General features: G+C 33.2%; 4 protein-coding genes across 5 annotated transcripts; 3 read left to right on the plus strand and 1 right to left on the minus strand.

Annotated features, from left to right (window-relative positions):
- Positions 1 to 29,575: 29,575 nt before the first annotated feature.
- On the plus strand, positions 29,576 to 33,648 carry LOC105783767 (peptidyl-prolyl cis-trans isomerase CYP40). Of its 2 annotated transcripts, none has more exons than XR_008192953.1 (9): positions 29,576 to 30,062; positions 30,958 to 31,458; positions 31,929 to 32,016; positions 32,126 to 32,178; positions 32,360 to 32,481; positions 32,699 to 32,774; positions 32,952 to 32,989; positions 33,079 to 33,142; positions 33,234 to 33,648. XR_008192953.1 is itself a non-coding variant. In XM_012609410.2 (9 exons), the coding sequence occupies exons 1-9, from the start codon at positions 29,829 to 29,831 to the stop codon at positions 33,248 to 33,250; spliced, it is 1,176 nt and encodes a 391-aa protein (XP_012464864.1). In that variant the 5' UTR covers positions 29,584 to 29,828; the 3' UTR covers positions 33,251 to 33,648. The 2 variants fall into 2 exon arrangements, 1 of the variants encoding a protein (XP_012464864.1); XM_012609410.2 differs by having other exon boundaries at positions 29,584 to 30,062; positions 32,360 to 32,464.
- Positions 33,649 to 33,907: 259 nt separating this feature from the next.
- On the minus strand, positions 33,908 to 36,700 carry LOC105783768 (uncharacterized). The gene is made up of 5 exons (XM_012609411.2): positions 36,301 to 36,700; positions 34,895 to 35,091; positions 34,659 to 34,757; positions 34,435 to 34,486; positions 33,908 to 34,349 (listed from the first exon to the last, which is right to left on the minus strand). The coding sequence occupies exons 1-5, from the start codon at positions 36,446 to 36,448 to the stop codon at positions 34,195 to 34,197; spliced, it is 651 nt and encodes a 216-aa protein (XP_012464865.1). The 5' UTR covers positions 36,449 to 36,700; the 3' UTR covers positions 33,908 to 34,194.
- A 13,573-nt stretch (positions 36,701 to 50,273) lies between these two features.
- On the plus strand, positions 50,274 to 51,525 carry LOC105781949 (uncharacterized). Its single transcript, XM_012606464.2, has 2 exons — positions 50,274 to 50,566; positions 51,040 to 51,525. Exons 1-2 carry the CDS (start codon positions 50,323 to 50,325, stop codon positions 51,297 to 51,299), a joined length of 504 nt encoding a protein of 167 aa, XP_012461918.1. The 5' UTR covers positions 50,274 to 50,322; the 3' UTR covers positions 51,300 to 51,525.
- Positions 51,526 to 63,034: 11,509 nt separating this feature from the next.
- On the plus strand, positions 63,035 to 65,642 carry LOC105781984 (cytochrome P450 CYP749A22-like). The gene is made up of 5 exons (XM_052626826.1): positions 63,035 to 63,452; positions 63,537 to 63,760; positions 63,830 to 64,062; positions 64,144 to 64,527; positions 65,073 to 65,642. Exons 1-5 carry the CDS (start codon positions 63,140 to 63,142, stop codon positions 65,506 to 65,508), a joined length of 1,590 nt encoding a protein of 529 aa, XP_052482786.1. The 5' UTR covers positions 63,035 to 63,139; the 3' UTR covers positions 65,509 to 65,642.
- Positions 65,643 to 72,089: the final 6,447 nt, after the last annotated feature.

Consider the following 72,089-nt stretch of genomic DNA (forward strand, 5'->3'; position numbering starts at 1 on the left):
ATAAGAACACGTGGGTTTTACATGAAAAACACTTATCGGGAAAAATCACGGGTAAAGGAGGAGAAATTAACTAATGTTGAAAAACAATAATACAAGAGGTTTTCTGCTACACGTTTTAAGGGTTAAACAACCCTTTTATAATCAAAGTCTAATAGAAGAAGTATAATTCTATATGGATTCAATTTGTGCGGCAAAGTCTGTACCCTCGATCCTTCGCTCCCACAGATCCCTAATTTTACTTTTCTATTTTATTTCTTTAACAAGTGAGTCACCTCAAACTTTTCAGACCAAATTTAGATCACATAACTCTAACCTATTTTAAATAAACTTCAACCAAAATTCTTTGGTTGAAGTTTTTCTCTCAACATGAAATATTTGGGTAAATGTTATTATCAAACTTAGTTAATTAGTGTGCTCACATCATCACATGTGAAACCTAATAGTAAAGCAATAATTGTTTTTTGCTTCACGTGAAACAGTAGGTTTTAATAGAAAGTTGGTTTTGAATTTATATCATATAATATAAATGCAAATATATTTAAGTTACATACTTATAAAACTGTTAATTTATGTGAAAATATAAAATTAAAATTATTAATTAAGTTTGATAACTTAAATTAAATCATCAAATTTTAATTTTAAATGTAATTATAAAATAGTTAAAATAAAAATATTAAAATGTTGTATTAACTAATACAAATCGATATTGATCGAAACACATTGAATTTAAACCATTTGATACTGATTTAAGACCAATATAACTTAAACTATTAGTTAGTCCTTGAACTTGTTAATTGTTTTCATATTGAGGCTTGAACTTTGAGTTTTCAAGAAAATATCAAGAATTAACTTGGGCAAAAAAAGTTCAAGCCCCGATGTTAGAACAATTGTCAAGTTTAAGGCTTAACTTTGAGAAAAAAATATAAGTCCAATGTGAGAATAATTGCTAAATTATAGTCTAACTTTAACTAAAAAAAATTTCAAATCTCAATATAAGAGTAATTAACAAATTAAAAGCAAAAAAGTGATTTAACCCAAAGAAAAACACAAAACAAGTGGGACATGTTTTCTTCAAAAAGGATAAAAAACAGTGTGCGAGAGATGATGATAATTAGAGTAAACTACATCAACGATCACTCACAAATAACACCATTTTTATTTTGGTAACTCTAAATTTTTTTTGTCAATTTATTTATTCTAATTAATATAATTGCTTAAATTGACAATTGCTGTTAAAACTTCTATTAATCCACTAATGGATTGCCAAGGTGATATATATATTTTTTTACTTTTGACTAAAGACAGTTTATTTGCAACATAAAAATTATCAATCCTCATCACCGCTCATCTCCTGCTCCCATCTTTATCCCTCCTCACTCTGCTCCATTTGCACCATAAGAACCACCTTACATGACTGGTTCAACATAAGTGATGCAAGTGTTTAAGGTGTATTGTTTTTGTTTAGTTTTATAGCTTTTGTGATTTTATTAGATATGTGTCTAAGATGTGTTTGTTTTTCTTTTAGTTCAGTTTTAATGGATAAAAGTTCACAGATCTTCTAACAAAACCCAACATTAAAACAAATATTAGCTATTGGGTCTATTAAATTTTAGTGAACTTAGGTGTTTATGAATCTGGAAAAAGAATGAATCTTTTTAATTGCTTTGCATAGAGTTATTAATTTCAGCTGTTGGGTCTTCAAAAGATGGGTGCTTTCATTACACTGTGTTTAGGGTTATTTATTTTGTTGACCTCTGTGGAATGGGGTTGACTTGAATTCATGGCTTTTTTAGCTTATGAGATTTAAGTATACACAAATTTTAGCAGTTGGGTTTAATTAACTTGGGTTTTTGTTTTTAATGCTAAAATTCATTTGATAACTGCATCATTCTTATTGGTGTAAAGTGGTTTTTATGGTGTGGGGGCAGCGGAGTAAGGAGTGGTAGAGATGAGAGACTGGGGATGAACGGTGATCAGCATCCATGGTTCTTATGGTTGGTGTTGACTGTTGAGTAGTGATGATAATTAGTAGTTCTTGCAAAATAAAAATAAAAATAAAAAAGGTGTTTTGAAATAATTATAAAAAAGTCTCTAACTTTAGTCAAAAGTAAAAAGGAGAAAAGATACGTAACAATCCTTTAATAGATTTAGTAAGATTTTTAACGATAATTATTAATTCGAATAATTATTTTAATTAGAGTAATTAAAATTTTAGAATAATCAAACTAAAAATTTTGCTATTTTAGAATGATGGGTGGTATAGTTGACCATTATAATTAATAAATTGTCTTTTCATATGCAATTTTGCATGCCCTGTTTATTTCTAGTCAAATTTTTTGTAGAAAGAAAAGAAATAATGACAAATTTGACTTGCAAAAAACCCATTTTGTAGGATGGGCAAGCAATGGCAGTACAGCATCACGTGGCTATCAGGGCACCAAAAAAAAGCATGTGATTTGGGCAGCTTTTGTCTCAGCTACTACAGGCTCCATTATCAACTATCTACTCAATGGTCTCTCTCATTCACCTCCCATCCTTACCTCAAATGATAAGGAGTTTATATCATTTTGAATTTAAATTATATTAATAAAATAATTTTAAGAGAATTTTGCTCTTACTTAAAAATTTGCTTTAATTTGATTCCAAATTTACTTAAAATCTAATGTCATCATTGAATATCAACATGTCAAAGATAAGTTTTTTTCTCATGGTACAAACGTGTTCTGCATTGGTATGGCATGCCCTTTTCCATGCTTAGAGTAAATTACACTTAAGATTATTAAATTATTAGTAAGCTTATATTTTAATCATTTAATTTCAAGTTATAAAATAGTCATTAAACTATTCAAAAGAATTTTATTTAAGTCATCGAGCTATTAAGTTCAGTGATGTGACTTTCTTTGTTTAAAAGGTCCTTCCCCTTTTTTTCTACAATTTAATTTTTTTCATGAAATAATTCTAAACTTCATGAATTTGCAAATCAAAATCCAAATAGCTTTCTTCTCCAATCTCCGACACTAACCGTTAATTTAACTTAGATTTCACTAGCTGGACTTTTTTTTTAAAGAAACTTATAAGCCCTATGACTTAATTATTTTTTTGAATAGTTTAGTGATTTAAATGAAAACTTTCGAATAATTTAATAACCATTTTGTAACTTTTTAAAGTTAAGTGACCAAAATGTAAGCTTACTAATAGTTTTGTGTAATACCCCTTACCTGACTTGATCGTAGGGTCCGAGCTACAAGGTGCCACTTTCGTTGCCAGAGCAACTACGATCAAATTTAAATACAATTCTTATTATTGGACATATAAATACTAATATCATAGGCAAATAATATAATAAATAATCATTCTCAGGTCTTATGCAAGCTTACGAAAGCTCTAATGCTAACCCGAGATCGAATCAAGACTAAATTGTGAAGAATTCAAACTATAGGTTTGAAGTCGCGACATGACATACGTTTTACGTTGCAATGTCACATACTGTTTCTAAAATTTCTCTTTGTTTAACAACCTACAATTTTCCAAACTAATTCCTAAACATATAACCATTATAATCATCTCATATTTGCAACATATTAACATCAAATTATGCAAACCATTGCCTTTTCTAACATTAGGCCAATATCGTATCATCTATAAGCCATTTAAATCATTTACATACTTACCTATTTCATCAAGTTCATATGTATATATATTTGCAACATTTCACACCATTTCAAACTACCTTTAACTCCATTACAAACTATATACATTTAACTAAATTCTAACATTAACCATTAAACCATAACTTCATATACACATAACTTTATATACCAAATTTGACTCAAACTAGGTATATGCCTTATAACTAACAAAAGAAATTTATACAAACATTATCGAGTCTGGGATCTTGGTTGGATGTTGAAATCGATGCTCGGTATCTCGGTTGAGACCTAACTTGCGCACGGAAAAACAAACTGCACATTGAGTGATAAAACTTAGTCGTATTTCTATAATTCAAATCAATATAACGTAAATATTATTCAAATACAAATAATCGATTCAAGTCTATTATTCCACTAATTCGTATACCAAATTGTAATATAGACTTAGTGATCAATTTATTTAGTTATTTTATATCTTACTTTCTAGCACTTATCCCATTTTCCATATATTTCACTTCATACAAACGTGATCATTTCATATTACCATTTATGGCATATACTCATATATATAGATGCATTCATCAATTTATATATATTCAATTTCATCTCGTTGATTCAATCATTTTCAAGTCCATTAGCTCGTAAATACTCAATTGGCACCAATAGCTCGTTTCTAGCCAAGTCGTATGGTCTTTCACATGCTATCGAATATCACAATTCATATGTGATCAATTATACTAAATCAATTCATATTGCATTTCAATCTACCATATAGCCTATCCATATCATGTTTATTTAATCTTATTGACCTTACTCGAATTTCAAGACGGATATACGAATTAACCAACTTGCATCCCAATCTGACACTGTAGTGCATCATTGAATAAACAGACGGAAATATATTGGCACACATAGTGCATCATCAGACAAGACGAATAAATTATACTGGCATGCGTAGTGCATCATCGAATAAACCAAAGCAATTATGCTAGCACGTAAGTGCATCAATGGATGTACCAAAGAAAATATATTTGCACGCAAGTGCATCATCGGATATACCGAAGCAATTATACTAGCACACACAATGCATCATCGGATATACCAAAGCAATTATACTGGCACACACGGTGCAACATCAGATATATCGAAGTATAATCTATACATTTGATAGGTAACCAATTTTCAATTTTATTATAAGTTCAATTCATATTCTATCACTCTCAATTTCATCATCAATTCACCATTCAAATACCGTATATAAAAAATCTCAACTTAATTTCATACCAATCTCATATATCAAGTAAGCCATGCAACTTCCTATTCTATTCAATTTAGTCATCTATCTCAATGTACCATATCAACCATCTTAACTTAACTCATACAACCATTATATACTTACCTTGGGACTAAATCATGCAATTTAACATGAATAAGCAATAATTAAATTGAAATGGATCATAGAAATACAAACCGAAATTTTGAGCTACTCGTCGATGACTTTGGATTTTCCTTTCCCTCTCGATTGATTCGGGTCAATGTTAGCCACGAATAATCACAAAACATATAGTACTATTTAGCCACGAATAATCACAAAACATATAGTACTATCAATTTCCAACCAATTCACAATCAATCACTAATTCATACAAAAAATTCAATTTATTCAATTTAGTCCCTCAACCTGAGATTAACATAACTTTCCAATTAGAGCCCCAAATTGAAATCAAATTTCATAAATACCCATTAGGGACCTCCTATTCCTTATTCCTACTTCTAATTTTACCTTTTATTCAGTTTGGTTCCTAATGTAAGAAACTATCAATTAAGCAATTTAGTCCTTTTTTCACATCTAAGCTTAAAATCTATCAATTTAACACCTAAAACTTCAAGAACTCAACCATAGAAACTTCCTAAAACTTTAAAAGTATTACAATTTGATAAATGGGCTAGCTAAACCAAACTCCTATGATCTCAAAAACATAAAAATTACAAAAAAAGACTTAGAAATCTCACCAATTAAAGGACCGAATAAACGAAACTTCACAAGGTTTCTTCTTCACATTTTCCTTCTTTGGTTTTGGTGGTGGATGGATGAGGAAAAAAGTATTCTATTTCCTTCCATTATGTTTGTTTTATTTTATACCTTTTTATAATTTTAATTATAGCCTTTAATAATAAAACAAAAAAACAAAAAACAAACACAATTCACCACCGTGCACAATATTCATTTAAAAATGGTTTATTTTCCCTTTTAAACCTTAGATTAATTGTTATAAGTCCTTAAGCCTTTGACCAATTAAAAATCTATAGCGATAGACTTTTATAATTTAGTCCTTATACCTTAATTAAACAATTAATAGACAAAATGAAGGACCAAACTCTAATTTTCTTTAATATTGACTCCGTAGATATGTTAATTTAATATTTATAGACCCTGTTTACGAAAATGAGGTTCCGAAATTGTATTTTCCAACACCACTAGCTTTCGAGTCGTTACATTTAGTGACCTTAGATGTAGTTTACCTTTATTATTCAACTAGAGTGCATCCCTACTTCGCCAATCGCCAGGGAGTAAAAATTTAAAGATTCAATTAAATATTATAATTTTTAATTAAATTGATTTTAAATAATAAAATAAAAAAGTTTAAATTGATCACTTACTTATAATTGTAATTTTTATTTTTGCAATTTATTTTGTTAATTTATTTCGTGTTTCCTTATTTATAATTTTTTATTATAATTAATTTTTAATATTGTAACACCCCTTACCCGTATTCAACTCCGGAATAGGGTATGAGGCATTACTAGAACACTTACACATGTAAACATATTAAACCGAGTTACAAAATTTCATTCAAATTTAAACTCTTCAAAATTTTAACATGCTTTTATAATTCTTTACAACATATCCTCAAAATATTATATTCAAACAAATAGGGCCTACGAGACCCGATACTTACTCATGTAATTCAATGCTTCATTTCCATTTTATTTAATTCACAATCTTTCATGTTCAAAATTCAAATCAATTTCTCAATCCAATATATATATTTCAATACCACAATAATTCTTTTAATTCAAATCATATCACTAGAAACTTTCATTTAATTCATGTACACTTCAATATCGTTAAGTTCAATACTAAAACGTATTCACCATTTAACTCAATGTTTATCGATTATACCATTCATTAACACATTTATAAAAGTCTTAGTATTACAATGAAAACATCACTTAAGCTTAAATAACAACATCAAATCAACTCATCATCCCCTTTTTCGTCATTTTATTCTTCAAGTATGAACTTAGTATTTCATTTCCTTTCCACACCCATTTCCTACGAATATCACACAAAACAATAACATATCATTCAACTATAGTCACAAGCTAGTACATTTAAACATAATTCTTTTTGGAATTAACCACATGATAAACCATTTCAAGTAAGTTTACATAATTTAAACATTACCACCCTTTCCATGATCACAAGCATATCCCCATCTAGGCACTTACCATTTCAATGCATAACTTATAAATTTAAAGTGGCATAATTCAGCCACCACTTGGCCAAAGCTTAAGCGTGTACACTACACATGTTAGCCAAATAAACATATAGCGTAAGCATTATAAGTATGGTCGACTTCAACATTTATTCATGTATCAAACTTACCAACATGAGTTAATCTATAAACCATTCATGGCCTTACTTCATACCAAATCATATACCAAATATACCACACTCACATACTATGAAACTTTATTTTCCCATATGAGCTTAAATCATGATCAATAATACGCAAATGTAAGCATCATTTCTATTTTAACGTTTATCGATTATAATCGAGCATATAACCAATTATACACAAATAATTCATATATATAATTAATTTTCCTCCTCCTCCTCTCCATTCCACATTCTTTATGTATAAAACATGCTTAAATAGCATTATACATAATTTCACTATTCACTTATATTTAAATTCAAAGCTGTCTATTTGAGTCAGAGTCACTAAATCATTTTTATCTGAATCTACAGAGCTCCAAATTAAGATCCATTAATTTTCCCCAAAACTAGACTCACATGTATTCTTACCATAAAATTTTTAGAATTTTTAACTTGGCCAATTAGTACAGTTTATTCTTTAAAGTCACCCCTGTTTCACTACTCAACATCTCTGATCTCTCTTCACTAAAAATGAATTATCTCATTGTACAAAATTCAAATGATATTTCTGTTTGTTTCTTTTGAAAATAGACTCATTAAAGATTCTAATCATATAAATTATAACTTGTAATTATTTTTTTACAATTTTTAACTATTTTCCAAAGTCAAAATAGGGATTCAAAATCAATCCAACCCTACCTCACTAAAATTCAAATATATCAAAATGTATAATTCTTTTCTTGATCTGTTTCTTTTATGTAAAAATAGACTCCTTAAGCTTTCATTTCATATCTCATTCACTCTCTAATTCAATTTCCATAATTTTTGGTGATTTTTCAAAATCACACTATTGTTACTGTCCAAAACTATTTTGTTGCACATTTTACTTTTTCATAATTTCATTACTTCTTTTCATCTTACTCAAGGGTCGATTAAATATCGAACCCAATATTCATCACGTAACCTTATTCGATTCACATATATTTTCACTTATCCAATTTCCCCAATGAACACTTCGGAATATCAACCGTTACACGGTGGAATCAGCACTTAGCAACCACCTCATGTTCAAAGGATCCCGGTGGAATCAGCACTTAGCAACCACCTTATAATCAATGATACGGGGAATCAGCACATAGCGACCCCTTTCACAATCAAGGATACGATGGAATCAGCACTTAGCAACCACCTTATAATCAATGATACGGGGAATCAGCACATAGCAACCCCTTTCACAATCAAGGATACGACGGAATCAGCACTTAGCAACCACCTTATAATCAACGATACGGGGAATCAGCACATAGCAACCCCTTTCACAATCAAGGATACGGTGGAATCAACACTTAGCAACCACCTTATAATCAATGATACGGGGAATCAGCACATAGCAACCTCTTTTTGATCAATGATTTGGGGAATCTGCACTTAGCAACCCCTTACATTAAAAGAATCCTGGTCAAATCCGAGTGTTCAATCGGGAACCTTACTTCACAACATTTTACCAACTTTTCCAATTTATTCACATTTTGTAATCTACTTCAAATATTTGATCTATATTTAATCATATCTCAACAATATATTAAATAAAATTAAAACAATGTATTATTCACATACAAACTTACCATCATGCTTTCAAGGTCAATTCCTCATCTTTCTTGGTTTATAATAACACATTTAACTTATTTAACATTCAAATTATTCAATCTAGTCCTAAAATCACACTTTGGAAAAATTAAATTTTTGCCCCTAAAGTTTCACAAAATTACAATTTTGCCCCAAAGCTCGTAAATTAAACTTCATCCCATATTCTTATGTATTATGACATGTTGAACATTTTTCCCTTCTATGGCAACATCGAATTCCCACTCTAACACTTACTTATGAACATTAGGTATTTTTACCGATTATGTCGTTTTACTCGTTTTCACTTAAAATCGCTTAGCAAAAGGTGTTTAACATAATTTCAAGCTTCATATTCTACCATAAAACATCAAAATAAACACATTTCACCTATGAATATTTTTCCAAATATAAACCCTAGATTAAATTATTGCTAGAATAAGCTAAATCAAGTTACCGGGACTCCAAAAACGTAAAGAACATTAAAAACGGGGCTTGGAATCACTTACTATGGAGCTTGGAAGCTTGAAAACCCTAGCAATGGCTTCCCCCCTTGTGAAATTCGGCCAAGGCTTGAAGATGATGATTTTTGGCCTATTTTGTCATTTTAATACATTTTAATTACCAAATTACCAAAATACCCCTAACTTAAAAATTTCCTATTTCACTTATCTCATGTCCATTTTTGTCCACAATGTAACCAATGGTATAATTACCATTTAAGGACCTCCAATTTAAAATTTCATAACAATTGGACACTTCTAACATATAGAACTCAACTTTTGCACTTTTTATAATTTAGTCCTTTTGGCTAAATTGAGTGCCCAAACGTCGAAATTTTTGAACGAAATTTTCAAAAAATCATTCCGTAAAATTTTAGACCATAGAAATATAATAAAAAATAAAATTTTCCTCGTCAGATTTGTGGTCCCGAAACCACTGTTCCGACTAGGCCCAAAATCGGGCTGTTACAAATATCACGTGCATTTTTCTACAATGTTAAAAAGATGTACATATTGCATTGCAGAATAATATTTTTATTCTTTTATCTCTATAAATTGGATGTAAATAAATTAATAATATTATTAATATATTAGATAATAATATTATTAATATTTTTAGTTTTTTTTTGTAAAAATACCACTTTGTATAGTTTTTTTTCTTTTTTTAATCATTGGATAATATAATTAATATTGGTTTAGATAACGAAATTTAATTTAAAATAAATACTAATAATATTATATATATTTAAATTAAAAGTAAAATTAAATCATAAAGTGAAACTTTTACATTAAACAATAGAATAATAGGAAAGTGAATAAGTGAATTTAATATAATATGATAATAAACTAAATGAATGTGTGATAAATGGATATAATAATTTTATGTCTCTAATTAATAATAATAACAATAATAATTCATTATAATTTATATACCTATATATAAAAGTAGTGTCCATGACCACGTGTCCACCTTTCCACGCTCTCTTTCTATTTTACATTTTAGAAAAATAGTTGAATTTTAATTTTGATCTTTTATTATTCCTAAATTTGAGATTTAGTCTTTATACTTTAATTTCAAACATAAATTGATCTGATTTATATATAATATTTGAATGCCCTAAGGTCTTAAAGACTGACATGCGACTTCTCATTTCTTTTAAGTTTGTGTTGCTTTTTTATTATTATTATAAGGTAATGGTCATTTTTCAATTTTGGGCTCTAAACTATGTTGAAATTCATGATTTAATCTATATGCTTTAAATTTTTACATAATTTGATGCCTATACTTTTATAATATCATTAGTTAATCTAATTAATTACATTATTGTTAGTTATTTCATTCGAATCTTGATGTCAACTATTCTTAAAACCACTATTCCAAAAAAAATTTATCATGACAAATTCAAATAGGTGTTTTTAAGAAAAAATCCTAATTAATATTTTTCAACGCTATTTTTAGTATTACATGACTACGAAGTGTGTTTTTAAAAAAATTTCAAACTATGACACTAAAGAATGTTAATGGCGAGAACAACTGGGCCTAAAATTTTAAATTATCTGAAAGAAAATAAAGGATTAAATTGAAAATATAAGAAATATATAGAGATTTAAAATATATTTTAATCTACATATTTTTATTTTATAATTTAACATAAACAAATTAATAATTAATCAATCCACCGTGAATAAAAAAGGTTCTACTAAGTATAATGTAAATGGCTGTGTACCTTTTCAACAGACTTGAAAGGGAAAAAACAAGGGTACGCATCTCCTTTCTAGGGGATGATTTTAATATACATAGGCATAGATAGATGTGTCTAAGAAAGGAAATTGGGCTTTCCTGGCTGCTGCATGTCTTTCTTATGCTACCCGATTTCAACATTCTAGTGGCACTTTCATTGCCCTAATATATAACCAACCCTAGATTTATTCAAAAAATCGGATTATTTTTTCAAATCTAAAGATACGTCGGATAAAACATTAGGTCTGAAATTAGGTTTAGAAAAAAAATTAAGCCTTTTGATATGTAAACTAAACTTGAGTTGTAATATTTAAATTTGTTCAAATCAATATTTTTAATACAATATTAGAAGTAGGAGATTAGGTCACATGGTTTGAATATGTATCATTCTTTTTTCAAGTTTATAATGTGCTTTATATATATTATGTAATTTATATATGAAATTACAGATACACAGTATCAACAGAAGTGGAGGAGTGGACATTGTTAAAGGGGCCAGTTCACCCATTTTAGGGCCAAGAGCAAAAACGTAGAGTGACTTAAGATGAATTCTTAGTGTATTAGGGTTTTGAGTGGAGAGGAGTCCCTGTAACAGCCTGTTTTTAGTGAAATCGGAACAGTGATTTCGGGACCACAAATGAGAGTCCGAAAGAAGAATTATTTTAATATTATTTCATGGTCTGCATTATGATTGAAATATCGTATAAAAATTTCGTAAAGAAATTTTATAGGTTACATATCTAATTAGATGGAAAGGACCAAATTGCATAAAATGCAAAAGTTGAGTTCTAGTAGCTATAGGCATCAAATAGCCATGGAATTCAAAATTGGAGGTTCTTATATGGCAAATAGACCATTAAGAGGAGTTAGTAGATAAGTATGATGATTCATCAATGGAAAATTAAATAAAGAAAAGGACTAAATTGGAAAGATGAAATAATAAAAGATGATATTTTAATTAACTAAGAAATATCATCATTTTATATCATCTTTCCCAAATTAAATACATGGAAATCCTATTTAGAAGAGCTTAAATATAGCAACTTATTTGGCTTAATTGGGTAAGTATTCTTGTCCCGTTTTTAGTAATTTTCATATTTTCGAGATCGTAATAGCTTAATTTAGCTATCTCGGGGATTAATTTACAAAGTTATCAAAGTACTAGGGTTTTGAAATGGATGAGTATGTATGAATTATGAAGTTTTATGGTATAAAATGAAAGGTTATTGATATATAAACAACTTTTGTAAATGGAATTTTGATGAAATTATGATTTAGGGACTAAATTGAAAAGGTGTAAAATTCATGGAAAAATTCTAAATTTTATGAAATACATGGGCTGCTAGTGTTATATGTAAATATCGACTAGGCTTGGAATAAGGATTAAATTGCATGAATTTCATTTTCTGAGCCTAGGGACGAAATCAGAATTAATTAAAAGTATAGGGCAAAATGGTAATTTTCCTAATATGTTAATTGGATTGAATTGAGTATGAATTGTATTAAATTAATGATAAATTCATTCATATAGATCCGGATAGACCAAATACGGAGTTAAATCGAGGAAAAGAGAAAGTGTCAGATTAGTAGATTTTGGCGTACACGAATACTTATCGAGGTAAGTTTGTGTAACTAAATTGTATATTTTTAGGTTTGAATTGAATGTTGTGTATGTGAATTGTGTAATTGCCATGTATGAAATGAATCACATATCCGACGATGATTGATAAGTATTAAGTCTTGTTTGAATAAATGAAATTCGATGGATATAAGGTTCCCGAATTGGTTGTGATCCTGTGTCACAGACTTAGAATTTTTGTCTCACAATCCGTGCAGCCTTAGGCAGTTTCTTGCTTCTAAAAATGCCTAAGTCAGCCTAACTCCCACAATATGAGGATTTGATAGAATTCCTTTTCAAAACCAACACAAAAGAAAGCAACTCAAAGCCAAACAAAGATGAATGAAGAATGAAATAAGAACAAGCCACAGAATATCAAGAACATAAGAGAGAGAGAAGTTTGAGTGAATACTCTCAACAATTCTTATTACTCTTCAAAACTCAAGTGATTTACAATGAGGGGAAGGCCTCTATTTATAGTAGAGCCTCCTCAAATCCAATGGTACAGATCAAGTACATCAACGGCTAAGATCAAAAGGTATCTACAGATCAAATCTCTAAGATTAAAAAATTATATCTTCTAAGATTACATATCATATCTATGATTGCATATCCTTGAAGATTATGTTTCCATATGTGTCAAGCTTGTAGATGGGCCTTCAATCTTTTTAAGCAATGGGTCAGTCCGATCGGGCCAAATGACCTCCTTCCCACTTGATGGATCATACGAATATGTCATGGTTGCGGGCTCCCATGTGCAACCCATGACACCTGCATGTGTTGCGGACACGCCATAGCTCGAAAGGGCATCCCGATATTATCTCTCATGAGCATTCTGATATTTGGCTCTCACGAGCTTCCCGTTAAATGGTTCTTACGAGCTTCTCGTTAAATATTTCTTGTGAGCTTCGGAGCATCCCAATTGGTTGTGATCCTACATGTGTTGTGGACACACCGCAGCTCTTATGAGCATCCCGATATATGGCTTTTCGGAGCTTCCTGATTAAAGGCTCTCTCATGAGCTTCCTGATATTTAGCTTTTCGGAGCTTCCCGATGTTGGCTCGTTTAAACTTCCTAATTATGGCTCTTTTGAGCTTCCCGTTATATGGCTCGAGAAAGAGCTTCCCGTTTATGTGCTCGTATGAGTATTCCTAAATATGAATTGTAACAACCCGTTTTTAATTAAATCGGAACAGTGGTTTCGGGATCACAAATCCAAGTCAGACAAAAAAATTATTTTAATATTATTGCATGGTTTGCATTATGGTAGAGAATTCATATGAAAATTTTGTTACGGAAATTTTATCGATTACATGTTAAACTATAGAAAGGACCAAATTGCATAAAATGCGAAAGTTGAATTCTAGTAGCTCTAGGTAGTAAATAGCTATGAAATTCAACAATTGAGGTCCTTATATGACAATTAGACCATTAAATGGAGTTAGTAGATAATCATAATGACTCATCCATGGAAATTCAAGAAAAGAAAAGATTGAATTGGAAAGTTGAAAAATTAAAAGATGATAAGTTAATTAATTGAATAAAATAATTTAATTTCATCATCTTTCCCAAATTTTCTATGTAAACCCTAGCTAAGAGAAAGAAATTCAAGCAAGCTTAATTGGATAAGTAATCTTGTACCGTTTTTGGTAATTTTATATTTTCGAGATCGTAATAACTTAATCTAGTTAATTTGGGGATTAATTTGCAAATTTATCAAAGTATTAAAAGTTTTCTATGGATGAGTATGTTGAAATTTTGAAATTCATGGTAGAAAATGAAACATTGTTGATAGATAAACAACTCTTGCAAAGGAAATTTTCATGACATTGTGATTTAGGGACTAAATTGAAAAGATGTAAAATTCATGGAAAATTTCTAAATTTTTTTGAAATTCATGGGCTGTAAATGTTACACGAAAATTTGGTTAGGCTTGGAATAAAGATTATATTGCATGAATTCCATTTTCCAAGCCTAGAGACAAAATTGGAATTTATCAAAAGTATGGTGGAAAAATGGTACTTTTGCCTAAGATGTAAAGTGGATTAAATTGAGTATGAAATGTATTAAATTGAGTTAAATTTACTCGTATAGATCCGGATAGACCAAGTTTGGAATTGGATCGAGGAAAAAAAAGTGTCGGATTAGTAGATTTTCGTGTACGAGCAAGTGACGAGGTAAGCTCGTGTAACTAAATTGTGTATATTTAAATGCTTGAGTTGTGTATGTGATTGTATTGTTTCTATGAATATGAAATTAACATTATATCTGACAATACCCGATAAATGTTAAGTTTAGTTTGAATACATGGAATTTGATGGATACAAGATTTTTAATTGGTTGTGATTCTGTATATGTTACAAACACACCATAGCTCTTACGAGCATCCCGTTATAAGCCTTCTCGAGCTTCCCGTTATATGGTTCCTGTGAGCATCCCGATCGGTATTGATCCTGCATGTGTTGCGGACATACCGCAACTCTTTGTGAGAGTCCTGTTATATGATCGGTATTAATCTTGCATATATTGTGGGCATACCGTAGCTCTTTATGAGCATCTCGATATAGGCTTTTTGTGAGCTTCCCGATATAGGCGCACTTGAACTTTCTGATATACGACTATCTGGAGCTTCCTGATAATAGCTCTTCGGAGATACTTGTTAAGCTCACATGAGCTTTCTGTTTTAAACTCTTATGAGTTTCCTGTTATAGCCCAGATAAGCTTCCCGTTACATGGTTCACATGAGCTTCCTGTTATATGGCTCAAGAGAGTGTTTCTTGATTATGTGCTCTAATGAGTACCCCTGAATATGAATTGGCGGATTACAGTTTTGTACACTTTAAGTTTACTACATGTGTGTCCATCAATATTTCAAATAAATTCAACGGGGAAAGTTCCGACATGGGCTAAACTGAACTTGAGATGATTTGTTATGAAAATGAACATGTTATATGGAAATATGATAAGAAAAATGTACATGTTATATGGAAATATGATAAAAAAAGTATATGTATATGAAAGTTATTACATGATTAGCTCATTCATGTTTCGTGACAATTGTGTGAATTACAATGACTAACATGTTTGATGAAGTTGGATGTTTAGGCTATTAGCCAAAATTCTTGGATGCATTTTGTATGTTTACTTTAATAGAAATGAATGGTAAGTTAAATTTCCAGTTATACGAACTTACTAAGCATTTAAATACTTACTTTATTTTATTTCCTCTGTTTTATAGAACTCAGAAACTCGTAAATGTTGAAAGCGGGTCGGAGCAAGATGACACTATTCAGCTCATTTTGGTACAATTAGTAAAAATACTTTTGGTATAATGGCATGTATAGGTTAATAGACCAATATTGATAAATAAATGTTTTTGTTGTAATTAGCCATTAGAATGGCTAGTGATGGCATGTTTTGATGTATACATATGAAAAATTATATTATATTGGGAATGTGTGTGCTTGGATTGGTTGGATAGGTATACTAGGTATGAACATGCTTAAATGAGTATATGATCAATTTGGTGGATTGGATATTTGAATAAGTATGATGGTATAATATGCATAAGAATTAGTTTTTGGCTTGGTTTGAGGGTTATGAATTGATTTGTGAATGTGTTTAATTGTTGTTGTAGGTGGAAGGAAAAATTGGGTGAGAAAAATGATCTTGAAAATGGCCTATTTTCATCCACACGGGTGGAGACACAGACGTGTGTCTCAGCCGTGTGTGACACACGGCCATGCGCACGGGCTGTGGTTTAGCCGTGTGCCCCCTATATCTTAAAAATTGAGAAACAGAATGCTCAGGTAGTTTCACACGAGTAGAGACACGGACGTGTGTCTCAGCCATGTGTGACACACGGGCTGTGTCTTGGCCTTGTGTTCCCTGTACCTAATTATTGAAAATTAAACTGTTTACACGGCCTAGCACACGGGCGTGTGGTTTGGCCGTGCAACCTAAGTCAGAGAGTTACACGGGTATGGACACGGGTTAGGACATGACCGTGTGCCTCACATCGAATACCCACATAGCCTAAGACACGGATGTGTCATTTGCTCACACGGCCTGGCCACACGGGCGTTTGTTCCTTGCACCTAGGCAAAATTTTAAAATTTCGCGAAAAATTCTCTTAGATTCCGATTTAATTATGACTTAATTCTAATGTGTAATATGGGCCTCAAGAGCCCATATAAGAGACATTATGATTATATATGTTTGATTTCGGATGTGAATAGTAAATGTTATGAAATAATTGTATTTGATCCGTAAATTCTGGTAATGCTCCGTAACCCTATTCTGGCAACAGATATGGGTTAGGGGTGTTACATGAATTGACATATTATAGTTTTGTACACCTTGTGTGTACTACCCATGTATCCATTGATATTTTTAATGATTCAATGGGTAAAATCTTGACATGAGAAAATATGAGTCCAAAATGAATCATTACCCTTATATACATAAAATTTATGGAATTGGTATATGAACACAAGATGCGAAAAATTATGAACATGAAAACTTGATATTGTTGAGCTCATACATGTTCTTTGACATTTATATGAAATACATGTCTAACATGATTGATGAGGATATGTGCTAGGGCTTTTGACCATTTTGCTTGAGTATGCCTTATATGCTTACCTTAATTGTGATTAAATGGTAAGTTAAATTCCACGTTATATGAACTTACTAAGCTTAAAGCTTACTTTGTTTTATTTTCCTTGTTTTATAGAAATTCGAAAGCTCGATTTGGTTGGAAGCTGGTGGGAGCAACATCACACTATCCTTTGGCTCATTTCGGTATAAATAGTAAATTACATATGGTTATAATGGCATGTATACGTTAATTTGGCCAATGTTGGCATATAATTATTTTGGTTGTAACTAACCATTCGGATGGCTTGTGATTGAAATGTTTTAATGAGTTTACATATGGCTTTAATATGACTGAAATGGTTGAATGATGAAAGTTATATAGTCATAATGTTGTTTGGTTTGAAGTAATATTTGTCTATTTGATTAATTTGGTAAGTTTGAATACTTGAATAGATGTGGTAATATATTATGTATAATACTTGGATTTAGGCTTGTTTGATTTGCTTGTTATGGCTTCTTGTAGTGTTAAAATGTTAATGTAGGTGGAAGGTAAAATTTGGATGAGAAATGAGGCTTAAAAATGGCCTATTTCATCCACACGGGCGTGTGTCTTAGCCATGTGTGACACACGGCTAAACACATGGGCGTGTAGTTTGGCCGCGTGTCCCCTACATCTTTAAAATTATTTCAAAACAGAATGCTCAAAATTATTTACACGGCATAGCACACGTACGTGTGGCTTGGCCGTGTGACCCTTGCACCTATTTAGTAGAAGTCAGTATGCTCACACGGCCTAGCACACGGGCGTGTGGCTTGGCTGTTTGACCCAAGTCAAGCACCCTAATTTGGACACGGGCTAGGACACAGCCGTGTGCCCCTACTTTGAATCCCCACACGGCCTGAGACACGGGTGTGTTTCTTGACCGTGTGACACACACGGCCAGGCCACACAGGTGTGTGTCCCCTGCACCTTGGAAAAATTTTGACATTTTGCAAAAAATCTCTAAGTACCCAGTTTAGTCCCAACTTGTTTTTAAAATGTATTTTGGGCCTCGAGGGCTCGTATAAGGGACAATATGATTAAATATGATCGTTTTCTGATATGAATGTTAAATGATATGAAATATCTGTGTTTGATCTGTATATTCTGGTAATGCTTCATAACCCTGTTCTGGCGACGGATATGGGTAAGAGGTATTACAATCCCCCTACTATGTTGCTACCTTTGGGTATTTATAAGATAGGTGAGGGCCCAACGAAGGGTCTAATCGAATCCAAATTATAGTAGGGATATAACAATAGTCACCCCTAGTTGAGAGGTAGGTTATAAAGTGACATTGACTCGAAACTATTCGCAAGTTCTCCCCGTGGGTAGAAGTTGTTGCAAATAAAGTAACGAGATGGAGGGTACAATTATTGGCCCGATGACCTGTAAATATATGATATCATGTGGGGCTATTGGAATTCATGTGCACCTTTTTTAATAATGTGTTTACGGATGGTATTTCTGTTCATAACTAACTCATATAAATTTCACTTTGTGATTTAGTGGGTGGTATGCCCATTGGCTCAACAATCCAAAAATGAATAATGTATGCTCGAGTGGTGTAGTTGTCAATTAGAATATCCAAATTTATACAATGAAGACCTGTCGTATGTATATGGCGAATGTGATTATTGAAAATGTAAAATATAATAGGTTTAAGCTATCCGTTGGTAATGTAAAATGTAAGAGATTCGACCCATTCGTTGGTACTATATAAAATGTAAGAAAAGCATACTATCTTTTGGCGATATAAAACGTAAGAGGTGTGAAACCATTCATTGATGATATAAAATGTAAGAAGTGTAAATTGTTTGTTGATGATATAAAATGGAAAGAGTGTAAACCACTTATTGGTGATATAAAATGTAAGCAACATATATTGTCCATTAGAATATTAATGTAAGAAATGTGGACTATCCATTTGAAATGCATACTCATTGGTAAAACGTAAGAAATGCTTAATGCCCGTTCAAATGTAAGTGGGAGGATTATTCATTGTTATAAATAATGTTAGCTAATGTAGCTTTTGGCCTTTAATTTTTTACAAGTATTATTGAATAAGTGTTTACGAAAGGATGACGGATGTGGCAACTCGACCAAGTTGTTGACGAGTATGAAGACTTGACTAGTAAACACAAGGATGACGAGTGTGGTGACCTAGCTAGGTTGTTGATGAGTATGGCAACCTGACTATATTGTTGACGAGTATGGTAGCTCAACCAAGTTGTTGACGAGTTCGGCGACCCAACTAGGTTGTTGACGAGTATGACGTCTCGACCTAGTTGTTGATGGGTGTGGCGATCTAACCAGTAAACATAAGAATGATAGATGTGGCAAATTGATAAGTAATAAAGTGACTCTGCTCCCAGATGCACGGGAGGAGGCTTAGGAAAGCAATAAAGCTACCCTACTCCAAGACACATGAGGGGAGGCTTACGAAAAGAAATAAAATGGCCCTACCCCCAGATGTATAAGGGGAGGCTTAAGGAAGATAATAAAATAACTGCTCCCAAACGCTTGGGGGCAGGCTTATGAAAGGTAATAAGATGACTCTGCTCCCAAACACATGAGAGAGGCTTACGAAAAAGATGGTGGTGCTTTCTCGCACATGGTAGAAGGCTTACAATAGATCATGCTCCTAGATGCATTGAGGGAGCCTTACAGTAAGAATCATAAATCGATTCACTACCATGGCTCTCGTAGCCTAGAATAATGTAGAGATTAAGGTCCTCCCACGTCGAATCACAACCGCTAGGCAAGTTTACTCTGCTTGGATTTATGAGACGAAAATTGTGTCAAATCACTACTATCGACCAAATCAGCCCGAATTACTTGAGGAACGTAGAACCATAGGTATGGCATGTAGAATTTATAAATATGACATAAATATAAACAGTAGATGTGAATATCCGTGGAAGTCTCTCATGGGCTCCCTCTTTAACAATATACACTATATGAACATATATATGCAAGAGGGGTATAAGCACTCGTGGGGACCCTTCACGGGTTCTCCTTCTCAAACTCATATAGATATGCATGTATATGCAAGTATAAATAAGTATACTAGGTGTTTACTGTCCGTGGGGTGTAACCTCCTATGGGTTTTGTTATAAACCTTTCGTGGGCCTTTGTTTCTTTTGCAAATGTAATCAAACTACCTTCCTACTAGAGCACTCAGGGAAAATAAGTAAAAACCTGAACAAATGAGTAGGAAAAATAATCCAAAGCAACGTACCAAACTTATAATCTCCATGACAATAAGTTCGCAAACTTCACAAACTTGTTATATCCACTTTAGGTGAGAAATGCATATAAGCACACAGTGAACAAACCTGGGTGTTTTAATTGATGGAAAAGCTCTATAAATTTGTCAATGAATCCATGAAACACATAATTATAAATGTGTTGATCACTTCAAGACAAAGGAAAACAATAACAATTTCAAAATAAATTAGCAAAATTCAAATAATGGGTAATATCGGTGTAACATCCTTATTATGCCTTAGAGCTAGGTATGGTGCTATGCCGAGTTAGGAAATATTAGTGAATTTTTTAAAAGAATAAACCATGAAATTTGAGTGTTAATCTAGAAAGTAGTTAAAGACGATATGAAATTAGAAAATGCTTTTTAGATGAGAAAACTTAATTTAAGATATTGACCAAATTGTAGAAGAATACAAAGTGTTGTGGCAAAAGTAGGAAATTAAAAAGTTAAGAGAAATTCCATGGAATTGGTGGAAAGGAGGAAGAATTAGAGATGAAATTTTACTAAGTAGAATGTGATTCATATATGGTGTTATGAAAAAGATAAAGGATAAAATAGTAATAGGTTAAATAAGATAATTATGGAAACTTAATAATTAAGGATTGAATTGTGCTAAAAGATGATTGAAGGGTCAAATTGTAACACCCCTTCCCCGTATTCGACACCGGAATAGGGTACGAGGCATTACTAGAACACATACACTTGTAAACGTATTTAACCGAGTTATAAAATTTCATCTAAATTAAAACTTTCAAATTATCAATATGCTTTTATAATTCTTCATAATATATTCTCAAAATATTATATTCATAATAAATAGGGCCTACGAGACCCGATACATATTCATGTAATTCACAAGTCTTAACAATTCAATGCTTCATTTCCATTTCATTCAATTCATAAATTTCTCATGTTCACAATTCAAATCTTTAAGTTCAATACTAATACGTATTTACCATTTAACTCAACGTTTATCGATTATACCATTCATTAACACATTTATGAAATTCTCAATTTTTGCAATGAAAATATCACTTTAGCTTAAATAACAACATCAATTCAACTCATCATCCCCTTTTCATCATTTTACACTTCCAGTATGAACTTACTATTTCATTACCTTTCCACACTCGTTTCCTATGCACATCACACAAGATATAAACATATCAATCAACCATAGTCGCAAGCTAGTGTATTTAAACATAACTCTTTTTGGAACTAACCACATGATAAACCATTTCACTAGAGATTACATAATTTAAACCTTACCACCCTTTTCATGATCACAAGCATATTTCCAATTAGGCACTTACCATTTCAATGCATAACTTATAAATTTAACGTGGCATAATCCAGCCACTACTTGGCCAAAGCCTAAGCATGTACACCAAATATGTTAGCCAAATACACATATAGCATAAGCATTATAAGCATGGATGAGCACAACATTTATTCATGTATCACACTTACCAACATGTGTTAATTCATAAACCATTCATGACATTACTTCATGCCAAATCATATACCAAATATACCATACACACATACAATGAAACTTTATTTTCACACACGAGCTTAAACCATGACCAATAATACACAAATATAAGCATCATTCATATATTTCCCAATTTTCCTCCTCCTCCTCTCCATTACACATCCTTAATGTGTATAACACATTTAAACAACATTATCCATACTGTCACTATTTTCCTTATCTAAATTCAAGCTGTCTGTCTGAGTCAGAGTCACTAATTTATTTATATCTCTAGCTACAGAGCTCCAAATTAAGATCTATTAATTTTTCCTAAAACTAGACTCACATATATTCTTACCATAAAATTGTCAGAATTTTTGGCTTAGCCAATTAATACAGTTTATTCTTTAAAGTTTCCCTTGTTTCACTACTTGACAGTTCAGACCTCTCTATACTAAAAATTAATTATCTCATTGTACAAAATTCTGATAATATTCTTGTTTTTTAAAAAAAAGACTCATTTAGGATTCTAAACATATAAATTTTATCCCATAATTATTTTTTTATAATTTTTAATGATTTTCCAAATTCACAACAGGGGATTTCGAAATCATTCTGGCCCTGTCTCACTAAAATTCAAATATCTCATAATATAAAACTCTTTTGCTTGCTCTTTTTTTTTATGTGAAAATAGACTCATTCAGCTTTAATTTCATATATTATTCAGCCTCTAATTCAAGTTCCACCATTTTTAGTGATTTTTTAAAGTCACACAACTGTTGTTATCTAAATTGTTTTGTTGCTGAATGTACTCTTTCATAATTTTTCACTTTTCCTCAGTTTTCTTTTTATCGATTAAGGTCAATTTCTCGTATTTCTTGATTTATAACAACATATTTAACTTATTTAACACTCACATTATTCAATTTATTTCGAAAATCACTCTTTGGAAAAATTACATTTTTGCCCCTAAACTTTTCATTAATTCCTATTTCATCCCTAGGCTCAAAAAATGAAATTCATGCAATTCAATCCCCTTTTCAAGCCTAACCAAAATTCATATGTATCTATAATAGTCCATAGATTTCACAAAAATCAGAATTTTCCTTTGAATTTCACAAGTTTACCATTTAGTCACTAAATCTCAATTTCACCCAAAATCATTTTGTAAAAGTTGTCTAGTTACTAACAACCTTTCATTTTCTACCATAAAATTTCAATTTTCAACATTTTCATCCATGGAAAAATTTCCATATCTTGATAACTTTTCAAATAAATCCTCAAAATAGAGAGAACATGTTATCTCGATATCAAAATATAATAATTATTAAAAATAGGACACGATTACTAACCAATTTATGCCAAGAAAGTCTCTTTTCTCTCTCCTAGGGTTTCCATGCAAATTTTGGGGGAAGAAGATGATAGAAAAGATGATATGTTCATGTAATTAATTATCATATTTTAATTTCCCAAATTCCAATTTAGTCCTTTTCTTTTCTCAAATTCCATGGATGATTCATCCATAAAAAAATCTACCATCTTTTGATTGATAGTCTATTTACCATATAAGGACCTCTAGTTTTGAATTTCATAGCTATTTAACCCTTCTAGCTTCTAGAATTCAATTTCTACATTTTATACAAATAGGTCCTTTCCTTAATTAATCACTAAATTGATAACATTTTCATACCAATATTTTCATGCAACCTTCCTATCATAATGCAACCCATGTCATAATTTTAAAATAATTTTTTTCTCGTCAAATTTGTGGTCCCGAAACCACTGTTCCGACTAGGCCCAAAGTCGAGCTGTTACACAAATTGCAAAAATTAATATTTAATTAGAAGATATTTTTTAAAGAAGTATGTAGACATATGGAGAAAAGATGAAAAGCTTTTATCTTTGCTTGGGAAGCCAAAAACGTCACAACCCATTAAGCCTTCCATCAAACTTTTATTATTATTCCAAATAGGTCCTTCCACCATTTTTGAGCCATTCCAAGCTTAAATTCTTCCATTTTTTGATGTTTTCCTAATAAAAACAATAGATAAGAGTAGTAGACACCCTATTTTCATGAGAAGAGTTTCTATAGATGTATTGAAGGAGAGAGAAAGTAAGAATTAGGTTTGGATTTTAAGAGGCTAAGGTAAGAGATGAGGAAATCTTCATGAATTCATGTTTATTTTAATAAAATAGTATATAATTGTTATATGACTATGATTTTAACATTTAAATGTTATGTGTTATGATATGGAATCAAGAAAAGAGAGAAAAGATAAGGATCAAATTGAAAACAAAGGAAAAGAGGTGATCAAGGAGTAAAGAGAAAGAAAAACATATCATCCAAGCCTTGGTTGTAAGTACTTCAATAATTTTACGTTGTCTAATTCCAATTTAGTTATAAATTTTGTTACCTAAATAGTTTAATTATTAATCTATTAATGTCATGTGTAGAATTCATTAATGAATATTAAAGGGTGTGATTCAAATTTTAGTTTATGTTGTGAAATTGTAGTAATTTATGATGATAGTGGAAAATGGGACTAAATTATAGATTAAAAAAATATGTTATGATATTTGAAATGTTTAGAAGAGGGCTTAAATGAAGAATATTAAAGATATGATGTTATGAACATCAAATGTGTAATGAAATTTACAAATTATAGTGTATTTATGCAAATAGGGACTAAATTGTGAAAGGTGAAAAGTTATAGCATATTTGCTAATTGAGTAAATGTTATGGTCCAAAAGCACTGCCCACATAGATGAGATAAGAACCATTAGGATATAGGTGGCATGTCATCAATGGAAATATAACGCACTCTCCGTTTTGTATTACACTATGGTGCCCTCTGTTCTGATATAGCGTGTATCCCTGTTCTATTAACGCACTTCGGTGCAACTCTACATATGTTCTGTATATCCTAACTTTTTCTGTTTAGTCTACAAAGGGCAACGAAATAAAAGAGTGAATAACATGAATGATTAGTGTGGTAAGGCAAGTTAAGGTAAGTGTTTACATTGAAAAGAATTAATTTAATGATGGCATTGAGTATAATTGATGTATGAAATGTATTATGAAATAAATTATATTAATTGTTACATTAATGGTTTTAATTTTTGTTGTACTTACTAAGTCTTCACTGATTTAACGCGTAGGTTGAAGATAGAATTGGAAAGTTAGGACTGAGGTCGTGGTTAGTTCATCTCATCACATCGCCAAGCTTGGAGAAGAGTATGACACTAAATTTTGATCTAGTTTGGAATGTGAAAACGTGTATGAAAGACTAAAATGCAAACTTTAGTAATTTGAAAACTTAATCAAAATCTCTATGCTTGTGGTGTATGATATTATGTTAAGGTTATGAGTGATTTATATGCTTAAATTGTAGATTGGTTTAATTTAATTTGACAAATTGAATAGGGACTAAAATGGGCAAAATATGAAGGATTAATTGGGAAAATTATCCCTTAAATTTCAAACTTAAACACGGTTCTCGAAATCCACACGGGTCAACCACACGACCATGTGACCCACACAACCACATGGCCATGTGGATATTGGAAGAAAATATTGTTGAACCACACGGTCACAGAGATCCACACGGCCTGGGGACATGACCATGTCCCTTGATTTTCACAATAGTCCTTATTTTACTTTATATTGTTCTAAATAAAAAAACAGTTGAAAATTTTTATCCTGACTTATCCTGAATACCAATAATTAATATACTGAAATAACAGAATCAATGTGTAAAATATAATGCTATATTTATTTAGATATTACTATTAGAGTTTCTTACAATCAATGTAGCATTTCTATACTTGATTCGGTAGTCAGGCCGAGTATAAGGGTGTTACAATTGGAAACTTCAAATACAAGCTTAATTAGAAAGAACATGCAAGGGTTACGAGGCTAGAACTTTAGTTTGGAAAATCGCACGGCCTTAGACGATTCCTTTACTTCAAGTCCGCCTAAGTCAGCCTATCTCTAAAAAATGCAAGAATTCTCAAAGGAAATTCTCTAAGGTACCAAAATAAAGCGGAAGTAAACTCTCAAGCGAAAAAACAAAAAATGAACTAAACAACCACAAGAAAAATAGGCAAACTAAGTGTTTAAGTAAATGCTCTCAAAATATTTCTATTAATTTTGAAGAATTACAATAGAGTGATTTCAAATGAGCGGGAGGACCTCTATTTATAATTGAGTTCCCCAAATCCAACGACAAGATTAAATTACATCGATGGTCGATATTAAAGCCTATCTGCAAGATAAGAGTTTTAAGGGATTTAAACGCTATACAATCTTATCCCTTATGATTACATAATATTCACCATGATAACTGTAGTTTTATTGGAACGTTTCACCGAGCCACTGAGCCTTCAAGTAGATGGGTTTCTCCCTATATTCCATGAATTAGGCCAGTTAAAGTGGGTCAAATGAGCCCCATTTAATCAGTTGACTTCCATGAGACATTTTGTGTGCATTCATCACAAGTTTCAATCCATGGCTCATGACACAAGGCTCTCGATGGCCAAACCTTAGATAACAGTCTCGTATAAACCTTAAACTTAAATAATATTTTTGGGAAAATTAAATATATATTGATACAGGAGTAATAAAAATTAATTATTATTCAATTATTAAATATGAAAAAAATAAATATATACATATGCATAAAATAATAATATTTAAGTGCAAGCAACTGCATTACATGAAAAAAAATAAATATATACATATGCATAAAATAATAATATTTAAGTGCAAGCAACTGCATTACAATCGTGATAAGAATGGGTTACAGAACTATAAATCTAAATCCACGCAATGTTATCACTAAACTAGCGTAATGAGACATCATATCAATAAATTTTTAATTTAGAGCACAAATGGTAATTTGAAAATGAAAATGTGCACTCTGGGACATAGCATAAGCATGCATAATAGGGGGGCCATCGATTTGAGACCATAAAAATCATTAAAAATGATGAAAGGAGAAGGATTTTTTGAATATGGAGCTCATACTCATTATGTCAATGATGAAATTATAAAATCAGAGAAACTATGAAATTAAAGGACAAAAATTAATACATCAAATTTCAGCACAGTAAAGAGGCTAAATGGAGTGATATTTTGTTGCAATATGATCAACAGCTGTTGGCAGCTTGAAAAGTTGATTGATAGGGAAAAACAAGCCTCAAATGCCACCACCAATGTTAATATCAACGATGTGGAATTAAAAAGCGTCGCAAATTGAACCAAGAAATAGAGTATGATGTTGATCTCAAGGCATTGAAATTAAAGCTGGATGCTGTACCTACTGACTCATAACAGTATATTCAAGGTGTTGGTTTCAACATGGAAAAGAATATATGAGGGTCCCTTTGTTTAATATGAGTGCATGCAAGTTTCCAATCAAACCAAATTTCCTAATATATCAGCCTAGAGAGCAGTGAGTACATCAGAAAAGACAGATCCTTCAAAACAAGATGTTATTTATTAGGAAACATTATGCCCAAAAAATAATTAGTTTATTAATTATCATAGTTTCCCACAAATCTTGAAATGCCAATGAAAGTGGAAAGTTCATTGTCATCCTCTCCACTCTCTTGTAAAAGGCAATAGGCATGTTAGAGTCAAGCTTACGTGGACTCAATATTCACATCCATAACATGGGCCATCATCATTCATAAGTGGCAACATGCAAGTTGTTAAAACCCTCCACCACCTAGCTAATTTGTAAATCGGGTTAGCCTTTGTTTTTTGTTTTGTTTTTCCTGCTTTTTGCCTATGAAAGCCCCCATAATTCCGCCTTGGGTGGGCTTCCCATTCAATCGCATTCCACTACATGTACTTTTGACAATACGATTAGGTTAAACAATGGCGGTAGAATCAGATTGGATTGAGACTTAAATCACTTAAGTTGGATATTGGCTAGTATATTAGTTGGTTGGGCGGTTGAATCAGTTAAATCAATTTTTATAATTTATAAATATTTTTATATTTTATTTAATTAAAATCAGATTGATGTTCGAATTAAGAATTGATGGTTTAAGCGGTTCAATTACTTGTCCGATTTTTAAAATCACGGATTAAACTAGTACGGTACCCCGTGTTTCTCATTGGGTTACTTTTTTTTTAAGTAAAAAGTTGAAAGTTAAAATAGGTTTTAAATTCTTATATTCTTGGTAGATTCGAAATTTGGTCACTCATACTTTTATTTTCAAGAATTTAATCATTTAGTTTTGATTTAAAATTCAAATTTAATTGCTAGTTAAAAAAGATATCAAATTTTTATGAAATCAAAAGATAAATGATTGTTTTAGACATAGATTGTTTTAGGTCAACTTATGGTCATGATCCCACTACTATGTTTAAATTTAGGATTTAGTATCTATATTTAATATGGTTCTTGTACTTTTATAATATCAAGTTAGTCCAAAGAGTTGATCCATTTAATTATTTGAGTTAAAATACTCATTCCAACTTATCATATTGAAATAGATTTTTTGTGTGTGTTGAATAATGCTTTAAAAAATTCAAGTCAATATTTTAATTATAACAATTAAAGATGTTAACAATTTGGATTAACTAATATCATTGTAAAAGTAAATGATGAAATTATGTCAAATTAAAATATAAAGCTTAAATTCCAAATATGAGCATAATAAAAGGATCAATGAGAGAAGTGGGCATTCTTTTCTATATAGATACATAATTTTCCCTCTAAAACATCTTTTTAATATATACACAAAAATCTATATAGCCACGATAAATTAAAATGTTCATTTTAAGAAAATTTAGCTTCATTATTTTAACCGAAATAATTAGAGATAATAGCTATTTAAAACATATTAGTGCCATTATTTTTAAGAAAACATTTTTAGAGCTTTAATGTTAAAACAGATTAAATTGAAATATTAAGTTTTAGGAAGACCCAAATTTAATTTTTTTATTGAATCGAGTGGTTAAAATGGATTAGATTGAAACATTATATTTTAAGAGGAGTTAGACATAGAATTAAACCATGTAATTAAGTGGAATATGATTTAATTATTAAAAAAGACACAGAGAAAGGCAAAAATGTGGCAGCTTATCCAAACATCTTACATTGACATATTAACAAACATGTTGTGCGCAAAATTAAGGTTATTTAACCAATCAATTATAAGTTGATTATCTGAAGCTGACAATTTTGGTGTAGGGTTTGATGAATTAAAAATCTATCAACAAAATCAAAAACAAAATCCCAAGATTTGTCTTTGCGTACAAAGTACAATACAAAGCAGAATCTCTCAATCATGGCTGACATCTCTCCGTATGCTGCCTGTCTTATGAGGTGTAAAAACAATCAAATCATTTATAGAAGGTAATCAATGCCCCCTGAAAGAAAAGGAAATACATAAAAAAGGGGTTATTGTTCAATTATTTTATACACAAAAAAGAAAAAAATAAGCAGTGAGAGAGAGAAGGGGGAGCAGCAGACCAGTGCCTCGCCGAAACTTCGAAGAGTCACAGACCCCAATTTTTTTAATGGATAATAAATAAATTAAAAAAGAGAAAATAGTGGGACTAGGGTTTTACGGATGGAAGTCCCTAGAGAGAAAGAGTAGGTAATTTTTTTTATTTATATATGTGTATGTATGTATAGGTACAAAAGAGAGAAAGAAAGGAAAGAAAAGGGAGATTATTATAGTATGAGTATGATGAGGAGGCAACGATGTTATTTGGATATAAGCATTGGAGAAGAGCTTGAAGGAAGGATAATAGTGGAACTGTTCAATGATGTAGTACCCAAAACTGCAGAGAATTTCAGGGCTCTTTGCACTGGTGAAAAGGGCATTGGCCCTAACACTGCTGTTCCTCTCCACTACAAGGTCCCTTCTTCTCTTTCTCTCCCTTTTTGTTTTACCTTGTTGTAAGGATTTTGCTTTCTGGGTCTTTGCTGGTTTTGCTTATGGTTGTATGAAATGGCTTTTGTGCCTTTGAACTTGTCCAAAGTCATGGGATTTTCTTTTCTTTGTGTTCTTGGAATGAAAGATTGATTTTTTTTTCCTGATGTTGTATATAAGTAATTCATGCTGATTATTTGTTGTCAACTTGAATCTTCTTCTTGTTGTTACTTGTTTCCTGATTTTGCTGATGGATCTTTTGAACAAGAATATCTGGAATCACTTGGAATTTTGTTTTGGTTGTTTACTTGTGTCAATCTCCAAGTTTTTGAGGTTTTTCTGTGATTGTTTCTTCATTCTATACTAAAAGCTTCAATCTTTTTGATCATCCTCAACATTCCTTGACATCAGTTTCTGGCAACCAGCATGTCATTAAGGATCAATTGTTCTCATCTTTTTTGCTTTAGTAATGCCATGTTAACTCATCTTTAATCAGATGGAAGAAAGTAGAGATGTCATCTAACTTTTTGTGATGCTACCAATGGTTTGTCTATGAAATGCTCTTACGCTGTAGTGCTGGTTTTGAGACCTAGAAATAGAAAAACTTAGGGGGTACTTGCTTTGACTTAAATCATATTCATGATCTTGATTTTAATTTCCATTTTCCAGAAAAGTTATTCCATATTCATTCTTGGACTCAAACAATATGATATAAGCCTGTACTTTTGATCTTCAAAAATTGGATATGTCATTGTAATGCAAGTAGCATATTGCATAAAATGTGTATGAATAGGAATTTCAATGTTAAGTGATCATGCATGACTTTGGATGGGAATTTTATTTTTGTTGGGATTGAACGATATATGTGTTTTCATTTCAGGGAGGTCGTTTTCATCGGGTTATTAAAGGATTTATGGTACAAGGTGGAGATATATCTGCTGGAGATGGTACTGGAGGAGAGTCAATTTACGGTTTGAAATTCGAAGATGAAAATTTTGATATGAAACATGAAAGGAAAGGGATGTTATCAATGGCGAATGCTGGTCCTAACACAAACGGTTCTCAGTTCTTCATCACTACAACTCGCACTTCTCATTTAGATGGGAAACATGTTGTATTTGGCAAGGTTGTCAAAGGAATGGGAGTCGTCCGTTCAATTGAACACGTAACAACTGGTGAAGGTGATTGTCCCACCGTCGATGTTACAATTGTCGATTGTGGAGAAATCCCAGAGGGGGCAGATGATGCGATATCCAATTTTTTCAATGACGGTGATGCTTATGCCGATTGGCCAGCTGACCTCGATGAGAGCCCTGATGAGCTCTCTTGGTGGATGACTGCTGTGGAATCTATCAAGGCTTTTGGAAATGAACATTATAAGGTAATGGGATTATGCATGCTTATGTTATGTGCCTTGGCGTAGGATCTAGTCACAAGTCTAGACGAGAAAGAATTCTTGCTTCGACCTATGGTTACTCAAAAGGCAGATTCGTCCTTGACTGAATCCCCTCTCAAAATAACGTTTCTTTTTTACAGAATAATTGCTTATCTCTTTATTTCATATAGATCGTTAATAACAAAGAAAAGAGTCCTAATAGAATTCTTAACTTAGAGTTTATGAAGGAAATAAAAACTTAATATAATAGAGAAAATAAGTAAAACTAAAACTCTTAATAAAACCTGATATAATAAATAAATAAAACTAAAAACTCCTATTGCAATAAAAGCATCCACATCAGTTTATTAGTGCAGTAACGGGTTAAATACCACATAGCAGTTGCGCGCTACCTTCTTGCTTAACGCGAAATTTCAAGATGGTCTCTTTTTGTGCTAACGGATGTCCTTTAATAGAAACAAGACTACAAGATGGCACTCAGAAAGTACCGAAAGGCTCTACGCTACTTAGATATCTGCTGGGAGAAAGGCGGGATCGATGAAGGTGATGTCTATTTTCTTTTGCTCTACACGGTTTCATCTTTCACTTATTAAGTAGTATGAATCCTAACGCACCATGGTCGGTCTATGTATATTATGTTGTGGCTCTGCAGAGAAGACTTCAAGTTTGCGGAAGACAAAATCTCAGATATTCTCAAATAGCTCTGTAAGCTTCATTCTTCACTCTTTGACTGAATCCATCAATTGTTGGGCACTATATTTACTTTCTAAATACCATGTTAGAAAATATAACTTTATTCTTATCTTGTCCGCCAACTTGTAATTTGGACTGATGGTAGTCATCTTACATTTTTTTTTCTAATACTTGGTAAGTTATGTTGCTTTAGGCTTGTAAACTGAAACTAGGGGATCTTAAAGGTGCACTGTTGGACACAGAGTTTGCTATGCGTGATGGAGAAAACAATGTGAAAGCCTTGTTTCGCCAAGGCCAGGTTAGTATCTCTCCTAGGTAATAGTTTTTGATCCCTTGGATGCTGTCGGCTTTGGTGTGTACTTGGTCTGAGTTTATCATCTGTCAAGGGAAAAAAAATGTTTAGATGCATAACCATAGACCTTCCTTAGAAGCTACCTTTACGGGTTTGCTACTTGGTTATGTTCTTTATGCTCTGCACTTTTGGTCCATTCAAGCACATTACGGTCCTAATGATTTCCAATACTTTCTGCAGGCAAACATGGCACTTAATGATGTTGATGCTGCTGCTGAAAGCTTCAAGAAAGCTTTGCAATTGGAGCCAAATGATGGTTAGTGGTGAACCTTGATTTGGCTACAATCGTATCATTACCCTTTTTTTGATCTTTTTGAATGCGAAATGGGATTGACTAGATCAAGGCAGCTTGTATCGTTACGTTGTTGATGTTGTTAATTTGTGGAACTTCTTGAGACTTTTTTTACGACTTCTGCAATATATTGTATTTCAGGTGGTATAAAGAAAGAGCTTGCTGCTGCTATGAAAAAGGTTAGCAAATAAAATCGAATTACTCCTATCTTGTAGCATTACATATTTTACAAAACAAATCTGTTTATGCAATAAAACTTGGTGAGTAGATCAATGATCGGCGCAATGAGGAGAGGAGGCGATACCGTAAGATGTTCCAATCAGACACCACTGGTACGTTGTGTCTGTCGGCTCTTTGGCATGCTTTTATTCTTTTCATGTCTTGAGATGGATACCTGATGTTATCTGGAAATGCGCAATGCAGGTGCAGATAACCAATGATAGTTAAGAGCTTCAATTGTCTTTTTTGCCATTTCGTATTGAGATAGTGTTGCTTGGTTCAGGCTTTCTTGATTAGGATCTCTTTACCTAGGTATGGATTTTCCAGCTAATGAAAATCGCAGACGAATAATGAAAACCGTAGCCCTTTATCGTAGGTGTCATGTTGATTTAACTAAATCTTCCTCGGGTTTCAACGGAAGCAGAGGAAGAATTCCAGCAAAATTCAAACTGTACAAAAATCCGAGGCTTGAACCAATTCTTGATTCTAATGAGGCTTTTCATACATAGGAAATTTAGACCCAGACTGCTCAATTCCTTTTGTATTTTTTACAGAATTTGGTATAAAATGTAGAATCTTGACTTGGTATGAAAATTTTATAAAGCCTGCTGTTCTTTTAGCACTTGTTGGCCATGGATTATATAAGGCCTGCTTCTATTCTTTTAGCACTTATTCAGGTCATTTGGGTTAGGTTATTTCAGGTTAAGTTAGACGAGTTTGGGCAAACTGATAAATTTTTTTTTTAATGTTAAATCGAATTCGAGTTGGAATCAAAATTTTCAAGTAAATTTTAGACGTACACCTTGGATAATAATGAACATTTAAGACCTTATATAACTAATATAATCATACAAGGTCGAAAAGCAGCTTGCCTACCATCAACGTTTTTATATACACTTCTACATACACATACCATAACAATGAAAACAGCTGCCACACAAAACGCAACACGAATAGTGCCCCCGTTACATACATACATACCTACATACATACATACGTACATACATACGTACATACATACATGCTACTCAATCACATTCACAGTCAGAAGTCTGAAACCACATTCCTCTTCTGTACAAAACCTAGTGTAGCCTTCTTCACACATGATTCATATTTACAGCTATTCAGTAACGGCAAGGGGAAGGGCATAAACATGTGTTACCGATCATAGAAACCAAGTTCCTTCCTGTAAAAGTTCAACAGTTGCTACCTGCCTCACACGTCGCATAAGTCGCCTTCTGCGATAGATGCCGACCAAACGCAGGATGAGTACCAGAGTAATGGCGGAAAAATCAAACACTCTTCCGATTCCAACGCCCCCTGCAAACATCATATCCTAATGTAACAATAATCATCAAATCGTCTCCTACGGATGATAAGGTGTCTCAATTTTAAAAGAGGATACCTGTTGGAAGGAAATCAAAAGGTGTGGCTCTGTAGATGATACTTAATACCATCTGCAAACATGACAGATAGAAGAAAAGAGTTTTAAAAAGCAGTAAAAACAGTCATGAAGCTTGTTTTAGTGACATGACCAACTGATTCAACGTAAATACACATGATGCCTCTCTCAACCGATACATTTACAGAAGAAAAAGAAATTTCTGGTAAATATTGAATCAGCTTAACTGCAAAAAGGCGCATCTCGGCAATATATGTGTCATTTGCATCAGGATCCATCAATCCTTGGAATATTTTCTTCATGAAGAATGGTAACTGACGTAGTTTCTGCTAAGAAGAGAAGGAAAAAAATGTTAGTGGCCTGCTTGCAACTGAACAAAACATTCACATAATGTGGCGAAAAATAAACAACAAAATCACTTTGCAAACTCAGCCTATTAAAGGCTAAAGACTAGCAGAAATACCTGAATGTATCCGAGCGCACCTCCTACAAAGAGAAGGTTATACCTCTGTACGCTTTTAAGTACCTGAGTAACTTCTTGGTCCTGTTGTTGTTGCAGCGATGCCTCGGGCATCAAGTTAACAATCTTGCAAGCACACATGGGGCACTTGCATGGGATGGACGCTGATGAATAGTTCCAGAATTGCAAAATGCAACTGCCTGCCAAAACCAGAAAGGAGTGGGAACAAGTTGAAAGAACCGATTTGAGGAAAGTTGATTCAAGATCATATATGTATGTCGTTCGGGAGTATTTATGGACAAATAACTCAACCCTTTACTCCAAAAGCAAGTCTGAGTTCGCTATAGCAATAACTACGTCAAATGAACAAGCTTTTGGTAGAAGAATGACAGCAATGTCAAACACAGAACGCAGCAGCAACTCAGTCAAATACAAACAGCGCAAACGCCAAACTCTGTGACACCTCCCCTTCCTCTTATGATCCGTAAGTTGAGGTAAATTTCTAGCATCTAATCATGTCCACATGATTGAATGTCAATCCCATTAAGTTACAAGGACTCGAATGTATCTGACACCAGCATGGTTAGAATTTTTAAAAATTTTCCGTGTATTTGAAAGATCTTGGAGGCCAATGGTCATATCTTTATATCCATATGTCTAAAAATGTGTCGAACGCGGATGCTTCAAGAAGAAATGAAGAGTCCAAGCAACAGAACCAATATATATAAAGAAAAGGAAACAAATCCTCGCTGAAAATGCTCGTACATTGTAACTTATACGAGAAAGAAATATGCAGGCAAAGATCCCATAAAAAGCGTCCACCTTCTCTATAATTCTTTAGAAAGTTTTTTTTTAAAAAAAAAAAAAAGAGAGAAAGCAATGAGGCAAAGGAAACTTGTTTCCTAGTAGCACGGATTCTTTTCTTCAAGCAATGTACCACCTAATTCATGCCGCAAACAGGACATCAGCCCATAAATAATATGATAGCAAATTTAATATTCGAGCTCGAAATTTTAAGATCACATAATGTCTATACTATGTATGTATTTTCTCCGAATTTTATCTTGGTTTAAGTCTTCTCATGCACGTCATGTCCGATGATTATTAGTTTGGAAGCTGATCTTGGTTATCAAAAAAAATTTGTTTGAGAATGGTTTCCTACAGATAGCTTCCTATGAATTCAAGATGTTAAGTAATATGAGAAAAACTCTGATGAAAAAAAAAAAAAATATATATATATATATATATATATATATATTCACGAATCTTAATTCATGCTTGCAACTAAAATTTGAACATCACTTGCAAATTTCATGGCACAGACCCTATTTCCTTTGAAAATTTTCTCAAGGACCAAACCTAAGACATGTAACATCCAAATAAAAAGGAGGAGGAAATAGAAGAATTACCACAATACCAATGGCCACAATTGGATCGACAAGGAACGGTGAAAGAACCAAAGCAAATTGGGCAGCAATCATCATCAGGAGGGGTTTCGGTAAACCTCTTATTCTCTCTAGATTCCTCAACGTTTCTTTCTTTTACCTCTGTTTCCATTATCCTCTCTTTTCTTTCTTTCTTTCCTTTTTCTTTTTCTTTCGTTTTTCTTTTTCTTTCCGCTTTCAAAATGTATTGCGCAAGATATTTTCCATCACTTTCTCAGGAAAATGCGGCGTGCTAAATGTAAGAAGTGTAAAAATGTAAAATGCGTGCCCCTCCATAGATATATTCCCGAGTTTCCGCTTAGAATCGCGTAATAACTGTTTTGGCCTTTCGGTAGCCAATGCCAAATCTGCTCTTTCTTTTCCATTTTTTTTAGTATTTGCATAATACAATCCTTTGGTGGATTTTTGACATAAATTTAAGAAAGATTCTGATATGGTCCATTAATGATGCTTTGATAAGCATGGTTTAATGATATGGTCAATTTTTTATTCAATTGCTTAAAAGTAATCATAATTCTTCCCGACCCTTAAATAGAAGGATAAACGCAGTTCAGCACGCTCAAATTTATGTCATCCTACATTGACAACAATGTCAATGCTAACACATATACCATATACTATATATTAGTTTTTGTTTGTTTACCTCATCTATGAGTAGCACGTTGTCAATTGTGAACTTCGCCAATATATGCAATGCTCGAAAAATGGAGTGTCTCCAATTTACCACATCAAAGGTAGTTGTTTCGACTCTCCCTTTCATGAAGCACATGTGGAGCCTCATCAAATTCACATTAGTCCTTTTGCTTCTCTTCCCCACCTAGCTAGAAAGGATATCTTGAATCTCATAAGATAGATCACAACAAGTCCAAGTGCCAAGATTTGGTGCCAAGGCAGTCAACCTTGCTTATAAATTCCCTTCATTATCCTTAAAAGAGGGCTTTCTTCTACTTCAGAAACTTTTCTTCTTAATGATGGATTTTTAATCTATCTTCTTATTGAGTGGCTTTCAGCACTTTACCACCGTATGAACAACCATTCTCCATCATCTTCTTTAGGCCTCAACAATTTATGCAATGAACATTGATGACATGACTCATTTTGAAGTGACCATCCCCCAAAATCCTATTGCAATCACTAATCCCACCACCCAACACACTAGCCAAACCAACAATCCCCAACTGACATGCCTTTACAACGATGCATATGAAAATTGTACCACCAGCAAATTAGGTATCACACTCTATCCCCCCTCCCCAAATATACGTGTGATATCAACTTCCAATGAAACTCTAATAAAATGAAAAAAAACAAATATTTGGGATAAATATCAATTTTATACATGAACTTTTGTAATGCCTCAAAAATTCTAAAATGACACGTGACATAATTTCGGGCTTGAATATCAATGAGAAAATTTACAGAATGACTCAGATGAGACTTTTATGAAAGAAATTTAACATTGGAGATAGAAGCAGGTTAAAAGAATTGCTAAAGTGAAAATATAACAAAAAAGACCAAATTGCAAATTTTGAAAACTACGAGGACTAATGTATACAATTATCCGAATATGGAGAATATTAATTATTATGGATTATTTGACATGAAATGGATTATAATGTGATTTGGTGTGATGAAAATCACTTTTGGGACTAAATTGGAAATTTTGAATAGTACAAGGATTAAATTGTAATTTTTCATTTTGGTTGGAAAAAGAGTTAAAGTGAGATTTTCATTACTCATGGAGTTATAATAAAGATTTATGATGAATTATGAACTTAAGTTTGTCTAAGTATTGAATTTTGAGAAGAAGTCTCAAAAAACTAAAAGAGACAAAATGATAATTTTGTCGAAAAAGGATAATTTAGTCAATTCTCAAGGCTTCAAAAATGGAAATAATATTTAAATATGATATTTGGTATATTGAACTATTTCGGATCGTTTGTACCTCGTATTAATGGAAATGAGCTTCAAATTGGCATAAAATAGAGTTGAAAGATGTAAACATGCGCTCAAAGCCCATTATAATTGGTATTTTAAAGATGAAAAAGAAACCCATCAACTCATTCTCTTCTTCTCTAACGATAGCAGCAAAAAACATGGAAGCTTCCACTTACTTCTTACATTTACTTACTTATTTCATTAATCTCTCTCAAAATTTCCATTATCTACATTAAGATTTCGATAAAATCTCTATAAAAACTACCTCCTAAACTCATCATCATCATCATCATCATCATCAATTTTACCAATTTCAGCTTAGAGTGTATGGAGCTTTTGTGAGAGAAGATGAAGCTAAAGTAAGAAAGCTTTAACAATAGTAAAAAATGGTTTTCTACACCTCCATTAATTGATATTTGTTGAGAAATGATGTGAAAAAGCTTAGAAAAAGTTTATATTAATTATAGGTTTATGGAAAATGAGAAAACGGTGATCAATGGAATAAAACTTGTGGAGTCTTGATTTAGTGTTGTAAAGCTTCCATTAAATATCATGGATACTCATCCTTTTCCTAAGTTATTAAGCTTAGGGTTATAAAGTAATATTGTAATAAAGTGTTTAATTTTGTTAGTAACAATGTGAAATTCCATGGCATGATGTGTATAATAAAACTCTAAAATGTGGAAGAAAAATTATGAGCGGCCATGTGATGTTTTGTTAATTAACTATGAGAAATTGAATTCTTGAGTGTCATGGAAAAAATTCTAGGCATGTTATGGTATTAGTGAACATATATGAACCTTATCACTAATATGAAAAGATTGAATAATGGCATTATGGCTAAATTATGTTAAAATGTAAAATCCTGCGTAATTTTGACAATAGTTGATACAAGCTAAAATGTGGAAATGGTCATAATATGACAAAGGAAAATTGAACACTGGAAATTTTTATAAGGCCTAATTAACAATATGAAATGAAATGTATATGTGAAGACATTTGGGTGCCTAAAAGTAGTGTTAGGCAAAGGATTTGTCTACCTACGTTATGAACTCTGAAAATTGAAATAAAAGATTCTAAGCAACTGTAAATCATGTTTATAACTGAAATGAATATATACTCATATTATGAGAAATGAAAATGACTACTAATTTTTGTTTTAATGGCGTAAGCTGTGTAAATTTCATTGATTTCTGTTAAAATAGCACAAGTCACGTGATCTTTACTGAATTATGGTTTAGTGACAAATTTCATGGGAAGTTTGTACTAAAATTGAAAATTAAAATGAAATAGAAAATTGTACTAAAACTTATAATGATCTGATATGAAATCTTCTGATAAACTGAATTAATAAAACAAAGCCGTAGTAGCTTAGTGAGTTAGTTAGGATATGATTGACATGCTAATATGGGACTTCTGTTGCTTCTGATAGGAGATGCAGTTTCGACCATGGTTTAGCCTTCGGGCATAGTACTTTTGTTATTAGTACTTTAGTAGTTATGATACTCGCACTTCTGTGCTTCTGTTATTGGCACTTTGGTGCGATCCTATTTTTATCTTCGGACACTAACACTACAATGTTTCTATTATTACGATGTGTTGGTTGGTTAGTCTTGAGTATTCAACCTTTGTCCCTAAGTCTACTCAGGGTGTAATTAATTACAAACTGATTAATAAGATGGACCATGAACACAAGAAAATGAGTACCAATGATGGTTAAACATGATAAAAAGCTAATAAGCTATATGAATTGTAAATAACCAAATGGAAATATAAGCCTCTAAGAAAGTGGTGTAAATGAACGACTTAACAAACTGTGGTATGATTGAAAGCCTTAATGCGTTATTAAGGTGAGTTAATAATTGTGTAAGATCTTAGGATGAAAATTGAAATTGAAAGGTAAAATTCATAAATGAATCAAATTTCAAAACTAGAGTATATGCATAATAAAAATGGTTAATAAATCATCAAGCTATAAGTTGAGGCTTAACTTGAAAATTCACATGAAATGGTTAAATTAATAACAATGTGGCTTAAATAAACTTAAAAACGATGATTCATCTAAAGGGCTCAAGGTCATTAAAGACTTAGGATAAAGTTTGATTATCCTTATTACTTATTGAGCTTTATAGCTCACGTGTTAGTTGTTTAAAATGCGTAGGTACAAACTTGTCGAGATGTTGCTATGATAGCTAGGGAGCATCTCATCACCCGATGATCCTATAAGGTTGTTATTTTTAAATGTTAAAGTGAAATTTGTATTATATTAGTGGCATGTATACTAAGTCTTGTGATGAATATAAAGATTGTAATGTGAATGACATGTACTTAGGGCATCAACGTGTATAAAAATGTTTATTTCATATGTCAAATAGTGCTTGAAACTTGGGTCATAATGCAGTGGTTGAAGGCATCATAAATTAGTTAAAGTTCAAGAATGTGCAAAATTGTAAATAGTTTCAATACCGCTTGAACAGCAGCGTAACGAAATTAATATTAACTACATTAATGCTTGAGCAGTGGCTTGAGCTATCTAAGCAACTCCTTGGCAGAAAAAAGAACTAATAACTCCAATACCACCTAGGTGGGAGCTATTGACGCTTGGGTGGCAACTTAACATACTTTTACTCTTTTTGGTTTTACTTATTTTCTTATAAATTCTTTAAGGGTTTGAGTAACCTTTAACAAATTAAGTAACATTCATATATTTTACAAATTACCTAGTTCTTTTGTTTTAATTGGCACTAAAAGGTTTTTTTCTACTTTGTTTTGAAAGCATAAAACTTATTTTGAATAGAATTTCAATAATTTTTTATTATTTTATAGAAAAAAATATTTTATCATTTATTTTCTTAAACAAAGTATTGGTTTTGCTTCGAAAATGGCCCGTTAGTGTCTCACATACGTATCAGCCATCGGAACGGGCGAGGGACGTTACAACTTTAGTCTAATGTGCAATTTGATACATAAACTTTGTTTTGGTGCAATTATACACATGAAACTTGAATTGTGGTTCATATATATACATGAAACTTTGATTTTGCTTAACTATACACATTTAAAGAAATAAAACATACATTTATTTTCATATCGGATTAATATAATTGTTTGTATGCAATATAACAACATAAAATTATACTAATTCGATAATGTTATTAGTAATTTGTGAAAATTGAATCAAATCAAAATTTCATATATAAAATCGTAAAAATCAAAGTTTACATATGACATTGCATATTGAATCAAAATTAATATATAATTTTAATACTTATCAATAATTATTTAAATATTAAACTTACGAGTAATATAACATTCTTCAAAAGCGATAGAAATGAACTATATACAATTTAATTTTTATATAATTTAATATCAAAATAAAAAGCATCTAAATTAGATGTATATTAAAATAAATATTACTTGTTTATTTTTTTAAAGATTGCATATTTAAGTTTTATATGTTGTAATATATAATATTAAAAAATAAAAGAAGAATATCATATTATAAAATTAAAAGAAAGGATTGGCATGTGAAGGTAATGTTTACTTCACATATAGCGAATATGGCTGCAGATTCAATGGCAGCATTAGGAAGAAATATTCCTCTTGGTTTGGGAATTTATGATGTTCCCCCAAGATGACCGAGATAGATATTTTACAAGATAGTGTTGATGTACGACATAATTCCTTTTATGACTAAATGCATTTAACTTCCTTATCTACCAAAAACAAATTTAAAAAAAGGAGACGAGTTAGCCTGACTTATAATATAAGTAGACCCAATTTTTTGTTTAAACTCTTTTAAATATTAAATCGACTTTTGAATTTTATCGGATAACTTGATAAATATACAACAATTTTTATATATGTTAAAGTAAGGGCAATTTACCAATAAAAGCCCCTTTTTTTTCAAAAATTACCGAAATGGGCCCATTATTTTATTATTTACCGGAATGGTCCAAAAACTGCAAAATCGCGTCCACGTCAGCGCGATGTCAATGCACGCGCCAGGACATCGCGTCTACGTCAGCAACTCGCGCTGACGTGGACGCGATGTCCTGGCGCATGCACTAACATCGCGCTGACGTGGACGCGATTTCGTGGTTTTTCCCACGTTAGGTTTTTTTTGGCTTTTAGGGTTTATGGTTTAGGCTTTTTAGGGTTTTAAGGTCCTGGAAGAAATAATTTCGAGTTGACGTTTCTGATAAAATAATATAAAATCGCTTCTAGCAGGATGGTATTTGAGAAAAATTTGTGAAATCGCGCCCTTGTGGACGCGCTTTTGCTACAGTAGGTCACGGAAGAAATAATTATTTTTTTCACGTTTCTGAGCAAATAGTATAAAATCGGTTCTAGCAGGACGCTATTTAAAAAGAATTTGTGAAATTGCGGCCTTGTCAGCGCGCTTTTGCTACAGTAGGTCATGTAAGAAATAATTTTTTTTTGATGTTTCTGAGCAAATAATATAAAATCACTTATACTAGGATGCTATTTGAGAAGAATTTGTGAAATCGCGCCCTCGTGGACGCAATTTTGCTACAGTAGCATGTTTGGGCTGAGGCTATAAATTAGGCGGAAAATGTTCTCAGAATGCATAAGTCACAATAGAAACAATTTGGAGAGGCTAAGAAGGTTAGAGTTTCAAATATGAGTGAACGTATTAGTGCTGTTATTTACTACGATGGTGAGGTTTGCCACACCGAGAATGGTGTTGTTTTTTTGTCGGAGAATACGGTGCGACTGGTTTTTAACCAGAACATAGATTTGACAGAACTTCGTAAAAGGATTAGGCGTAAAATTTTTGGAATGACGCCAATGAAAGTTCTGTCTATCACATATCGATTTTGTTCTTCTGTTGATCCGGTTACATATGACTCGTTCGACATAAAAGGTGCTCGTAGCTTGGAGGCAATGGTGCAGACTCATCTTGCTAGTGGAGCAACTTATATTGAGTTATATGTACAATTTACATCGCCAACTGATGTACCAGTGACCGGTGTTCGAGATGTATACACCACCCCTGGCCGACACTCGGTCAGCGGGTTACAAAATACGGAACAGCCCATGTTCGATAGTGGTGTCGATTGTACATCCCCTGTAAGACACTCTGTCGGTGGATGGGACATGTACGCCGGTGGCTCGATGTTTGATGCTGGAAATACGTATTGGGGAGCGACATCAAGTTCTAGCGGGTGGCAACCTACATCTAATTGGGGACGTTATCAAATGCCCAGAAGAAGGGATATGTACTCCCTACGACGTCAACCGGTGAGGGGACCTCCTACACTACAGATGATTGTGGGTTAGAAGATAACTCGAATATGGATCCACCTCGAGAGCCCGGGCCGGATGGTGCAGAAGTTGGCTTATTTTCTGAACCGGAGCCTATTCCAACAGAGGCTGAAGATGCTGACAAGAGTTCAGATGAGGAAGAAAATCCACGATTCAGAGCATACTCACCTCCAGCCTACATGCATAATGTCGATCTATCAGCAGATAATGCGTTAGAGTTTCTAGATCTACCATATCGGTTGCGTGATCGTACAAGTTCGGGGGTAGATTTCGGTGAACTTGAAGTTGGTAATCAGTTTACCAACAAGGATAGTTTTATTGGTGCTTTGAAACAACATAGCATTAAAAACGGCGTTAATTACCATGTCGTTAAATCAAAATCTGATAAGTTTGAGGCGAAGTGTGCGGTGCAAGACGACACATGTTCATGGAAAATCTACGTCTCGTTAAGGAAAATGACAGGGTTGTGGGAGATAAAAAAAGTACAAAGGTCCACATACATGTCTTTGTAGAGTGCAGTATTGATATGTCTGAATAATACTTTTATTATGCAATTATTAATTATTTAATGTACTCCATTTGTAGGTGTTTCACAAGATCATCCGAAAATGGATTCAGCTATGTTAGCTAGCTTGATACTTCCCACGATAAAAGCAGATCCTAAGACTTCAGTGCCGGTGTTAATTACCAATATCCGTAGCCAAATAGGGTACATGCCCTCTTACCGCAAGGCTTGGATAGCTAAGCAAAAGGTGTTGGAGAAGATGCATAGTGGGTGGGACGCCTCATATAATGAAATATGGCAGTGGTGTCAGGTGCTAGAGAGATACGTCCCCGGTGCCATCACAGACCTTGAAACGGAACATGCGTACTACAACGACCGATTGCTACATCAATGCCAAGTGTTCAAACGCTTGTTTTGGACCTTTAAGCAATGCCGAGATGCATTTCCATACTGCAAGCCGTTGGTACAAATTGACGGTACATTCATGTTCGGTAGGTATACTCATCGGCTATTGCTTGCAGTGGCACAGGATGGCAGTGGGAGAATTCTTCCAATTGCTTTTGCAATAACACCGCGGGAGTCATCTGATGACTGGAATTTCTTTCTCTTTAGGTTAAGGAGGCATGTGTGTCCCCAACCTGATATATGTGTTATTTCAGATCGGGGCGCCAGTATACTAGCTGTATTTGATCGAGAGGGAAGCTTATGGCAGCGCACACACCATAGATATTGCCTAAGACACGTTGCTTGAACTACTACAAGCAATATCCATCTAAAATGACGACGACAAGTGACCAACATGGGTATTTAGTCTATATCTGTGTTATTTCGTTTGTCAATTTAAATTAGTTTTATTGGTAGAAGTGGTATAAATTATTCGTTATGATATTATATTGGCAGGGTATGAAATAAATAAAGATCATTTTCACGAGATGTAGGCAATTTTACGATCCCAAAATGACGAAGGGGCGGACTACCTTTGAAACATACGTTTCGAACAGTGGGCACAAGCATACGACGGCGGCCTACGATATGGCCATATGACGTCGAACCTGGCAGAATGCATAAATTCTGTTCTTAAAAGAACGCGCCATCTACCGATAACATCGGTTGTGCGATAGACATATTTTCGTTTGGCGGTGCTATTTCCAAAGCGACGACAAGTTATGCGAGCGGATCACGAGGAAGCCTTGTATGGTGCAGTAAGGTAGTTCAAGAAATTAACAAGGCCAAGGCGAGGGCAAACACCATGCACACAGTGTGTCACGATCGAGATAATTTATGGTTTTGCGTGACAGAGTTTGACAAACCGCACTAAGGTGTTGTTGGCGGGCAATATCGTGTACACTTGTGAAATAGGACATGTGACTGTGAGACGTTTGATGCACTTCGGTATCCATGCGCTCATGTTATTGCAGCTTGTCAGAAACTCCGTCTGGATCCAATGAGTTATGTGGACGAAGTGTACAAATTAGAAAACATGTACAACGTATGGAGACATGTTTTCCCACCGATCCCAGATGAACGTAAGTGGCCGCACGTATCTCTTGCTCCTTTTAAGCTGTTATCGGATAGAGAATTACGTCGCAAACCAAATGGTCGACCTTGCTCGACTAGAATACGTAACAATATAGATATCCGAGAAACAGCTAGTCAAACGAAGTTTTGCAGATGGTGTAGGAATCCAGGCCATACAAGTCGATCATGCCCTAATCGCAATAGTTGAATGTAATTGTAAAAAATTAAGTTTATGAAATTATTAATTGATAAATTGTATTAAGTCAAAAAATTGTATTAATGGTTAGTAAATTATTAAATTATATACAATTATTAATTGTTAGTACCAGTTAAAACATTTTTCCAAATTTAACATTATGTGAATGTAAAATTATTAAGTCAAAAATTGTATTAATGGTTAGTAAAATTATCAAATTATATACAATTATTAATTGTTAGTACCATCAAAACATTTTTCCAAATCTAACATTATGTGAATGTAAAATTATTAAGTCAAAAATTGTATTAATGGTTAGTAAAATTATCAAATTATGTAAAATTATTATTTGTTAGTACCGGTCAAAACATTTTCCAAATCTAACATTACGTTAAGGTTAGGGTTTTAATTGAATTAGGTTAGGGTTAGGGTTTTTAATTAAGGGTTTAGGGTTTTAATTGAATTAGGTTAAGGTTAGGGTTTTTAATTAAATTAGGCTAGGGTTTTAATTAAATTAGGTTAGAGTTTTTAATTTAAGGGTTTAGGGTTTTAATTGAATTAGGTTAGGGTTTTTAATTAAATTAGGCTAGGGTTTTTAATTTAAGGGTTTAGAGTTTTAAATTAAATTAGGTTAGGGTTTTTAATTAAATTAGGCTAGGGTTTTTATTACATGTCATAAACTTCTATTTTATTACATCAAATAATATCAAAATAACTTAAAAAAATTATATTTTTTACATAAAATAATATCAAAATATTCAAAATATTTGTACAAATAAATTAGGCTAGGCCATCAATGTCTATGCCCGAGGGATTCAGTGCCACATGGCGCCCGTCGACGGTTACACGCTGGATTCCTCATTTCTCTAGCTTTCGGTGGTGATTGTTCTTCCTCCGGCGGGGATTCTGGTTCTTCAGGTTCGGCAGCTGGTTGTCGGACTTGGGACGATGATCCACCTTCAAAGAATAGTGTATGTGGAGGTGTTTGCATCAGTAACGGCGACGGTGTTTGAAACCCATACGTTGGTGGGGATTGGTAAAAAGGAGAGCTTCCCGACGGCCCCCCTTGCGATCCCTCCTACGCCGCTGGCCTATACATCGGCGGTCCGATCGGCATAACAGGAAATAGAGCTGAACCGGGCATTTGGCTCCAACCTGCCATAAGACTCGGAAAAGGATACATATAAGGGTTAGGGTACATATAAGGGCTAGGAAACGCACCTGGCATCATCTGAAAAGGCGATTGCGTGGGTATCATGTGTTCAACTGCTGTGTCGGGTGACTGCATCGGTGCTCTCGTTGGGCCTGGTGATTGCATGGCCGCTGATGATGAGCCGGGTGAATGTCTGGGCCTCATTGAGGGGCTGCATTCGTCTTGTCGTCTTGGATTTAGAAGCTCGCGCCTTACCCTTTTGACACGTATTTGCCGCTACCTCTCCTCTGGCGTCAGTAAATACGGCTTGCCATGGATCCTAAACCATGGCATGTATTCTGGAACACACGATAACTCCGGAACGATGATTGGTTCTCGAGTAGGTAGATATTCATACCGATCTTCCCACATTTTCGTGTACTCAGACCAGTATCTCGGCCAATCCGTATTCAATTACCGAAGGTCGATTTTGTGTTGATCGTCAAACACCTCAGGATCCACCGGAATCGGTTGTCTACATCAAAACTGTCGTAGCACTCTGTCTGTCTGGTGCGGCTCCACAGTTGCGTAGTTGACCAACACGACTTTCACGGGCCAAGCTTGTGGATTTTGTAAAAACTCTTCCGGGATTACTGCCCGAATTACCGGATCCTCGTATGGTGTCCATTGAAACTATATGAACATGATAGAAATATTAGTTATATACATACATAATACTAAATACTAAATACTAAATATCAATCGAATAGCGAATGTATGGAAATATCTATTTGCAATAATACTTACTTTTGCTTCCGACCGTTGGTCCAATAGAAGCCGTATATCTTCAAGAAAGGACGGTAATCTAGTATAACTTGCCGGATGGTTCCACCTAATTATATACAAATTTTTAGCATACTTTTATTTTTAAAAATCTACATAATAATTGTATAATGTAATATAATAAAATTTACCTCGTTATGAGTAGGAATGTATATGGGTGGTTCACTCAAGGACGTAGAAATGGAAACTAAAACCGTGCCCATGACTGCAGTAGTGACAGGTAACCTCCGATGTTTGCTCTCCTCGGTCACGTCGCCCTGCACATCTGCCGATATAATGTTGCCAAGACGGCAGACCCCCAACTAAATTCACCGGCTGCTCTAAAATCAACGAGTTTTAGCAGCCATCTTAGATGTACGCGGCTCCGTGACGTGTCGGGCATCAGATAACCTCCAATTAATTGAAGAATGTATGCCCGAGCATATCGGATTCTTTCAATTTCGGTTGAATCTTCATCCGGATCAGGGAATGTGTCATGTAACCAGCTCATCTCGACCTTACCTCCCTCCATTTTCTCCGGAATAGCGCCCAAAAGGTCGTAGCACACCGCCTCCAAATTGCTAGATTGGGCAGACCTAGTGACTGGGTGCCCGTCCATCGGCAATCCCAACTGCAGACTAACATCTTCTAGAGTGATAGTGCACTCTCCACATGGAAGATGGAATGTGTGCGTCTCGGGTCTCCACCTCTCGATCAACGCACTGATCAGTTTTGGGTCCAACTTGCATCCCCGACCCACCGTCACCACGTGCCAAAAACCCGCTTCCCCCAGGTAGTTCTCTACCAACGGTGATGGAGGAGCATGCATATTCTGGATATTGCATTCCAATATCCGATCTACAACTTTTTATAACAAATAACAAATTAATAATTATCTAAAAATGCATAAACAAAAAATTCTTAAATAATATTTAAAAATTAAATTTAACACTTACTATTGTCATTTGTTCCACCGATATGTGATGCCTATCAAGACGAGTCAATGATACGGCCATTGATGAAATTGGACAAATTTTTACGATTTATAAAAATATAAAAAAATTTAAATTATTTTAAAAAAGGAAATTGAGAAGAAATTGAAATTAAATATGGATTTGAGAGAATTTTGGGAGGAAATTGAGAGGAAATTGAAATTAAATATAGATTTGAGAGAATTTTGGAAGGAAATTGAGAGAATTTTGGAAGGAAATTGAGAGAGGATTTGTTTGTGAAAAAATAAAAAGGGGTGGGGGTATTTATAGTTTTTTTTTTAAACCATTGGGGGGGCAACGGTCAAATTTTTGACCGTTAGGTACTGTTCACGCGCGGATGACATCACGTCCACGTCAACAACTCGCGCTGACGTGGACGTGATGTCCTGGTGCGTGCACTGACATCGCGCTGACGTGGATGCGATTTCCCAAAAAAGGACCATTCCGGTAAATAATAAAATAATAGACCCATTTTAATAATTTTTGAAAAAAAAGACTTTTATTGATAATTTGCCCTTAAAGTAAATATTAAAGAATTATTATATCGTTTACCCGCAAAAGCACATTGCGTGATTTACGATAACGAACTTTTCTACTATTAGATTATTGCCAAATATATAAATAAGTTGGAAAACAGGAAAAAATTTGGGGAAAATAAAATAGGTAAAAACGAATTGTTAGTCCTTATACTTGAACGAATTTTGAGATTTAGTCCCTAATTTAATATTTAATCATAAATTTAAAATTTAAATCATCTCAACTTATTCAATGCAAAAATCCTAGTTTAGTTGTTGGCATAGATTTTTTTTTTCTTTCAAAATTTGCCATCAATACATCCATGCAAATCATACTAACTTCTAAAGTAATATATTATGAAATTAGGGTGGGTTTGGATGAACGGTGCATTTATTTGTGGTTAGTGTAAAAACAGTGTTGGTGATGAGATTAGATACTGTAGTGTGAGACAAAAAATAAGCTAAACGCACCATACTGTACCCCACCACCTATTAAAATTTTTTTAAACAAATTTTCTAATATTAAATTTGGCACCTTAATCCAAGTCCATATAAATGATTTTTAAAAAAAAAATTATCTCTCATGTTTCTATTATAGAAAATAATGACCAAATATGTTTTCATTATTGAAAACAAAATTTTATTTCTATTTATCAAATATATTTTTTAACTTTTAAAAATAAAAATGAAAATAGAAAATATTTTCAAAAGTCAAAAGGAGCCTTAAATTTTACTTTTTCAAGTATAAAAAACGAAAATCTTAAATTTTATGGAAATACAAGGACCAACTGTGGATTTTGACCAATCAAAATTTTCTTTTAAAAGAAAGGAGAAAGTAACCATAAAGAAATGTGAATGACTTTTGAGAAAATGTCAAAATAAACCTCTAAATTTCCTTTATTTTTCAGTTTCTAAAAATTGTTGCCTACCAACGTTTGAAAAGGTTATTAATTTGGCAGTTTCACACTCTTCCTTTCCTTATAAATTCCCTGTCTGCTCATCCTCCAATTGCATCAAACAAACACCCAAGTTTCATACACTTTCTTTTGGGCCTTTAAAACTTGACTGTTTTTCCAAAAATGGGTTTCACATTTGCTCATCAAGGACTTGTTTTGGTGCTTGTTGCTTCTTCCATGGTGGGAGTAAGCTTAGCAAACAAGGAATGGGGGAGCTTGGGTTCCCATCCTCATCCTCATCATCCCCACAACCATACCAATGTCCCCAAAAGAATCATAGTTGGGGGATCCCAAAACTGGCATTTTGGTGTCAACTACACTGATTGGTCACTCAAAAATGGTCCCTTCTACATCAATGATACTCTAGGTAACTAAGACAATCCCAAACCTTCTTATTTCTGGAGTGTTTTTGGTTAAATTTTGATATCGTTCCCGCTGCTATACTCAAATTTTATCTTTAGTCTTTATATTTTAATTTTACATAATTTGGTCATCTATTTCTATACTATTATTAGCTAGTTCAAACAGTATTGTTAACTAATTCAAATAAGATGCTAACGTGGAGTATAAAATACAGGGACTTTTCTAAATTTGAGCATAGCAGGGACCAAAATCATAATTTGACATTTTTCTAAATTTGAGCATTACTTATGTTGACAATTTTTTTGTAGTGTTGGGAGGGATACTTTTTAAAAAAAAAACAATTAACATAAACTATTTAAATTAATTAATGATATTATAAAAATAGATGGATCAAATTCTAAATTTGAGGGACCAAAACTATAATTGAACCCCTTTTTTCTTTACTAGCATTGCTCAATGTTCGTAATTTTTGAGCAGTATTCAAATATGATCCACCAAGCAACACCACATTTCCTCACAGCGTCTACTTGCTACCCCACTTAAAGAGCTTCCTCAACTGCGACTTAAGAAAAGCTAAGATGATTGCCAACCCAACTCAGGGAAGTGGTAATGGGTTCGAGTTCGTGTTGAAAAAGTGGAAGCCCTACTATTTTGCTTGCGGTGAACGTAATGGCTTCCATTGCAAGGTTGGCCTCATGAAATTCGCCGTAGTATCGCCGCTCCGTCGCCGCCATTGATGGATCACTTAAGCCTTCAGGGTAGATGCAGTGCCTGTGTTTTTTCTTTCACTACCATTTTTGTTCACGATAACGTGTTGAATGTTGAGCCTCTCTTTTTTAATATTGTTCAATAAGTTAGAGGTTTGGGACCTTAGGGTTCAACTCTGGCCATGTTATTTTGTCTTTTTGCAGTAATTTGTGATTTCTTCTTTACAAAGAAATACCATGTTTTGTGTTTTGTTAACATCTTGTTTTGGTTTCAATTTATTTCGTTTGGGGATGTTTCATTTGTGTCTTGCAACATTCTTGACTTCACCCCATGTATGAGCTAACATTGATCCAAACGCTTGGAATTGGGTCTAATCGAAAATGTCAAGACCATTGACACTTATTTTGAGCAATGGGTAGAGCTTTCATCAAGTCTGTAGATAATACAGATTCAAACTCTTCCTCCTTTAATATTGGACCATTTTACCATTAAAGGCGCATTTCCAAATTTGTTTATGGAAATGGGTAAATTTTTTCATTATTTACTGGAAATGGCTGATTTTAGTAAAACGCGTCCACGTAAAAGTGTTTTTGGGAGAAATTTTAGCAAAACACGTCCTTGGAGAGCGATTTTGCCATGTCAGCACAAAATGTGCCTACGTGGACGCGCTTTGCTGACGTTACAAAATTGCTCCCCCTGGGACATGTTTTAGCCTGTGTTTTTTTTCCCAACAACTATTTAATTTTTTGACCGTTGGGGGTCCAACGGTAAAAAAAAAAATCCTATAAAACCCCCTCCTATTTTTTCACACATTATTTCTTCAATTTTCTCTAAAATTTCTCTCTAAATTTCTCAAAGCTCTCTTTAATTTTGGAAAAAAAGCTCACTTTAATTTTTTTTTGAATTGGTATTTTTTAATAATTTCAAAAATATTTGGTCGTGTTAACAATGACCGGGGAATTAATTTGTCTCGATCATGAACATATCTCTGTTGAACAAATGAAAATGGTAAGGGTTAATTTTAATTTTTCAATATTATTTAATATTTTTTCATTTATGTAATTTTAATTAATTTTTATTTTATAATTTTTTATAACATTCTGTAGATCGGGTGTTACAATACTATATTCATAATATGTCTGGTCCTCCATCACCGTTGATAGAGAATTACTTGCAGGAAATGGGTTTCTGGCACATGGCCACTATAGGCCGGGGGTGCAAGTTGGACCCGAAACTCATCAGCGCGTTGATAGAGAGGTGGAGACCCGAGACGCACACATTTTATCTTCCATGCGGAGAGTGTACCATCACTTTGGAGGACGTATAGTTACAATTGAGATTGCTGATGGATGGGTCCGCACTCACCGAGTCCGTTCAATCTGCTGAATGGGGAGTCGTATGTTACGATCTTTTGGGTGCGATCCCGAATAATATTTACAGAGGTTGATCGATATGGGCTGGTTACGAGACACATTCCCATTCCCGGAGCTGGGGAATGATTCGACTGAAGTAGAAAGAATTCGATATGCTCGGACATACATTCTTGAGATGATTGGAGGTTGTCCAATGTCAGACTTGTATGCTAAAAATTTATATTAGATTTTACAATTATTACATAGATTTAAAATATAATTGTATGCTAAAAATTTATTTAATTAGGTGGAACCATTCGGCGAGTTATGTTGGAATACCTATCGCTCTTGAAAATATACGACTTCTATTAGACCAACGGTCGAAAGTGCAAGTAAGATTAAATAAAATATATATACATAAAATAGTCGTTCCATGTTTAATATTTAGTATTATGTATATAACTAATATTTTTATCATGTTCATATAGTTTCAAGGGACACCATACGAGGATCTAGAAATTTGGGCAATAATTTTGGATGAATTCTTTCAAAATCTAAACATTTGGCATGTGAAAGTCCCATTGGTCAACTATGCTACCGTGGAGATGCATCAGATGGATAGAGTATTGTGACAATTTAGATTTCAAGAACCGATTCTCATGTCACCTGAGGTGCTCGATGATGAGCACAAAATTGACTTACGGCAATCGAATATGAATTGACAGGTGTTCTAGTTGGAATATATCGAAATGTGGGAAATTTGGTATAATCATATACCTATTCGGGAACCGATCATCGTTCCAGAGTTAGCGTGCGCGCTGGATTACATGCCATGATTTAGGATCTATGGCAAACCATATTTATTGTCAGAAGAGCAAAAGCGTCGGTAAATTTGTGTCGGAAAGGAACAACGGGGCCCTTTAAATCTAAGGAGAAGGGATGACGGCACGAGCCCATCAACAGAGCCCTCACAATCACTGGGCCCAACGCCTCAACCGATGACACCCACATCATAACCTCTTCAGATTATGCCAGGTGCGTATCCTAGCCCTTATATGTTTCCTTTTCCCAGCCCTATGCTAGGTTGAAATCCATGGCCCGGTGCATCTCATTTCCTAATGACTCTGACTCAACCGACGATATATAAGCCGCCGTCGCAGGAGGGATTGCACGAGGCATCGTTAGGGAGCTCTTCTCATTACCAATCTTCATTGCCTTATAGGATTCAAACACCTCCGCTGTGGGTGATGCAAACGCCTCTGCATTCTTTATTCTATCAAGGTGGGTCATCCTCCCACAACCACAACCCTAGCCGGAGCAACCACAGCCCCCGTCGGAAGCTGAACCAAGGAGAAATCCAGCGTGTAACCATCGACGACCCCCATGTGGCACTGATTCTGACCGACACCAACTTTAATTTTTTAATATATTTGTACAAACTATTTTAATATTGTTTCATTTAATAAAATAAAAGTTATTTTTAATATTTTAATAGTAATTTATTTTTTATATTTTTAATAAAATAGAAATAATACAACATAGTTTTATTACAACAACTATCAACTATTTCGATTTGGGCATGATCGAATTGTATGACCTGGTTCCTACACCATCCGCACAACTTATGTTGGTTCGTTCTTTCCCGGATATCCATATTGTTACGTATTCTACTCGAGTAAGGTCAACCTTTTGGTTTGCAATGCAATTCTCTATCCGGTAACAACTTAAATGGAGCAAGTGATACAGACAACCACTTACGTTCATCTGGGACCGGTGGAAATACGTGTCTCCACACATTGTACATGTATTTTATTTTATACACTTCGTTGATATATCTCATGAGATCCAAGCAGAGATTCTGACAAGCTGCAATTGTATGAGCGCATGGATAATGAAGTGCGTCAAACGTTCCACAGTTGCAAGTCCTATTTCTCAGGTGTACACGATATTGCCTGCTTGTAATACCTTGGTTTGGTCTGTCAAACTCCGTCACACGAAACCATAGGTTGTCGCGATCGTGACACACCATGTGCATGGTGTTTGCCTGCACATTCGCATTGTTAATTTCTTGCAATACCTTTCGGCACCATACATGGCCTCCCTACATTTGACATTTATAACTCACTGCTCGCTTTGGAAATAGTATCGCTAAATGAAATATGTCTCTCACACAATCGAGGTTATCGGTAAATGACGCGTTCCTTTTAGAATAAAATTTATGCATTCAGGCATATTTGAGGTCATATGACCATATCGTAGGCCGCCATCGTATGCTTGTATCCACTGTTTGAAAGGTATGTTACAGAGGTAGTCTGCGCCTTGTTCGTTAACTGAACGCAAAATCACCAACATCTCATGAAAACGGTCCTTATTGATCTCGTACCCTACCAATATAAGTTGATAGCGAAAATTAAAATCCACTCTTCTATTCAGAATAAATTAAATATTACAAAAAAAATTATATTAATAGAGATCAAATACCCATGTTGGTCACTTGCCGTCGTTCAGTGGTAGACCGGTATTGCCCATAGTAGTTGGATGCAATGTGCCTTAGAAAATACCGATAGTGTGTGCGATCCCATAGGCTTCCCTGTCACTCAATTGCGGCTAGTATTCCAATGCCTCAATCTGATATAACGTAGATATCAAGTTAGGGGCAGATATACCTCATTAACCTAGAAATAAATAAATCACAGTCATCACCTGACTCTCCCAGTGTTATTGCAAACGCAATTAGAAGGATTCTCCCACCGCTATCCTGTGCCATAGCTAGAAATAGCTGATGGGTATATGTACCATACATAAAGGTATCGCCAATTTGTACCAATGACTTGCAGTACAAAAATGTATCCCACAATTACTTAAAGCTCTAGATCAGACACTTGAACACTTGACATCCACGGAGCAATCGGTCGATGTAGTACAAAAGTGTCGTTTCAAGGTCTGTTATGCAACCTGAGACGTACCTCTCTAGCTCCTGACACCACTGCCACACCTCATTATATGAAGCTTCACACCTACTATACATCTTTTTTAACGCCTTCTGCTTAGCTATCCAAGCTTTATGGTAAGAGGGCGTGTACCTCAATTGGCTACGAATATTGGCAATTAAGACCGATAATGAAGTCCTGGGATCTGCCCTCACCGTCGGTAGTATTAAGCTAGCTAACATATCTGAATCAATCTTAGGATGATCTTGTGAAACACCTGCCAACGAAGTACGTTAAATAATGTAACATTATGTAATAACAGTATTATTCAAAAACCCTAAACACCCAGCGATACTGTACTAGCAACACATGTATGTGGACCTTTGTACTTTTTTATCTCCTACAAGCCTGTCTTTTTCCAAACCAAAATCATGATTTTCCATGAACATGTACCGTCTTGCACTGCATACTTGGCCCCGAACTTCTCAGATTTAGATTTAACCACGTTCATGATGCTATGTTATTTCAATGCACCAAGGAAACTATCCTTACTGGAAAACTCCTTACCAACTTCTAATTCACCCGAATCTAATGAGGAACTTGTACGGTCACGCCGTCTGTGTGGTAGATCTAAAAACTCCAACGCATAATCTGCCGATAGATCGACATTATGCATATGGGCTGAAGGTGAGTACGCCCTGAATCGCGGATCTTCTTCTTCATCTGAACCCCATTCAACATCTTAAGGTTCAGTTGGAATAAGCTTTAGTTCAGAAAATAGTGCAACTTCTGCACCATCAGGGCCGGGCTCTTGAGGTGGATCCACATTAGACTCATCATCCAACCCACCATCATCTGCAACATATTAGGTCCCTTCGTCGGTAGACGTCGTAGGGAGTATATCATCCCTTCTTATGGATGTTTCATAACATCCCCAATCAAATGTGAATTGACAACCACTAGAAATTGATGTCATTCCCTAGTAAGTATTTCTAGCATCAAACATCGACCCATCGAGGTGCATGTCCCATCCACTAATCGAGTGTTGTACAGGGGTTGTGTATTCCATACTGCTACCAAACACGGGCGCTTCCGTGTTCTGCTTCCCACTAACGGAGTGTCAGGCAGGGGTCGTGTATTCCTTTCAAACAGCAGTAGATGTTGAAGTCGCAAATGCTCCATTTGGCGATGAAAATTGTACATATAACTCAAGATAAGGTGATTTACTAGCGAGATGACTCTGCACCATAGTTTCCAAGCTACGACCACCTTTGATATCAAATGAGTCATATGTCACGGGATTAACCGAAGCATAAAATTGATACTTGACAAACAAAACTCTTATTGGCGTCGTTTTGAAGATTTTTCGCCTAATTCTTTTACGAAGTTCTGTCAAATCTATGTTCTGGTTAAAAATAGTGAAGTTGTGTTTTTTGATAAAAAAATGTCGTTCTCGGTGTCACGGACCTTATTATCATAGTAAATAACAACACTAATACGTTCATTTATCTTCAATTTTTATTCTACTTAGCCTCAATTTTTCTTGCTGTAACTTATGCAACATGAGAATGAATTTTGACTCATTTATAGTCTAAGGCCAAACATGAACTACTGTAGAAAAAGAGAGTCCATGTGGAAGCTTTTTTTAGTAATTTTGCTGACAGTACATCCTGCTTGAAGCATATTTGACACTATTTATTCAGAACCGTCTTCTCAAAATTATTTTTTAGGAACTATTGTAGAAAAAGAGCGTCCACGTAGGAGCTTTTTTATATAATTTTACTGACAGTGCATCCTCTTGAAGCTTTTTCTACATTATTTTTTCAAAAACTACTGTAGAAAAAAAACAAAAGTTTTTATATTGTCAATATAATTTTCCCTAAACCCTAAACACAAAATTATTTTAAAAAATGAAACCTTAATTTAATTTATTTATTTAAAACCTCAAAAACGTAATTTAATTAATTATTTTTAACAAAACCCTAAACCCTAAACCTATCAAAAACCTAAAAACCCTAGGGACTAAACATGCAAAAAGCCCTAACCCTAGAAAAACATGGGCTAAAACGCGTCCCTGGGGGAGCGATTTTGCCATGTCAGCAAAGTGGGTCCACTAGGCATGTTTTGTGTTGACATGACAAAATCGCTCCCGTAGGGATGCGTTTTGCTGAAATTTCCCCCAAAAACGCTCCTACGTGGACGCGTTTTGCTAAAATCGGCCCTTTCTGGTAAATAATGAAAAAATTGGCCCATTTTCGTAAATAAAGTTGGAAATGGGCCTTTAATGATAAAAAATGTTTAAAATGACTCGCAAATTTTTGAAGATTGTGAGTTTGAATGGATTAAGGCACCTAATGCCCTCGGATGAGTATAAATATAAATAATTTAAGATTTGGGGTTAAGAGTAAATTATAAAATGAGCTTATATTGAGAAGTTAGTTCATCTACTTTAATTTTTCAGAATTTGATTCTTGTACTTTACTTTATGAGAATTGAACAATTAGTCCAATTGGATGGCATTGTTGAACCTTGCCATTAAATGTGACATAGAAATCAACAATTCAATAATTTATATGCAGTTAATTACAAAATCAACAATTTAAATTCATATATTTATCAACAATCTAATTAACTTCTCGATTTTTATAAAGTGAAAAGGACAAATATTGAGAAATTAAAGTAAAAGAAAGTAAATACTAAAATCCAATGAGAGTCAAAATTAAAATATTTCAAAAAGAAAATAGATTATTAAATATATTGGTATTTGTCTAATAACAAAGTTATATACTTTGGGGGGTTGAATATAATCAAAAGTACTTAAACGATGAGGTAAAGAATGTTGAGATTCACCTAACTTCTTTAATTCCCACCTAAAGCCAAAAGCCATTCAATAAAAAAAATTCATCTGGATTGACAGATGAAATTGATTGAATGAGAAAATTTCAAGAATATTTTAATTTAATGAGAATTAATATAATATAGGGTTATCTTTATCTTAATATATTATCTCGGTCTCAACAATATTATATTCAGATCGTAAAATAGTTGAGAATACTTGTGGTTATATACCCCAAAAAATTTATCTTTAGTAATAAGATTATTTTTAGTACATTATTGAATATGTTATAGTATTCTATTATTTGATTTATTTCGTTAGGATATAAGATTATATTTGGTTCATCTGGTTGGAATGTAACAATCGTCCTTGTACTATACTTTGGATTGCATTTTGGTCCCTCCATCGGAAAAATGAGTATAACGGTTCCTATATGTTGGAAAAAAATAGTCCGTCCATTAAAATTGTGCTGTCAAATGCTTATTTTGGTGTTTTTTGTATAAGATATAATAATAAATTTAAGTATAAGGTATAATAATAAATTTAACTCTTAACCTTTCCTACTCTTTTTATTTGAAGCAAATCTTCCTTCAATCTTTCATTTCGATGTGACACTATTTTATCTAATATATCATGTTAAAATTATACTTAAATACAATACAAAATATTTTTAAAATAAGTTAAAACATGAAAATTAGTGTAACATTTTGAGGTTTGGGATTAGTATCAACCAAATATATTTGTACATGAAAACATCTATTTATCAATATTCTTAATAATATTTTCTAAAAAAATCAATATTCTTAAAATTCTCAATTGTACACAATTGAGTTTTTATCGCTTGATTCGCCTATGATTCAACTATATATCAATAATTGAAGTATATATCAGTTGTATTTATATATAATAAACGTGTGCGTACCTTTAACTCGGTTACAACAAACCCATCATTAATCAGATTTAATTTTATAGGGTGCGACTCGCATTTATCGAAAAGTTTACAAACATTTAAGACAACAATCAACGATCAGTAGGAGAAGGACCAAAATAGGCCTGGCGTCATGACGAGCAGGTAGGGCTCGTCGAGACAACGCGATGTAAAGCCCAGACAAATCTGGCATTGACGTCGTGACGAGGAGAGTCGGCACGTCACGACATGCTCTCCTATTTGGTAACTGCGTTATAGACTTCAATCGGGGTTGCTTCTTCCAGCTGGACTCTAATTATTTTAGGAATATTTTAGTATGATTAGAACTTTAATCTAAGTCTATTTAAAGGGGACATTGTATTCCTGTTTTGACACGTCAATCAGTAAGGGCTTTTCTTGAGGGCGGTAAGATGTAGCCGTAGATTAGTTTTGGTGAGAATTTTCGTGGTAACTATGGAGAGAATTTTGTTTCGGAGTGAGGGCTTTGTTTTTGGGGTCTGGGTGATGTACGTTTAGTACATTTAAGATTATTCTCTCCATATTTTACTTTCATTTGTTTACTCATTTAGTGAAAAGCCAAAGCCTCCTTTGTCCGAGGTTTTTATCATCTTCGGAAGAGTTTTTCACGTAAAATATTTGTGTGATCATTCTTCTCTATTTTACTTATTCATTTATACAGGTCAATCTCCAACAAATTTATCTGTGTGTAAATCTAAATTCAAGCTTTATAAACTTAGTCGTCAATTTTGTGGAACTCATTGATGAAAAAGAAAACATAAGAACAACGTTGAATTTTAGTTCACATTTTTTATTTTTTTAAATTTTATTATTTTGTGATTACTTAGGTATGTATAATTCGATCTTAAATCAATATTAAATGATTTAAATTTCGTTTCAATTAAAATTTTGATAGGTTTCAACCATTTTTATCTATTTTAACTAATATTGTATGAACTTTTAATATTTTATACTGAAATTTCATATTTAAGGAATTTTTTAGATGCAAGTTACTTAAGCTTTTATTTGGTTACCAATTAAAATTTAAACGAAAAATATTATCGTAAGTTTTATTTAGACAAAGTTATAAAGTAAGGTGGGTGAAAATAATTATGTAATATATTTAATTAAAATTGACTTGAAAATTAAATAATACTTTAGTTGAAATGGTAAAGTTAAAGAGAGCAAATGTTATGATATCTTGGGACCTTGATAGCATAACCTTTTGTAAAATTAGAGTCCAAGTTACATTTCAATCAGAGACCGTATAATCACCGTTGGACCTTGAGTTGCAACGCGATTCAGTTTTTCGGGTGATGGCTCCATGCTCACATGCCAGATGAAATTCGTAGGTCACCCAAAGTCACAACACCACCGTAAATTCAAACATACCTTAAAATAATAATAATAATGTCTATCTCAAATACGGGAAAAAGATAAATTTACAAGCTTCTAATTTCAAACCGTAAGAAAATAAATTAGTAAAGTGAAAACGCATCGCGTTTTTATGAAATAAAAGAAAACGCATTCTACAGGACGCGTTTTCCTTACTAGATCAATGAAAACATGCCTTATAAGACACATTTTTTCTTTTTCTCTTCAAAAATAGCGTAAATAGGAAAATTTTCAAAAAAAAAAACTAGTTTCTTCATTGATACTTTTTCAACATATTTACATAATTTTGCCCTATTATTTGTCTTATGAAATCAAGCTATTCTTCCCAAATGGATTTGGAAATATGCCATTGATGCCAACTCTCTCTTACGCAGAATAGTCATTTCAAAATAGGGAGTTAATCTTTAAAGTGGTTGCCATGACAGATGAAAAAGTTAAAATTTTGTTAATTTTGTTGACGTGACATTTATGTGAAAATTCATATATATGTGAATTTCTTAAAAATTTTAAAATATATTTTAATTTTTATACTTTTTCTTTTCTAATTTTTAAATTATTTTTTAAAATTTTTATATTTAAAAATTAATTGATCTTTAATGTAACAATCAATAGTCAACAAAGTTAACAAATGTCAATTCTTTCATCCATTTTGGGAGATTTAACAAGTAGTGCAAGTTTAAAAGTTAAAAGAAGTGAAAAATTAAATGAAGAGCTAAAATGATTTTTTATAAAGTTAGAGAATTAAATAAGTTATTTTACCCTATGTAAAAGTAAAATTAATTACTAGTTTATTAATTATTATGTTCAAGACAAAAATATTTATAATTAATAAAAATTAATTACTAGTAATTAATTTAAATAGTCCTTAAAATATAAAAATAACAAAAATAAATCCTTTTCAAATTTTATTCTTTTTAAAAATAATAAACTCAAAAATTATATGAGGAAAATTCTTGAGGGATATATTTGGATAATTTAAATAAGAAATTTTTATATTTTATTATTTTAAAAGGATAATAATTTTTTTAAAAATTTATTCTTATATTTTAAGGGTTATTTAAATTTAATTTTAAAATGGAGTATGCCTAATATGTAAATAGACATTTAATTGGTGTCCAACAGGAATGGCGTCACTCCTATTTTTTTATCTAGTTTAAAAATGATAATTGCTTCATCAGGTGTTTGAACGTTTTATATAATTATTCTTCAGTCCGATGTCACCAATAGTAATGATGTCACCCAAAATATATATATTTTAAAAACTACCGATGACAATAAGTCACCGACATTTACCGTTTAAAATGAGTTTCAAAATAAGTTATTTTTATAAATAATTAAAAGTTTGGGGTATTTTTAATAAAAAAGCCTAAGTTTGATGAATGGCGTAAGCCATTATGTAGGTCTACTTAATACGAAAACGAGGGCTAGGTTTTGTTGGCCGAAAGGAAAGTACCTTTTGGGTTTTGCTTTGCCCAAATGCTAGCAAAGTCTTTGCATGCATTTGTTTGATTGGAAAAGTGAGAAATAGATGAACATGGTAAGCACAAATTCTAGACATTACCATATCACCTATAAAATTTGGTTATCGTTTTATATGCTATGCCTAGAACAAAGCCTTCCTCTTTGGCCACAAAATAGGCACTACTTTTTAGTTATTAAATTATTAAATTTGAATACTTTCTCAAATTTAATTACAATTAGTATTCCTGATCTAAGTTTAATTTCTATTGTGCAGAATCTATTATATGGTAAATATAGAGTATATTTTTAAATTTATGGGAAATTTTTTAAGGATCCTGAATTAAGAGGAAAGAAAATAAAAGAATTTTATTAAGACATATTTAATAAAACACACTTAATATTTTTATTGAAAGATTTTCAATGATCACAACTGAAAATTCTTTCTCCTTATATAGAGAAATCTTAGTCTTCTTGAAGATAAGAAGAAATCATCTGACTTACTATCGACACTCTATTATTTTTACAGTACTTTATTAAAGTATGAGATAAAAGGTATCTCATAGTCCATGACTCAAAAAATAAAAGACAAAGGTACATAGTACATGACTCATAATCTCATATATAAACAAGACCTAGAACAAGGCCTAAAACAAGATAAATTTCTAACAACGCCGTGATTAACACGACCTGAATCAAATCATATCTTAGTAAAGAGAAAGGGTTATTTTAATTTTTGTTTATAAAAAAAAATCTTGTTCATTGAGGGCCCTAGTAGGAGGTATTGAATAATAACTTGAAGTCAAATCCTGCACGCTTCCCATTTCTGTGTATTGAATTGGCTGTAATTTTCAGAGAAAAATATACTGAATAAATGGGACAAAATGACATGAACCTTGAAGAGGGACGAGTGTAGTGTCTTGATGCGAAATGTGTTGAGTGTCACCATTCAAAACCCACATTACCATAACAGATGCAAAATCTGATCGGTGAAGATAAGAAAATGGAGACCATGGGAAATCTTCTAGTCCTGTTTACAGCTTCTTTATGCCTCTACCTTTTCGTTGCTTTGCTCAATGTTTTCTACAAGTATTGGTGGATACCTCAACGGGTACAGTTCATCATGAATTCGCAAGGAATAAGAGGATCTCCTTATGAATTTATCCATGGAAACAACAAAGAAGCTGCCCCAATGCTCATGGAAGCATCTACCAAACCTATGACCTTGACGCACGATATATTTCCCAGAGTCATGCCTCATGTTTACTCCTGGATCAACAAATACGGTGAGAATATCTTTTTTTTTCTTTTTTGGGTAGTATTTTCTGATTAATCTCCAGTTTCCATGAAGAGAAATCATTTTCTTTCAGGGAAGACTTATCTTAGTTGGAATGGAATTCGAGGTCAACTGCTAATTACAGACCCAGAACTGGTCAAAGAGGTCCTTAAAAACAGTGACAAAGCTTTTCGAAAGCCAAAGACTTCATATTTCTTCGACAAGCTAATAGGCGATGGGCTTGCTTCAACCGAACGTGAGAAATGGGCAAGGCAAAGGAAACTGGCCAATTATGCCTTTCATGGGGAGAGCTTAAAAGTAAATCATCTCTACCTTCTAATCTAATTATTGTAGTGGGACATTTACAAACTTGATCATTTTTTGCAGAATATGACTCCAGCAGTAGTTGCTAGCGTTGAAACCATGCTTGAGAAATGGAAAAGTAAGGAGGGCAAAGAGATAGAAGTGTTCCAAGAGTTCAGATTATTGACTTCAGAAGTGATATCCAGAACCGCCTTTGGTAGCAGTTACTTGGAAGGGGAGAAGATTTTTGACATGTTGATGAAGTTGTCAGTAATTGCAGGCAGAAATATTTTTAAAGCAAAGATTCCCATCGTCAGGTAACTTCATCAAATCTTTACTTTGTTAATCAACATACTTCAGCTTACAATGGGTTGATTTAATCTGGTTGTCCTTTTCAGCAAGTTTTGGAAATCTGCTGATGAAATTGAATCAGAAAGAATTGCCAAAATGATACATGATTCTGTGATGAGGATTGTTAAAAAAAGGGAAGAGACAGTAGTGAACGGAGAAGCTGATAACTTCGGTCGTGATTTTCTGGGATTACTTGTAAATGCTTATCATGAGGCGGACCAGAAAAACAGGCTTTCGATTCAAGATATGGTAGATGAGTGTAAAACTTTTTATTTTGCTGGGCAAGAAACAGTCAATTACTTGCTTGCATGGGCAACTCTGCTTTTAGCAATACACACCGATTGGCAAGACAAAGCAAGAGCAGAGGTGATTGAGGTCTTTGGTAATCAAAACCCAGATTCTGAAGGGATGGCCAAATTAAAGACGGTAAGCAAACTATACAAATTCAATAGCTTGAAAACTACCACTGACCATTTATATTGCCTTTGTTCAAAGGTGGCAACTGCAGCAGCAACATGCAAGAAACCATGCAAAACTCACGTTGCATGCATGGAACCAGGAACTCAGCAGAAGCATGCTAAAGTCCATGGTGTAATTTGACAGTAGCTTTGTTTATTCAGTTGACTTTTTTGTTAGGCTATGGTGTAATTATTATTTGCTTTGATCAGCTAAGGTTAAATGTGTGCTTAGCCGATTTAGTAGTCAATTTTAGGTTGTCATTTTGTTGATGTAAACCTTTAGTTACTTGCACAAGCAAGCTTTGTTTTCTTTCTATGTATTTTGATCTATTTATGTAAGCAACTATGTTCTTATTCGGGTAATGAAAAAAACACTTTGTTCATTCATTTTTTCAGCTTGTTTTGCTTCTGTTTTAAGCTTTCAAACACTTAAACATTTGATTTGTTCTTTTGAACCTTGTTGCTAAGTTAAAAAACCAACAGCCTTTTGGATTGTTTTTTTTTCTCCAACATATTATCATGATTATCAATGAAACTTTACGGCTCTATCCTCCTATAAGTGGCGTGATAAGAGAAGTAGGAAGAGAAGTCCAATTAGGAAAACTTGTCCTGCCTACTCATTCAGAGGTCGACATGCGAATCATAGCACTTCACCATGACCCTTACTTATGGGGAGATGATGTTAATCTTTTCAAACCCGAGAGGTTTGCTGAAGGGATAGCGAAAGCTACTAAGTACAATGCAGCTGCATTTATGCCTTTTGGATTGGGACCTCGATCTTGCGTTGGCATGAGCTTTGCAATCACTGAAGCGAAAACTGCACTTTCCATGATTCTGCAACGCTACACTGTCACCGTCTCCCCTACCTATGTTCACGCACCTGCACAACGTCTTACACTCAAGCCACAACATGGGATTCAGTTGTTGTTTCATTCACTACATTATGATGCTTAAAATTCTAGGCTGTTGGTCTCCAATATAGAAATATATAGTAAAATGTGGATGATACTGTATTTTGCAACCATACGATTATATATGGTTTGGGGATTTCATGTTTTGGCAACAAGATTATATGCTTTTTTTTTGTTGTTGATATTGTTAGAGGTTAAAAAGGTATTACAGCAAACATCGCCACCACTGGAGCAGGCCCTACAGTCCTGTGAATAACATAATCAGCAACAAAATAGTCCACCAAAGAGAAATCAATTCAAACTAGCCAAAAAACTGGAATGGCAGCAGCAAATCCAGTCAGCTCCCTGAACATCATACAGAAGCAAGAACATCACAACCCAGTCATATACACGCCATGAAGACATTGGACTCCACATTTTGCTAAAGTATCAGCAAAGCAGTTAGATTCTCTATATACATTCACAACGGAGACATTATGGGATCTCATCACACAGCTTGGTAAATGACCCATCCAGCATTTGAGAAATAGTGAAGATGTCAAGTCCAGGAGCTCCAAACAATGCCTCAGCTGGTGGATCCTTAATTAGGTGTCTTTCTTCCATTACTACTGCAGTAGTGAAGTTTTTATTCCACTTGGTTCCCTTCTTCCAGAATTTCTGCTTGAAACACTCACTCCTGGAGCCGGCCATTACATTGCTTGTTTAGCTTTCATGGAAGGCTCGAAGCTCATTAGACCAGAAACATTGTTCCTTTGCCTATGTATCTTTTTGACATATTCTCTTCAGGAAGAGCTACTTATATCAAGGCTCCATCTTTCTGAGTTGCAGGGCAAAAGTCCGTTCTCCATGAAAAACTACCCATTTCCACTAAAGCATACTAGCTTTCGCCATCCCATCCTCGAAAAAACCTGAAATGATACACCAGAAACTCCCTCAAGACAGAGAGCCAAGTCACTTTCTAGCTAATCCCCATTGAACCCTCCAATTAAGCAAAGCCATTTCATATTTCAACCCAATGGGCACCACAATTGCCGCACAAAATTTACAAATTAAAATGCAAAAAGTAATACAGAAAAATACACAGTCCAAGCTCCAAAATGCAAGAAAGTCTGAGCCAAAATTTAGATTCCATTTAAAAAACTTGAATCTAATTCATTTTTAATTTTGTAATATAGTACATGTAATGGGCCTATTTTGCCCGGGCCCAAACCAGGCCAGGAAAATAAACACAAAAAAATAAATAAAAATCCTAAAAATTAACAGTTTATCAGTCCCAAATTACAAAGCCCAAAAAAAATTAAAAACCCTAATAGCCCAAATAGCCCAACACCCCATGTGCGCCGCACCCATCTGCTGCCACCCTCGATCACGCTGCCCGCGCCTCATCTCGAGGCCCGACACATTGCTGCCGTCGTTTCACCAAAGAAGCAAGGAGCCACCTGCTCCCCTCCGTTAATGCATGCAAACAAGCAAAAAAGAGCAATAGCAGAAACGAAAGCAAGAACAATAGCAAATAGTAGCAAAAAAATAATGTAAACTGGCTGTAAAAGCCACCACTACCAGTTTGTAATTTTTACACACAGACATTGATTCTAAATACAAAAAGAAGTTTGAAACAGATTCAAAGAAATCAAGGTGCTTTATTTATTTATTTTTATTCGAAATAAACAAACAAATACATAATATTGAATAAGTAAATAAAGGGTGAAATCTATTACCTTTAACGCCGCGGTCGGAGGCTTCTCCGGTCTTGAGGGTGGCTGAGTCAGTGGGCTCGCCGAAAACCCCACCGGCGGTGATTAGGGAATCCAAAAGGAGTGGGTTTTGGCATTTCCGGCCACCGTGGATGGCGGCACAGTCGCCGATGGTCGATGGCCGGACTTTAGGGAAATTTCAGAGAAAGGGAGAGCAAATTTCTATTTTTTTTCTAGGAGGGCTGAAATGAGGATTAAAAAAAATTTTTGGCTTAAATAGCCCAAATGAAACAGTGCCGTTTCATTCCTCCCTCAAATGCCCAAAACGGTGCCGTTTTGAGGGAGCCGACCTGAGAACCGACCCTTACAGATGGGATCCGCGTGTTCTTGCGGTGAATGGGCTATTTCGTACGCGGTTCTTCTGCGTTTGCGACACTTTGCAATTTAGTCCACACTTGTTTTTTTTATTTTTTAATTTTGCAGTATAATTTTATTTTTGTGTGTAACAGCCCGAATTTAGGCCTAGTCAGGATAGTGGTTTCGGGACCACAAATGTAATATTTTCAGAATTTCTACAGTAAGATATTATCCTTGGTACAGTAAAATAAGGAAATGAAGTGATAAAAAAAAAGAAGGAATTTTGAGTTATGGCAACATTGGGAAGTATATTATAACATGATAATTCAAGAAAGGATTAAATCGCAAAAGTGCGAAAAGTTTTGTTGCCCAAGAGTAAATACTCAAAATTTGAGGGGTTAAAGTGTAAATATAAAAAAGTTCAAGGACCAAAGGTGTAAATATTTTAAGGGTGGAATGATCTAGAAACTAAGGAAAATGGATGGATTAGGACCAAATTGAAAAAGGTGAAGAATTTTGAGGGACTAAATCACAATTTTACCAAATTAAGTGATGACTCAAGAATGAAATTTTAAAAGATCATGAAGGGCGAAATGGTCAATTAATAAGTGAGAGAAATCTAGAAGATAATGATGATGTTGGAGATATTTTAGATTAATTAATTAAATATTAGTTTATTAATATTTTAATTTGATTTTTAAATGATATTTTATTATTTTATTATTATTTTATTTAGTATATATATAAGAAAAGGAAGATGAAGAATCATCATCTTTCCCCATGCATTCCAACGTATGAAGAGAAAAGAAAGAAAGAAACTTTCTTTTCTTTACAATTTGGTCCTCTAACCAAAAATCCTCCATTTTCACTTTGAAATCAAACAAATTTCCATAACCACCAAGAAAGAAAATTGATATGGAGACAATGGGGAGATAGAATATCAAGTTAGATTCAAGAAATAGAAGCTGGAGGAGAGAGAAAATCAAGTTAAAGATTGAAATCAATAGCACAATGTAAGAACATCAATATTTCAATATATTTTTAAGTTTGATATTATTGAAAAAGCATGGAATTAATGTTATAGTAGAGTTTTCTCATATAAATTCTTATGTTCTTGATATATTAGTGAAGAGAAATAAGTGAAAGTGATGAGAAATATTATAGAGAAAGGGAATAAGGGAGTTATACACCTAGTAATCAACATTTTGCACTAAAACAGTTTTGGACAGCAGCGGTAGGTTAACTTTGAAAAATCACCAAAAATTGTGGGAATTGAATTATAGAGTGAATAAAATATAAAATTAAATATTATTGAGTCTAGTTTCTCATAGAATAAATGGTGTAAGTAATGGAATTGTAAATTATGAGATATAAAAAATTTTGTGAGACAATGTCAGAATGATTTCGGGTTCCCCTGCTCTGAATTTGTAAAATCATAAAAAAATGAAGAAAAATAACTATGAGTTATAATTTATATTACTATAATAATTTATGAGTATATTTTCAAAGGAAACAAACGAAAACATCATCCTAATTCTGTACAATTAGATAATTCATTTTTAGTGAAGAGTGGTCGAAACTGTCAGACAGCAAAATAGGGGAAACTTTAAAAAATACTGTACTATTTGGCTAAACCAGAAATTCTGAAAATTTTATAGTAAGAAGATATGTGGGTGTAGTTTCAGATAAAATTAACAGATCTTAATTTGGAAGTCTATATCTCCAGATAAAAATAATTTAGTGACTCTGACTCGGATAAACAACTTTGAATATACATGTGAGTGAATAGTGAAATTATAGTTAATGTTGTTTAAGTGTGTTATACACATTAAGGATGTGGAATAAAGAGGAGGAGGAGGAGGGAAATAAATATATGAATATTATGCTAGCATGGGTTTTCATTACAAATGGTTAATTTGCATGATTTGGGCTTCGAGACTAAACTGAATAAAAATAAAACTTTAGGGGCAATTTTGGAAAAAATGTCAAAAATGACCAAATTGCATGAAATGAGTTGTTTTATTAAAAGAAAAATTAATTTAGATCAAGATCGGGTAGAAAATCGAGAAAAATGGAAAATTACCAAAATGCTCTTATATCTTGGTATTTCTGCAAATTAGCCTGGTAAGTTCATATGGCTAAAATTTTAATGATTAAATGTCAATTTAATGAATTATATAGTATATGATGATATATATTTGTTGATGAAATGAGAATAAAATAAAAATGCGAAAACCTAATAAATGATCAAATTGAGCGGAACGCCGGATTTGAGTACTTCTGATCAGTGACAAGTGATAAGTAGTAGCTTCAACTACACTTATCTGATCAGTGACAAGTGACAAGTGATAAGTGATAGCTTTAGCTACAGTTATCTGATCAATGACAAGTGATAAGTGGTAGCTTTAGCTGCACTTATCTGATCAGGGACATGTGATAAGTGGTAGCTTTAGCTACACTTATCTGATCAGGGACAAGTGAAAAGTGATAAATACGATCCGTGTAAGACCGTGGCAGGGCTACGGCTTCGGAAAGTGATAAGTGATCATACGCAAGACCATAGTAATACTATGGCAAAGTGGAAGTGAAGTACTCAATTTTCCGTAACTGTTCCCTAATTTGATTAAGGATGGTAAGTGACAAATGGTCCTAAAAGAATTATAGTAAATGGATAAGTGGTAGTGAATTTATACCGGGATGATGAGTTCAATCGATGTTGTTATATAAGCTAAAATGATATTTTCATTGCAAAAATTGAGAACTTCATAAATGTATTAATGAATGGTATAATCAATTAAATATTGAGTTAAATGATAAATACGCATTAGTATTGAACTTAATGATTTGAATTGTGAACATGAGAAATTTGTGAATTGAATGAAATGGAAATGAAGCATTGAATTATTAAGACTTGTGAATTGCATGAATATGTATCAGGTCTCATATACCCTATTTATTATGATTATAATATTTTGAGGATATATTATGAATGGTTATAAAAGCATGTTAATAATTTTGAAAGTTTTAATTTAGATAAAATTTTATAACTCGGTTAAATACGTTTACAAGTGTATGTGTTCTAGTAATACCTCGTACCCTATTCCGGTGTTGGATACGGGTAAGGGGTGTTACATTATGTCACTTTGGTCCATATTGAAACAGTGCGTTCGGAGGACTGGGAATAATTTCCCATCTGGTCCCCGCCCTTTTTCAGCGCGTTTTAGTTGGTCCTTTACTTTTTTCTTTTTTTTGTAATTTATGCCTTTAAATTCCATTCAAATTTCGATCTAGTCCCTTTTATGTTTATTCATCTATTTTATTATAATTTAGACTCTAAATTTTATTTTAATCTCAATTTAATCCTTTATCCGCTTAATTTCAAGCTTTTATTTATTTATTTATTCTTTTTTGTTCTTTTTATTTATTTATTCATATATTCATTCATTTATCTATTTCTTTACTTTTCTTGTACTTAGAATTTATATTGTTATTTATTCATTTATTTATACATTTCATTATCATTATTGTTTAATTCACTTTTGTTATTTTTAGTATTAGAATAGTAGTTAATATGATTATTGTTATTATTATTTGGTGTTATTATTATAATCACATCATTATTATTGTATTATACATTACGTTTACAAAATATTTGTTCGCTTTCACACGATGTTCGAATAAATTAAACACATATCTTATTAAATATTAAATTAATTCTTACTCAAATTCAAAAAAAGAAAATTTTCAAAATAAGGCAATGTTTCGTTTTTGGAGATTCGAGAAATCGTACCCTAACTTATGGGATTTTGATTTTCTCGTTGAACCTAAACGACAGAATATCCTTTTTTAGATTAAAATACATAAGTTCTAAATAAAAATAAAGGCAAGCTCATTCTCAAAGGTTCAATGTGTCGTGTCCTAACGTACGGAATGTGACATTTTGCTATCTCGAGACGAGAGGGTCTTTAATGTTCGTTTCAACTTATTCAAGCATTTTTTTTAAATAACATTAATAAAAAAGGGATCGTATTTTAAATTTTCTTTCAAATTTTCAACATTCGACACTAAAAACACTAAGCAATCAACTAGGTATCGATTTTGGGCGTATCGAGGGTGCTAATCCTTCCTCGTGCTTAACTGACTCCCGAACCCGTTTTCTGGATTTTGTAGACCAAAAATTATTATTTTAGTAAATTTTAAACTTTTATTAAAATGATTAAATTATGAGGTGATCCGATCACACCTAAATAAAAAGGATTGGTGGCGACTCCATTTTCGTTTTTAAATAAAAAGTCGACCTCTTTTTACAAAAAAATGATTTCAACAGTACATTCACTACAAGAAAAATATGAATTGTCAACATTAAAATTTTTTGCTAAATGTTGTATTACAGTTACTAAGATTTTATTGTAACAGCAAAAAAATCGTTGTGAGGCCGTTGTGTATATCTCCATCGTATAAAATATGTACAACGATTTTACAAATTAAAAGTCATTTTAATTATATATATTGCAACGACTTTTTCGTTTTAAAATGTATATATATTTTCATGTAATTGACTTAATTTATTTGT

This window comes from Gossypium raimondii, chromosome 13, assembly GCF_025698545.1.
Source record: "Gossypium raimondii isolate GPD5lz chromosome 13, ASM2569854v1, whole genome shotgun sequence".
Lineage (NCBI taxonomy): Eukaryota > Viridiplantae > Streptophyta > Magnoliopsida > Malvales > Malvaceae > Gossypium > Gossypium raimondii.

What these genes read in the sequence shown, in the direction of transcription:
- LOC105783767 (XM_012609410.2), top strand. Translation starts at nt 29,829, where the DNA reads ATGTATAGGTACAAAAGAGAGAAAGAAAGGAAAGAAAAGGGAGATTAT. An exon ending in GAAAGGCGGGATCGATGAAG is followed by an intron (nt 32,017 to 32,125) that starts GTGATGTCTATT and finishes GTGGCTCTGCAG; the next exon opens with AGAAGACTTCAAGTTTGCGG. An exon ending in TTGCTGCTGCTATGAAAAAG is followed by an intron (nt 32,990 to 33,078) that starts GTTAGCAAATAA and finishes CTTGGTGAGTAG; the next exon opens with ATCAATGATCGGCGCAATGA.
- LOC105783768 (XM_012609411.2), bottom strand. Translation starts at nt 36,448, where the DNA reads ATGGAAACAGAGGTAAAAGAAAGAAACGTTGAGGAATCTAGAGAGAAT. An exon ending in TTGTGGCCATTGGTATTGTG is followed by an intron (nt 35,092 to 36,300) that starts GTAATTCTTCTA and finishes TGGTTTTGGCAG; the next exon opens with GCAGTTGCATTTTGCAATTC. An exon ending in TTTTGATTTCCTTCCAACAG is followed by an intron (nt 34,350 to 34,434) that starts GTATCCTCTTTT and finishes TGATGTTTGCAG; the next exon opens with GGGGCGTTGGAATCGGAAGA.
- LOC105781949 (XM_012606464.2), top strand. Translation starts at nt 50,323, where the DNA reads ATGGGTTTCACATTTGCTCATCAAGGACTTGTTTTGGTGCTTGTTGCT. An exon ending in CTACATCAATGATACTCTAG is followed by an intron (nt 50,567 to 51,039) that starts GTAACTAAGACA and finishes ATTTTTGAGCAG; the next exon opens with TATTCAAATATGATCCACCA.
- LOC105781984 (XM_052626826.1), top strand. Translation starts at nt 63,140, where the DNA reads ATGCAAAATCTGATCGGTGAAGATAAGAAAATGGAGACCATGGGAAAT. An exon ending in TTCATGGGGAGAGCTTAAAA is followed by an intron (nt 63,761 to 63,829) that starts GTAAATCATCTC and finishes CATTTTTTGCAG; the next exon opens with AATATGACTCCAGCAGTAGT. An exon ending in GCAAAGATTCCCATCGTCAG is followed by an intron (nt 64,063 to 64,143) that starts GTAACTTCATCA and finishes TGTCCTTTTCAG; the next exon opens with CAAGTTTTGGAAATCTGCTG.